The following is a 72,089-nucleotide window of genomic DNA, read 5'->3' as shown; positions in this document are numbered from 1 at the left end:
AAAAAGATTACTGTAGATATTATTGGTCATGGATTTACTTTTAGTGCAGGCTTTGGGAATTTGTGGATCTCTGTTCAAGGATTCTGCAGCCACATGCCTAAGGTGCAGGGAAGGAGTAACAGCTGGAAGAGTAGCATCAGTAGCAAATGCAGTCAGTTTGTTCTTACCTTGCTGTGTGTCACTAGTATTGATAATAAAATAGCAAAGGTCCAAGAAAGTACCTTGAGAAGCACCTGAAATGTCAATACTAAAGCCACTATAGTGGTTGTCAACACAGGCTGTTTGGGTTCTTATTAAAATTTGTTTTCAAATATTGAAAAAAGATCCACCTCATGTTACAAACCTGTGGCTGAAGAGCAGTCTTTCTGGCAGTTTTGAATATTAATGCCTATGATCTAGGGGAGTTGTAATGCTAATTTTGAAATATTGTGCATTTATGCAATTTTTGCATTTTGTTTCCTTAACTATTTATATGCATAAACATTCATATTTATTTTTCATTGATATTACTTGGTGCTGGTTTTTTCCCACAGGGACATTAATTTTTTGGGGGCAGTACAATGTCTGTATGTGTGTGCAAGTTGAGTGTTGTAAGAAAATGTTAGTTGGGAAAAGATATTTACAATAATTGGCTTCATTAGTATCTCAAATTAAAGAAAACATGTTGAAGTACTGTACATATTGATGATGTTCACATTATGAGAGCCAGAATTTTTTGATGCCTGCTCTCATATCTGTTGCATTTGAAGTTGCTCATTTCTTATGCCTTTTGTTTAGTGCATTATATGGGAGTGCTTTTAACTTCTGGCTGCTCCTAGTTGTTAGTGCTAAAAAGCAGTTGATATACATGAATAAACTTTTATAGATATATACAGTAAATATATTTTTTTTACAATTATTTCAGGAGAGGTAGCTCAAGTTTTTGTGGATGAATCTGGTCAATACTTCTACTCAACAAGTGTTGATGGAAGCCAGCAACAGATGGTGGTTGTCTCCTCCGATGGGACTGATGGATCAGAGGGGGATGCAGCCACTACAGATGGCTCTATTATGTTACACACTGAGGAGGATACTTTACATGATGTAAGTAACATATTTCCTTTGTAGAGGGATAACATTGCACAAAAAGTATGTTGGTTTGAGGCTAGTTTAATGACTTTCAGATCCAGTATTTTTATGAGTGATTATGAAGACTTGTTGTACTATTTTGTATTGTTTTGTGCTTGTCTTTTACATCTGTGCAATGAGTAAAATTTTTTTTGTTTTTTTTTTTTTTGTTTAAATAATAAATTCCATATTTGATAAAGGACCCAACTGCCAGTAAGTTTGGATGAAGGAGGGGCTGAATTGCTGGTAACAGTAGAGAAATTTCAGCTTCACCTGCTGTTGTAGCCATTTTGTGTATTGAGTGTTCCCTTCTAGTTCTTTTCCATATCCCTGGCAATAGGAGACTATAACTCTAAAATGCAATAGATAATGTAAAATATGGACATGGATCTAAATGTTGCTACAGTGGATAAAATAAAGCCAGTCACGTGGCCTGATTATTGAACAGATTTTCAGGAGCGTTGTCATTCCTAAATTGTTTTGATTATTTGGAAAAAAATTCCATTCAGCCTTTGAGAATGGATCACCTAGTCATCGTAGATAAATGACGTAGGGTCGAGTCTTAGCTCTCCCATGATGTCTGTTAGCTAGTCTCATTTTATTAGCCAGGCTTCTGGATTTGGGAAAGGTGAAGTGGAAGATGAAATGGATCCGTCAATTATGAATCTTGGTGCCACCCATCATGTTCTATAATTAGAATATGTAGTATTGCAAGTCATGGAAATAAGTTGATGGCGTGATAGACCTTTGTGATATTCTTAGTCGAGTTGGTTGGCGTATCTGAATAATCAGCAAACTTATCCATTGTTTTTTGTTAGCATCATAGTGTTTGGTCTACTTTTCGAATTGATCTTAGGTGGTTGAGTTGTATGCTTACAGTGTATGTTTTGACATAAGTTTAAAAAGAATAAACTGCTGACATAATATTAGTATTGATGGTAGTGATTTTTACCGGTAAAAAATTGCTTTTAGTTAACCAAAAAAAAACATGCAAATGGGAAAGGTTAGAGGGACCTGATTACAGTATTCAGAATTTTTAGTGAACTGGAATGGGGTTAGTCCCAAGGAAGCTGAATAAGCAGACCTTTTAATGTAATTACCACCTGATAACTCACCATTAGATGGCCAAAGCTTAATATTCAGGAATCAGCTCTACTACCTTTAAAGCAGTTACGTGTCTAGAGTCAAAATAAGGAATTAAAAATTTTGTAAGCAATTTTTTTTAATTTAGAAATTTCTGTACTGCAGAATGGAGGCAAGAAAATGTCCAAATTAATTAAGGTTTATATGCTACAGAGGACAGTTTTGCTGCAAAATGATTAGTTCAAGGAGTTTTTCAAGACATTTATCTTGTTACTATGTTATGCTCAAGTAATCTGATTCAGCATTCTTTTTGTTTGACATAACTGTTAGGAAAGGCCCTTGTAAACTCCAAATAGTTTTGATATACAAAATGTCAATTCTTCAAAACCCCCTGCTTTTTCAGATAATTTTCAAAATGTTTGTAATTATGCTATCTACTGGTATAGTTCAGCTTCATCCATTCATGATACATTTTATGAATTTGGTCTTTGAATAATAAAATAAATTTATTTATGTAGCAAAAAGAATTTACTTTTTTAATGTTTTTCCACTTAGAATATAAATGTGATTACATTTTTATACAATATAAATGTGAATACATTTTTATACATGGTTTGTTTATAGGATGGAGATAGTTTACCTCAGGGCCAAATGACAATGGGAGAAGATGGCACCTTGCAAGTCATTTCTGGAATGGATCATGGTGAAGGAAACAATCAAGTTGTTCTTAATCAAGGTTTGTTGTTACTGTAATGCAGTATTTTGAACAAGACATTAAATAACTATTACAGTTTGGGATATATAATTTTTGTAATGCATTATTAGCACTTTATTGGTAAACAGTAGAGAATGGGATTACAGTATGTATTAGGGAGAGTTTCTGGAGAAAAACAAATTTATACTTTATACCTATTAGTTTTATTGATAATGGCAAACCAGTTTGAATAGTATTTGTTTGTATGGAACACTATTGCATTTAACATACCAGTAATTTTTTATTACTTTAACAGTAGAGCCTTTACAATTTGCAGAAAGGAGAAGCATGTGTGTGTTCTCATGCAGATAAAACCCTCTGATTAGTTGAAGAATAACTTTCTCCTTTTTCTCCCTCTGTCATGATAGGTAGATGATAACTTTCCATTTTCTCATTTCAACAGGAATTCATAGGCAGATCATTTGTTTTTCGGTGCTGCTAAAGTTGATTATTGTTTTTGTGGTTGTCAGCCTCTGTTGTATGTTTTTGATGCATTGGTTATGCAACAACTCTGACAACCCAGTGTTTGAAAGTACAGTATCCTTGACTGTGACTACTGATCCTTATTTTGTGTTTGTTTCAGGTATGATGTACTTTTTATATATATATATTTTACTGTTTCAAGTATGATGTACTTTTTGTATAAGTGAACCCCCTGTATTCGCGGGGGATGCGTACCACACCCCCCCGTGAATAGCTAAAATCCGCAAATACTTGAAACCCCTCTAAAAACACTTACAACTGCCCATTTTGATAGCTTAAACCAAGAAAAACCCTGTGAAAATGCTTATACCTGAGTATTTCAATAGTTTTATCACAAAAAAAGCATGTATTCATGAAAATTATATGAAAATACAATAATTAGTGAATATCTCTCAGTGAAAAACACCGCGAATGAGTGAATTTTCCGCGAAAAATGGCTAGATATGTTCCACGGAGAAACCCGCAAATGCATGAGTCCGCGAACCATGAGAATGCGAATACGGGGGGTTTACTGTATATTTTACCCATGCGTTTATGCCAGGTATGTTCACATTTTTGTTTTACATAATTTTTTTCAGTTTATGGACATAATCATAGTTCAGGAAAAGGAATCATTCTGATATTGGAAATTGTGTAAAAGTATTTGTTTCACTTTGTCTTCTGTGGCTCATTTCATCAAATGCAACACAAAATGTAACTGTATAGGACCAGCACACCCCCAGTGTTTGCCAAGGTTCTTTTAGAAACTGAGGAGATAGGATTTGTTTGCACTGGAGGCCACAAGGCTAGAACTGAGAGAGACACAACTGCCGTGTTTTGAGTTTGACAGTTGTGGCTGGGGCTGCTTGCTTTAGAATTTGCCATGCTGGCATAAGAGCTTGGTAGAATAATGAGTTATCCAAGCTTTTTGAAGAGAAGATCACTGTGTTTTGTTGACAAACAGCACCTTACCTTTTACCTACCTTTGAGTTAGCCTTCTTCAAACTCAGTTACTCAAAACTGGGGAAGTACTATTTTCAAGATCTTGAAGTGGATTCTGAGCTGAAGATACAAGCATCAGTGAAACTTGCGACTTTTTTTTTTATAGCATTTTACAGAATGAGTTAGCCTAATTGTTTCATTCATCTTTCTCATTAAGGATGAAGATGGTAGCTCTCTTTCTTTAGCCTATTAAGGGAATAGACTCATTGTCTCTCATTAACTTGTAGGTTGGCTACTTTCAAGTACCAGACCACATGTCATCTTATAAGTGCCTCCATTTAGAATAACAGAATTTTGGTCCCCATACTTTCACCTCTGAAGTGCTTTCAGCATTCACCTGAGTCTTTGTAATATAACCTGTTTAGGTTTTACAAAGATGCACCTTTGTGCTATAGTGGTACAGTAGTTTCTCATGGCTTCATTAAGAGTAACCCTGCCTCTGTGTCTACAGTGGATCTTGACCGTGTTTCAGGAAGAATCAGAACTGTTACTTCTCAGCAGCAAACCCCAAGAAGGATACTAAGGTTCTTTGTAGTATTGCTTTGGTCCCCAAGCTACTGTACTATTTTCATTTTGTTTGTCCGGACGGAAATATGAACCTACACTTTTATAGATGGAGAGTACTTGTCACAAAATGGCCTGTGGCTGTTTGGTGACTTAAAAACAAAAACAACTGCTTAACAAATAGGCTTACTTGTGACCTGAGCTGGGGCAGCTTGCCCAGTTTATTTTCAGCCATCTTGGTATGCATTTGTTGCTGACCCCCACCTCAGGCTAGTTGAGATTTGTTTTTGTGTGTGTCATGTTTTCGTGCCCTTTGTTCATTTTCACCGCAGCATCTTGCCCTTTCAGTGCCTCAACCTCCTCCGGTAGTCCTGTGCTTTAGATATGTGCAATGTATAGTTGCTTTGTGCTGAAGGGAGGCATTTCAGTGCTTTGTCTTTGTGTGACGCAGCCACACGGGCAGCTTTCTTTATGTGACCCAGTGCGTTGTGTAGCATCCAGCTGTGTTTCATCAGTCCCTTTTCTTTTTTTCTGATAGCTACAATGGAGGTTTCAAAACTCAGTTTTTTCCCCGATTGTAGTAGACCCACATTCTTGTGTGTTTGTCACGTCAGAGATGAGCGTGCGATGTGTGGGTTGGCTCACCCCGATGGTCTCTCTACAAAAGAGATGCCATAAGAAGGGCATTTTCTCTAGGGAACTTACCCTTAGCCCCCCTCCATGCCCTTCAGTGTTCCCGTGTTTGCCACCTGTAACAGACAGGTGGAGGAGGTACAATGACGGAGGGAGGCTATATACTTTGGGAATGTTCGAGATTTCAATATGGTGACCCCCCCATCCCCACCAACTTTGACAAGGCGGGCGGCAGGCCTATGAGATGGTTGAGACAAGCTAATGGATTGGAATTATAGATGAAGATGATGATGGACATACTTTTTAAGCAAGTGATGATACATAATTGACACCAATCCCTACATGATATAATAATTGAGAAAGCTAAAAAGGAATTTTTCAGGGATAAATCAATACTAGATGGTTTCAGAGAGATGTGTTTGTTTGCAAATTCGTTAATCACAAACCATCCTATTTACTGCTATCTCTAAAGGAAATGGTTGGCCCACTTAATTTGATCCTAAAACAATGTTTTTCTTTTATGGTCTCCAAAAGGGAGGTGACTTTGTTTTGTATCTTCTTTATGTTAATGTTAGTCCCAGTTATTTTTAAAAGCCTTCAGAATATATTTGGGGTTTTTCTTTTCAGGTGATAATAATCAGATTGTGACAATTGTTCCGTCTTCTACCAATCCGGGCGAAGTTAGTTATGTTTTGATTGTTGAACAATCTGGTGAAAGTGACAAAGATGAGACTGTGTATGATTTCAATGAAGCAGACGATGGGTTAAGTTATGTGAGTATGAACTAAAATTAATTGCATTGAATTCTGTAGTTTTATGGCATTTTCATATGTATTTTGTATGCGTGTATGATGATTACATATTTGCATGTCAGTGATTTTTTTCTTGACTAAAGTATTTCTTACGGTATTAATTTGTGATTTGTTTGAACAGGAGTCGGGTGATGAAGATGAGAAGAAGGTTATGCGTATAATTCATAAAAAATCCCAAACTGTCACTCAAGCCCATATGTGTAATTATTGTAATTATACTAGTCCAAAGAGGTAAGGTAAATTAGGCAATTTGTTTTATGTTTAAATGAAGTATGTATAGAACTAACAGAATTTTAGTAGTAACTCAATTATTGTATTACAGTAAACCCCCGTATTCGCGGGGGATGCATACCACACCCCCCGTTAGTACCTAAACTCTGCAAATACTTAAAACCCCTCTAAAAACACTTAGAACTACCTAAAAATGCTTATATCAGAGTATTTTAATAGTTTTATCACAAAAAGTGCATTTAGTCATGAAAATATGAAAATACAGTAATTAGTGAATATTTTTCAGTGAAACCCGCAAATAGGCGAATTTTCTGCGAGTATGTATATATTGTTATAATTTTAAAGCTGGGGTCTTGCTAGATCAATGGGCTTACTATGGTGACACACAACTTACCTTAATTACTGCAAAAATCTGGACTCTGGCCTTGAGGTTAGCCAAAATTATAAACAACAAAATACTGTACTTACAAGAGGGGAGTGATTGATAAACTCTGGGGTTTAACTTAATTAATTATATATTTATAACTAACTACAAAAGAAAACACATCAGAAGAATGGAAGCATAATTCTGGTGTAATAAGATGAAGAGCAAATGACTGGGAATTTGCTGGAGGAAACACAAATGGGATGGCCGCTTCAAAGGGCATTGAAACGAGGTAGTGGGGACCACTACTCACACAAGATGATATGCAGATCCACAGCTGAATAATTCCTAATCTGCAATTGAAACACTTATGGTTACTCAGCTGAAACTAGCACTGTAATGAAGGAATCTATGAATTGCATAGAAAATGCCTAGACTGAACACGATTCCAATGTCTCGAATATCATATGATTACGTTGCACTTCTCGTCACTGCTTTGCAAATTGAACAGCACAAAGTATAAAAAGTGATTCAGGTCTCACTGTAGGTATATTGCACTATGAAAAGGAACAGAAAATAGTTAAAGACGAATAGGGGATGTTACTGACGAAAATCTTGGTACTTTACCGTATTTAGGAGCTGAAGTTCTCTTTAGAGGGCCAGCAAGAGGGAGGGCAAGCGAATAAGTTCACAACAAAAGTTACTTTGGTTACTGCCAGCCACTTGTTGGAAATAGGCAAGTTAATGGAGCAAGGGAGAGGACATTCGTCCTCTGGTGCCGTCTGAGCAATTCTAAGAATGAGCATCTCTCTCCAAGGCCCTTTTATATCTTCGGGAATTATGTTTTTCCTCTTCTTAGGTGGCATTGTGATCGTGGCAGCATGGCTGCAGTTTCAAGATTCCAGAACACGTGTTCGGCCCACCAACTGACCTGCTTCGGGCAGTGATTAGCTCTGATCGGGTCCACACCTGGAATTTAAGGAATTCCGGCAGCATGTGGACAAGAAAGAGATTAAAGTGGTTTCCCCCAAAAGGCAGTGGTGAGAGAGGTTATAGAGGCGAATTTGCCTACGGTGAATCATACTAAAATAAATTAGTTAATTGCTTATTCATTTTTACTTTGACTTATTGCATGGAATATGGCATATGAGAGGATACTCTTGATAATATGTTCCATAGGGAAATACGTGCATCGTGAGAACGTGAATACGGGGGTTTATTGTATTATTATTATTATTATTATTATTATTATTATTATTATTATTATTATTATTATTATTATTATTATTATATATAATTGAAAGAAAATATAAACAAATATAGAGAGAAACTAAGAGGACTCTGTTCAAATGAAAAAAGTAGGTAATCAGTAGTTGAGGAATTAATCTGAATATACCATAACATCTGTGTATGGTGATTCCAAAATAATATTGTTGCCTTGGACTTCAAGCACCAACATACTAAAGCAGGTAAACAAGACACAAGTCAGGGATTGCCTGAAGTATTGGTTCTTGAGAAGTGAAATGATAAAGGTAAAGTTGAAGGAGCTCCAGAACAGAACACACCAAAGGGAAGAAAGCGGAATGCAGAATTCTGTGCAAGGTGGGGACAAAGGGATGCTTGAAAGAACCTTTAGTGCAATCTGTCATGTGCTGGGCATGAGACTCTATAATTTAGAGGTGATGTAGTTAAAAAAAATATTGATAGAAAACAATGTTTGAATGCTTGTCAAGGAAACTTAATGAATTAAGAGTAGACAAAAATAAGTGAGAACTGTGCATTGTAGGTGTCAAGTAAGTTATACACTTAACATTAAAATAAGCTATCATGGTAAGAGTTGCTGATAGACAAGTACTATAATTCAAGATTGAGCATTGATAAATAGAGAATAAGTGGAGGTTTAAGATTGAATCACTGATAAAACACAGTTAGAATAGGTATACTGAAATAAAGTTCATCAGGAGGAAAAGTAGATGAAAGAACAGAATCTAAAGAGTGCAACTCAAAAATGAACATATTTGCAGAATACATATGTTGGATTAAAATCTAGGCTGTAAATAATTTTATAGTGGAGGATGAGTTATGGTGCTTTGGAAATGAACAGAGATGCCAAGAGCATTGCATTGAAGATGTTTATATAGCAACAATGAGATTGGATGGGCATTATTAAAGATTTTCTCATATAAATCATATTTATGTTCCAAGATTAGAAATGTTTTGCTAGGATGCTGTCAGCTTGATGCCGTTTTGGTCTTGGGACCATGTAGTAGAAAACAGTGTCCACATCACAAGTAGAATGCAAGGGGGAATGTATAAATATTGAGGGACAAAGTAGTAGTATGCTGGTAGAAGAATTAACCAGGAAATTTGAATGAAGAGGTGTTAAAGATTTATAAGAATAGCAGAAAGTTGGATTTAAGTAGTGGTTGCACTAATAGTGGAAGGCTTAACCATTCTGCCAATGAATCAGACGTACTGTGAGACAAGTGATATATATTTGGTTTTGTCATTGTATGGAAAACTTTTTCTCATTTTGATTGTTTCATTGATTCCAAGTGATTTAAAAGCTTCATGGTAATAGAAAATTTAGAGGGTAGAAGTGGTCATTTCATTATCTCTCATTACCAAATGACTAGCCTGACATGGCCATTATATAAAAAAAGTTCCAAGAGAGGGGGTATATTTTTCAACCTTGTCAACTTGAGGTATGATATAATTAGTGATACAGGTACCAAAGCAACACAGTGAAAAATCTGGCACTTGTAGAGGGATGAAATTGGGTGAGAATGCAAGGAAAGCCTGCTTGACTTAGAAGTCATTAGCATCCCCAAGGGCGAAGATATTCTGTAGGATTAATTTCTAAAGTTGACAAATCTGTCATAGGTAGTTAATAATTGATAAATTAGCTTGTGCATTGTGTGGTGAGGTATTCAAAATAAAAAAAAACATTATATGGGTGAGAACTTAAGAGAGACTTATAGCAAAAATGAATGTTAAGAAAATGCACACCAAAGTTGGATAAAAAGAGAATTTTGGAGGAGAAATTTGAATTTCCTGAATTTTGAAAGTGTCATGAATCTTCCAACTGAAGGTCCTTTATCTCTATTAATTGTGATTTTATCTTGTGCTGCTTAGCATTTGTTATTGTAACGATTGTTTCAGATACTTGCTTTCAAGACATATGAAATCCCATAGTGAAGAAAGACCACATAAGTGTTCAGTTTGTGAGCGTGGATTCAAAACCTTGGCATCACTTCAGAATCATGTTAACACACATACTGGTATTAAGCCTCATCGTTGCAAGTTTTGTGAGAGTACTTTCACAACGTCAGGTATGAAATGTTTTCATGTTATTGTGCATTTATTTAGTCCCAGAGCAATTATAGCAACTCTTTACTGTAAAGCTTGGTAAGCTCTAGTACTATTTAAGCTCAGATCTTGTTTTGATACATTCCTTTGGCATAATTCAAGAATATTTACATTGTGTAGTTGTACTTGTCTTAAAAGTTTTAATTGTTCAGCTTTCTCTGACATGGTAATTAAGTAAAAAACTATCATTTAAGTTTAGTCTCCATAGCAGGTAGTGCTGCTATCAGTGTACCTCACACGGTGTGTCGTAGGCATTAGTTAAGGTTCTTTGTATTGTTCCTTCGGCTCTTAGCTGCATTTCCTCGTGACACTTTGAAAACGTTTTTACCCCCAATTTACCTTTCAGTGCTGAATGACCTCATAGGTCCCAGCATTTGGCCTTTTGTCTAACTTTTGTATTCCATTTCATTCAAGTTTAGTATATAGTTACAATCCCCTTTTATGTGAGACCATTAAACCTTAAAGATTAATTTGTTTATAATTTCAGGAGAGTTAGTCCGTCATGTCCGTTATATCCACACTCATGAAAAGCCACACAAATGTTCTGACTGTGATTACGCCAGTGTAGAGTTATCTAAATTGAAGAGACACATGAGATGTCACTCTGGTGAGAGGCCTTATCAGTGTCCTCACTGTACATATGCTAGTCCCGATACTTTCAAGCTCAAGAGGCACTTGAGAATACACACTGGCGAAAAACCATACGAGTGTGAGACATGCCATGCCCGATTCACCCAGTCAAATTCGTTAAAAGCTCATAAGTTAATACATACTGGTAAGTTATGCCTTGTTTTTATCTATTTGTAGTTTTTAAGTAATATAAGAAAAATTAGTTTTGCCATTGTTGGGGTATGTTGTTTAAACCAACTTGACTCAAATTTATACCCAGAGCAGAATTGAGATGCATCAAGTAAATCACTTAAGAATGTGGAAAAGCACATGCAAGGATAACCGGTTGATCATTAAAGTACTATTCATTCCCTGACTCCTATTGTTAACCAGTTTGTTCACATATTTGATTGTCGGGCTGATCATGATACTTTTAATATTTTTTTGGTAAAAAATTACTTGAATTTCAATTTTTCATTGAGCAATTGATTGTATTTTTGTTTATACCTATTTGAAAACCTCTGATGTTATATACATGTTGGTTCATATATTTCTTTTTAAGGTGTACTTTTTTATAAAGTGAGCTGGATTTGACAGTATATTTTGTCTTGATGTTCAACAATTTTGGATATATTGATAAAATGTACTGGCTTGGGTCACATCATACTGCAGCAGGGTATATAAGGACAAGATGATAAGGTAGTTTACCAGACCACAAAGTCTATTTTTGTAGACTTGCAGGGGTGACCCAAAGGATTCATTAAAACTTAGTTGAAGATTAGAGCAAGGAAATTTTCAAGTACATCAGCCAGGTTGTAATAGGGGAAATGTAAATAAAATCGAATCAACTCACCAAGGACTAAAGTGATGGTTCAAAGTCCTCTCAGTTCTGACTGTAGTTTGTTGCAAATTACTAGAAGTTAGTAATTTTGGTTATTAAACAAGAAAGACCTCTGTCATTTTAGTGCACAGATTCTTCCACATGACTAACATCAATAAACAAAACCTCTTTCAGTAAAGGCTAGGTAATAAAAAAATTTGGTACCTCTTCCTGGGATGTTTTGCAATATATATTTATATAGAAGGCAGTTCCACATATTGTCGGACCATCCGTGGGAAGTACAGTAGAATTTTGAAAATGGGGCTTAAGGTTCCCATTAATGAAAAATGTTAAACTTTCAGAAGAAATTTTCCCATACCAGGTTATATACAAAGACTGAGACAAGACAAAATGAGGCAATAATAAGGTGAAATTTTAAGGTTAAGAGGGCTTGTTTAGCATTAAAACATCAAATGCTCTATGTGTGTTTGAATTCTGACCCTTAGTTTATCATCTTTCCTTTGGGTACCTTTGCCTCATCATCCTACTGTGCTACATCTGCTTCCTAGATTCCCCTTTTTGTCGGCAGCTTTGACCCTTTTCATTGGAGTTAGAAGATCCCAGAGAAGTTAACTCTTATCTATCCCTTCCTAAATCTTCTCTGCTGGTCAGGGCCTGTCTTTGGAGAACCTAAAAGTCTGAGAGCCTTTTGAGTATCAAGTTTATTTCTGATGGTTCTTTTCTCATTCCATGATGTAGGTTCTTCTCACTATCAGAGCTGATTGCCTTTTTTCCTTTGTTATATCTGGTGAAGATGGTGGCACAAAGTTCTGAATCCTTTGGTGGATAGCTTCCAACTTTTCTTTGTAGACTAGGATTGGCGTACTGTGTATGGTGTACTTGCTATTCCGGACCTAGAGTACATGTTTGCTTGGCATGATACTTTTGGACTGTGGAAGATTTCCTCACTCCCTTGCCATGTTTCTAGCAGTGGCTGTCAAGGGATACTATGTTTATTGGAGACATCAGAAAATCAGTGTGTGCAAGTTACTGTAATTTTGGACTTAAGAAACTTTTCTTGCATGACTGTTCCTTAGCTCATGATAGTTTGTTGTGACTGGTCACAAACCTATGCTTTTGTAGATGGAGTACTCAGTGTAAAGTACGCTGCAGCTTTCTACTGACTTAAAAATGAAAAACATATGCACATTGAGTAGGCTTACCTGTGACCAGAGCTTGGGGTAGCTCACCCGTTTTGTTTTCACCTGTCTCAGCTTGCAGTTGTCTGTTGACGTTCATCTCGCATAGTTGAGATTTGCTTTTGTGTGTGTCATGTGTTCGTGCTCTTTCTTTGCTTTCGCTGCAGCATCTTGCCCTTCTCGTGCTGTTTATGCTTCGAGTGACCCTGTGCCCTAATGTTGCGCAGTGTAAATTTCTATTTAGTGTGGAAAGGAAGTTTTTGGTGTGATTTCCTTTGTTGGAGATAACCACATGTCCAGAGTGGTGTCTTCCCATGGAGCTTTATGAAATCCCACGACTTGAGGGGAAATTCCCTGGCTGGACCAGTTGGGAGTGGCTCTGACTTCCAGGATCCTTTGGTTCTGTTCTCTGCAGCTGGGCTTAGCTACATGGACTGTTCAAAGTTGGTGCAGTGAGGTTTGTTTCATACAGAGTAAGGCTAAACAAGGATAATTATCATTAATAGATCTCTGTGAGGGTAATTATCATTACTAGCTGTGTAGGATTTGTATGCTTAATGTCCAGTATGTAATAATAGTCTTAAACATTCTTTATTTTCATCAGGTAACAAACCTGTTTATGCTTGCGAGTTGTGTCCAACAACTTGTGGTCGTAAAACAGATCTCCGAATACATGTACAAAAACTTCATACGTCAGATACTCCATTGAAATGTAAAAAATGTGGAAAAGCCTTCCCAGATAGGTAAGTTTAGTGAATATTTGTGTATTGGGTCTTTTAATTTGTACGGTATATAAAATGTTTAGTTTGTGTAAAGAAGCTGTTAAACTGGGTGTTTTTATGTAGAACTATCCCATTCCTCCCACTCAGTGTAGTGTTGAGTGTTAAGACATTCATTAGTGTATTGTATTAACTGTGCCACCAAACAATATGATGTTTCTTTGTGGTGAAGAATTACTAAATAGGTAAAATCATTTCAAATTTTCATTCAGTAGGTATAGGGCTGAAGCACGAAAGATCTTGCAGGCTTAGGTCAGTTTTGATATATCATATAGTTGTTTATTACTTTTGATAAATATTACTTTGATTGGTATTTTTAAGGAAAAGATTTACACTATTCTAGATGTTACCAATAAGCTGAGATTATGTAAAACTGTTTGGTAGCCACAACATCATAATCCAACATAAACTGAAACACCTGAAAAGGAAAAGGCCTCACCTTGCAATTTACAGTGGGTCAGATTACACTGGTGCGGGAGCTTTTTAAGGAATCACCAGATGGGAAACGGGAAACTGTTCTCATTCCATGATGTAGCTTCTGTTGTCACAGCAGAATTCTGCGAAGTGTTTGTTTATAATTATTACCCAAAATATTCATTAGTAAAAATTTTGTTATATTCCTGGTTTCCTGCTCATGTAGGTATTAAAGGAAATGTAGTTAAAGGCTGCAACAAGTATAACTTGATCAAACAAAAATTCTCCAAAATGATTCTTACATCACTGAAATGCATTATAATGAATAAGTCACATGGTTAATGCGTTGAAACAGGTAACAAAGTAGTTTGAACCCAAACAGGTAACAAAGTAGTTTGAACCCTCAGTAAAATTATGGCAAACATCATTAAAAAAGAGAAAGAAATTTAGAACTGACATGTTGGTAACCACCCCTTGTGACTCAGTTTGTATTTGTAGAAAATGTAAAGCAGGAAAACATTGAGGACTTTTTTTGGGTGTGAATGCCCAAATCTTGGTTGACAGTGAATGAGAAGTACTGGACAAGTTTGTCATAACGAAAATATTGTCTTAGTCCTCAGCATTTAATGTCTATCCAGTTTTAAAGTTGTTACAAGGCTGTGATTAATTAAGAAATGATGGTTAAAGCAGTGTTTGTATGATAAATAAAGACCAGCCCTGTAAGAGCTAAATGAATTGTCTCTTTGGCATGGTTGAAGTATTTTAATCATCATCATCATCATCCAGTCAGTCAATCAATCTGTCAATCAATCACATGGCCTAGCCTCTTCCAGCGTGAGAATCTAATATACTCGTCAACCGGCTGCACCCCTGTTACTTCTCTAATTCTGTTATTTGATATCCTATCCCTCCAATTAATTCATAATATTCCTCTGAGTACCTTATTTTCAAATGCTAAGAATTTATTATCCGAAGTCACTGTACTGTACAATATAATAATAATAATCATAATCATAAGAAGCCATATTTCATGGAGAATCATCGTAGGTGCACCAATATACGTTAGTGTGATAAGAAATGCTGTCACTGCATAGCTCCACACACATCCTTGTTTTTTTCTGTAACCAACATTACAGTTCTTGGCTGCATCACTGAAGTCATTGAGTAATTAATGATTTTGCTTTCGTATTTAGCTTATATCCTGAAGCAGTTTTACAGTAAGGTTTGTAACATTTGTACTTTTACAATGAAGTTTGTAACATTTTGTTGTTTTGCATTCTAGGTATACTTTTAAGCAACACAATAAGTCTCATGAGGGTGAAAAATGTTTCAAATGTGATCTCTGCCCATATGCTTCAACGTCAGCAAGACATCTCGAGTCGCATATGTTAGTACACACTGAACAAAAACCATACCGATGCAACCAGTGTGACCAGGTGTGTTAGTATGCCATTTTGTGTTGATAGTCATGAGTTTTAAAATGTGGTAAATACAGTATAATTAGACTGAAATGTAAGGCTTTTTAAATTTTTGACAAATTTTGTTGTTAAGCCATGTTTTATTATAATTTGGTGTGGGCAGTTACTAGAAATGTATAAAAAGTTTTAACTTGTGAGATAACATGAAGGTGAAAAAGCAACAAAATGTAGTTCATGTCTCCCTTTTACTTTTCTAGGCCTTCCGTCAGAAACAGTTACTTAAGAGACATCAGAATCTTTATCATAATCCAACGTACATCCCTCCTATGCCAAGAGAAAAAACACAGGAGTGCCCCGAGTGTGGAAAAGCATTTAGGCATAAAGGTATATATTAGAATTATAAGAGCATTGAAACTAGTATTAATATGTTGAACTTATCTATTCTACAAGTTAATTGTATCATTTACTTAGTCTTATATAAATTACAAAGTATTTCTTTTCAAATATGTCTTAAAATTTGTCAGAGGTGGTAGACTAAGTGATAAAATGAAGTTAACATAAGTGAAGAAACATTTAAAAAGTGGACCAGACATCCTTCTCCTTTAAAGTGTTTCTCTGTCTTTTTGTTTGGGGGGCAGGGATAGTGGAGAAAGACTAGAAGTGTGTGCTAATTGTCTGATCTTGAATTATGACAAACACTTTCATAGTGAATAAAGTTAGGTTTTTCTGGAAATCCAGATCCCAAGGTGAAGAGTGTGAACTGATCAAACAAGTTGTCCATTAAGATCATGTGACAGACTGAGAGCAGCAGGTTTTTTACTGTAAAAGTAATGGTATTATTAGAGAGAGCAAAGAACAGCGGTTCTTGGGTGAAGTTGATGTTATAAGAGGTTGGTTGTTGATTAGTTGAAAGCTTTTGATTCAAGTATCTATCGAGAAAATTTGAAAGTGAAAAGTCTGTCATAAGAACTAGTTGTTACAAAGAGTAATTTATCTCATCACTGAAGTGCAGAGTGAAGTTCGTGGAGCACATGACAGAGCACACCTGACTTCCTTAAGGCAGATTTATTAGATGCATGACATGTTTCAAAACATGCTGCTCTTTGCATAAGACCAAATTTATTTCAGATGTGAGGTGGTTGATTTCTCGTTTTCAGACATTATTGCAAATCTAGTTGTATAAGATAAAAATGTAAGACGGACTTGGGTCTTGGGGTCTTTTCATGAAACCCTTCAGAAAGATCAGATCAGTATTCCTAGCATAAAACAAGTGAAGTGAGATTGTGATAAAGCATCCAAAGGAAGCTGAGAAGGAGAGACTGGTTTTTTTCATAGAGTCAAATATAAATTAACCCTTAATGGATGGGAATCCTCATATGAGTATGTTTTTGTTTGAATGAATTTAGCAGGAAAACTGTTCATAGCACTTCAGTGGACTATAAATGACAGCACGGGTGAGACATCGATCGGTATGCCCTTGAGATTTCATAAGGGGATGTACTGCCCCTCTGGAGCTCCAGGACGTCTTTTTATATATTTGCTCATAAATATATCCAGGGATTGCTGTTGGTTTTAGTTCTTATCTTTTATGATAGTATGTCAGCTATAATTGTAATTTTGCTAAGAAATATTAGAAAAAACATGTATACCTCACAAAAAGTTACTGCATCTCCCCATCTCAGTAAATCTCGTAAATATTTTACAACAAATATACTGTACTCAGAATTTGTTACCGATTTTAATTCTTATTTGTTATGATATTGTGTGAGCTGTAATTATAATTTTACAAAAGATAGAATAAATCATAAGAAAAAACATGCATAACTTGGTAAAATTAACATATTTTTACGAGTGTCTTGTAAAAAAGGCTCCAAACAGGATTGTAAATAGTCACTTTCAACTTCCCATGGAAGGTAGGGAAAAATTTTTAGAATTTTTTTTCTTACACCATTGATGTGTTTTTTTCTTAAATTGGCCAACCTTAAAGTTTACCCAGTCGGGGTGGGGTTTGCTTGATATATATTTGGCCTATCCTTTAAGGGTTAAAGGATGGAGCAAGAGGAAGTTGTTATGGATATAAAGTTAAGAAGTTGTGAAGTTACTAGTATTATAGTAAAATCACTCAAAACTGGCACCCTTGGGACCAAAGGGTTTCGGGTCTTTTAATTTGCTGGTTGCTCAAGAAAAATCCTAAAATGCCATACATGTACCCTGATCTGTCATTTGATCACTTGGCACAGCGGTTAACCAAACACACTCTTGGATGATGGATGCATGACAGACAAGTTTGGTTTCGCATCCATGATTCATGCCTTATGCTTGTAACTTCCTGTCATTTTGCCTGAATTGCCGGGAGATCAACAATACCTCCAGACAACTCAGTCAAGAAGCGGTGTCTAAAGGTCCATTTCTTTTGACTTAATAGCCCCTTCTGAAGTTTTGGGTGGGGGCCACCTAACATGCCGAGAGGTCTTGCGTTCCATCAGGTACAGATATCTTTGTTTCAGGGGATTGCCATGAAGGTGACATTAAGTTTACAAGTCCCTACTTATAATTTAATATTTTGATATTTTTTTCTTATTTTGTTTTTTTTTTTTTTTGTAGGTAATCTCATTAGGCATATGGCTATTCATGACCCTGATGCATCTGCTCAAGAAAAAGCACACGCCCTCAAGATTGGCAGGCAAAAACGATTACAATTAATAAATGGTCAACAGGTAGGTCACTTTAAACTATGGTTTGTGTTTCCTAATTGTAATTATCTGAGTATCAGGTTGTCTGGGTTTACATGACAATGATGAGACTGAGTAATTAAGTACTATTAATATAAACAAGTATGCCCAGTCCTCAAAAAATTTGGGTGTAAAGGTGTATGCCCAGTCCTCTGAAAAATTTGTATTTTTGTATCCATATTCAATGCCTAAGTTTGGGAAAATTTCATGGATGAGATATTATGTTGGTGTCTTACATCTTTGTTAGTTTTCTGTATTTCAATACAGGTATGAGGCATTCAGCATTAGAAGGGCCTCTTGCCACAAAAAAAATTTTTTGAGTTATAAGCCATCAAAGTTTTGGAAGTTCAACCTGCACCAATTTCTTTATTTTTCAAGATACAAAGTTGAAATTTGTATGATACGAAGTATTTGTGATCAGGAATAGAATAGTATGCATATAAAAATTAGAGTATTGGCCAGCTGATTAGGCAAAAAATGCCATTTTCAAAAGTTGTGGCGAGAGGCCCTTCTAATACTGAAATATTAAAAGTAGATTAAAGAGGTCTTTGAGTTGCATTTCTAGGTTCTTTTAGTTTGCCAATAAGGGGTTTGTTTGTAAGTTGATAGTGAAATAGATAACAAGGTAAAGTTAAGAGTTTAGATAGCAGTGTGAAAATTAAAGGGGATGGATGAAAAGTTAAAGGGAAAAAATCAGGCATCTTAGGCCAAGAAGAATGTCGCAAAGTGAAAGTGAACACTTGGTGTTGTCTAGTGTAGCATGCAAGGTATGCACTTGTATTTTCTGTTGGCAGTAATTTGAATGTAGAATGTCTCATGTCTTTCATATCAGGTATTTATGATACTTTTGAAGTGACTTCATAGTGTTTTGTAATTGATACAATGAAGGAATACTTGAAAATGGTATCGTAAGATTCTTGAAAATGCTTTATTTATGATCTGCAGGTTGAGATGTACACTGGAGATGTAGATGATGATGAAATTATGGCAGTAGAAGGACAAGATGGTAACCAGTATGTTGTGTTAGAAGTTATCCAGTTACAGGTAAGATTATTGTTTGGATTTATATGAGAGATTTTGAGTTTAGCTCTGTACAGGTAGTCGAGACCGCATTAGGTTCCGACAAGAGCAGTCGTAAGTCGATTTCACGAAGTCGACCAACCACATATGAACATGTATTCTGTACCTACTGCATATTATCCATCATATATTATAGCCTAAGTATGTACTGTATACTGTACTGTCTTTTTTTAGCATATTGAATACTGTAAATTTAATCATGTTTGAGCTGTCTTTTTATCCTTTTTACCATGTTCAAACACACATACATATATTACATATACATGTATGTATTTTTTTGTTTACATTTTCATAGACAACTGACTAGCCTACATATACATTTTATATTATCCCAAAAATGTGCATGTATAGTACCTATTATTACGTTTAGAATATGAAATCTTATCATGCTTGAATTCCTTGATTAATACTTACTTTTATTACTGTATTTAACGTTTTTATTGTAGGCATTCAAACCATCTGTCTGGTTTGTTTACATTTTCTTATCCGCCATTTGCATTGCCAATCGGCTACACATATGACGTATTATATACTTTTATTTATTTATAGGTTTGAATTAAATACATAATTTATTACATTTGATTTATTTGCAAAAATAGAAATACAAAATACATTACAAAATATGAATCTTTTACCATTTTCGAACAAAATTTTACTTCTGAAAACATTTGTACTGTTGCCAACACGTCTATGAACACAGTTTTATTTTCGGTAAATTATTTTTTCTTTATAAATTTCAGGCAAACTACAGTAATGCAGAGATAGATTTGATTTACAGTACAGCAAAAACATGAACATACAAAATAGAAATAAAAATTACGTAACATTTTAAATTTGAAAAAAAAAAAAAAAAAAATTATTGTCCACTGGTGGATGGCTGGGGATCGTCATCGGGTACATGGTCGCACCCGGTAGATGGGGCCGGGTAGACGGAGGTGTTATTTTCATAAACATGCTTAGTTTTGTCTGAATGGTTCGTTTTTTTTCTCTTCATAAATTTTATGGACGACATCAAGGACCATGCGTTCAATTCTTGAAAATCTTTCAATATTTGGATCCATTCCTTCAAAATGAGCTAGAAGTTTATTTAACTGTGATAAACCTTCTGCTAAGCCTTTGGTCGTGAACATTCTTTGTGGTTCCTCCTCCTCATCCGCCATTTCTGCTGCTGCTTCTCTCCTTTCTTCTTCTGCCACCTTTTCCTCTTCCAGCGCAATCAGATCTTCAGTTGTTAGTTCTTCCGACTCTTTGTCAAGCAATTCTCGATTTCTTCCATTTCACATTCTAACGATAGATCTTTGGCTAATTTCACAATTTTTTACTGAATCATTTCTAGTTCATTCTCACTATCAAACCCATCAAAAGTATTCACATAGCGTTTAGCGCAATTCTTCCAAACACCGTTCATACATTTCTTCGTCACAGCTTCCCATGCCGCAGCGATGTTCTTGATGCATTTAAGAACATCGTATTTTTTCCAAAAATCGCGTAAAGATACATCAGGATCAGCATCTGTAGCAGATATTGCTTGGGTAAAGGTGGTTTTTAGATAATTTGCCTTAAAGGCAGCAATAGCTCCTTGGTCCATAGGTTGGATGAGAGGAGTTGTATTGGGTGGTAAAAATACCACTTTCACGTTGGGATGGAGATCGGCTAGATGAGGTGGATGCCCGGGTGCGTTATCCAAAAGAAGTAACACCTTGAATGGAACAGTGTTTTCCAAACAATATTCACGAACCTGGGGAATAAAGCAGTTTAAGAACCAGTCTTGAAAAAGTGCTTGAGTCATCCATGCCTTTTGTTAGACCGATAGTAGACTGGTAGCGTATGCCTATTCACATTTTTGAAGGCTCGCGGGTTTTCGGAATGGTAAATCAAAAATGGCTTAAGCTTAAACCAGCGATGTTACCACCAAGCAACAAAGTCAGCCTATCTTTAGAGGCCTTAAATCCTGGCATAGATTTCTCCTCTTGGTAAATGTAGGAGCGTTCTGGCATTCGCTTCCCAAAATAAGCCACTCTCATCAACATTAAAAATTTGTTCTGGTAAATAGCCTTCTTCTACAATGATTTCATCCAAACTTTCAACGAACTTTTTCGCACCTTCCTCATCTGCACTCGCTGCTTCCCAGTGATTCTGACATTATGCAATTGAAATCTGTTCTTAAACCGTTTGAACCAACCTGTACTTACTGAAAATTCTTGATTATATTCTTCTCCAGCACGCTCCTTCAACGTCTTAAAAATACTTAAAGCTTTCATTTGCAGTATGTGAAGGCTTAATGGGACACGTTTCTGAGTTGGCTTTCAATCCACACATTTAATAGTTTTTCCATTTCGTGTATGGGTCCACTTCGTTGTTTCGTTATCACTGTTGATCTCATAGGTGCTGAACCCTTCACTGCTTCACGAATCCGTTCTTTATCCTTCAAAATTGTCGACACAGTAGAATGCGATAATTGAAGATCACGCGCTATTACATTCACTTTCTTCCCCCCTTCAAACTGCTTTATCACTTTCAGTTTTGTGTCCAGATCAATAGCTTTTCTTGCTTTCTTAGCAGGATTGGAAATTGAGGAAGATTTTCTTTTTGAAGACATCTTTGATTGGGGTTTGGAGCACACAAACAATGTCTTTCGGTAATAATGTGCAGTATGTAACGACACAAACACACTGAATGCTGCCGAGAGCTGAGCATCTCTCGGAGATGAGTGCGCTGCCGGTAGTGGGAAAAAGTATCGTACGCGCGCTCGACGTATTTTAGCAAAATATAAAATTAAATATTAATATATATTATTATATTGTCGTAGCCGTCGTAAAGTCGATCAGTCGTAAGTCGCATAGGTCGTAAGTCGACATTTACTACCTGTATTCTATTTCCATAACCAGCTTACACTAATAATACACTTGTTTGCAGTAAGGTTATGTAGGTATTATAACTGATTTTTACAAGCTTAAAGTGAAATTCATCTTAAAAACTGTATTGTTTAACCCTTAAACGCCTATTGGACGTATCATACGTCGACTAAAATTGTCTGTTGGGTGCCGAGTGGATGTACCGTACGTCGACTACAAAAAATTTCAACCTTCGGTCAACTTTGACTCGACCGAAATGGTCGAAAAACGCAATTGTAAGCTAAAACTCTTACATTCTAGTAATATTCAATCATGTACCTTCATTTTGCAACAAATTGGAAGTCTCTAGCACAATATTTCGATTTATGGTGAATTTTTGAAAAATTTTTTCTTACGCACGGCAGTAACTCAGCGAAAAATTTCATAAATTCTTTCGTCATTTTGTCGTAATTTTTGCACTGTTCTATATTAGCCGTTACATAAAGTTTTATATATGAAAGTGTGCGCAATTTCATGTACAATACAACAAAATACAACCCATGGTTGTAGCTTTTATCAGTTTGGAAATATTTTCATATAAACCACGATAACTGCCAAAATTTCAAGCTTCGTCAACTTTGACTCGACCGAAATGGTCAAAAAACGCAATTTTAAGCTAAAACTCTTACGATCTGGTAATATTCAATCATTTACCTTCATTTTGCAACCAATTGGAAGTCTCTAGCACAATATTTCGATTTATGGTGAATTTTGAAAAAACTTTTCCTTACATCTGCGCCAGAAATTCTTTCAATCACGTTGTCGTAATGTTTGCACTGTTTTATATTAGTCGTTACATAAAGTTTTATATATGGAAATGTGCGTAATTTCATGTAGAATATAACAGAAAATAACTCATGGTTGTAGCTTTTATCAGTTTTGAAATATTTTCGTATAAATCACGATAACTGCCAAAATTTCAAGCTTCGGTCAACTTTAACTCGACCGAAATGGTAAAGAAACGCAATTAGAAGCTAAAACTCTTACATTCTAATAATATTCAATCATGTACCTTCATTTTGCAACAAATTGGAAGTCTCTAGCACAATATTTCGATTTATGGTGAATTTCTGAAAAAAAATTTTTTTTCCTTACATCTCGCCATGAAACTCGGGCGAACATCTCAGAAATTCTTTCATCATGTTGTCGTAATGTTTGCATCCTTTTACATTAGTCGTTACATAAACTTTTATATATGAAAATGTGCGCAATTTCATGTAGAATACAACAGATAATAGCTCATGGTTGTAGCTTTTATCAGTTTTGAAATATTTTCACATAAATCACGATAACTGCCAAAATTTCAACCTTCAGTCAACTTTAACTCGACCGAAATGGTCAAAAAACGCAATTGTAAGCTAAAACTCTTACATTCTAGTAATATTCAATCGTTTAACTTTATTTTGCAATAAATTGGAAGTCTCTAGCACAATATTTCGATTTATGGTGAATTTTTTAAAAAAACATTTTCCTTACGTCTGCGCGGTAACTCGGCCAAACATCTCAGAAATTCTTTCGTCTCGTTGTCGTAATATTTGCACCACTTTATATTAGTCGTTACATAAAGTTTTATATATGAAAATGTGTGCAATTTCATGTACAATACAACAAAAAATACTCATGGTTGTAGCTTTTATCAGTTTTGAAATATTTCCATATAAATCACGATAAATAGAAAAAATTCGACTTTCGGTCAACTTTAACTCGACCGAAATGGTCGAAAACTGCAATTGTAAGCTAAAACACTTACATTCTAGTAATATTCAATCAATTAGCTTCATTTTTCAACAAACGGGAAGTCTCTAGCACAATATTTCGATTTATGGTGAATTTTTGAAAAAAACATTTTTTTACATCCGAGCGTTACGAATTCATGCAACATTTTGTGATAATATTTTCTCTGTGTTGCTTTGATCGTTTTAAAATTTGTTATATACCAAAATCATCGCAATTTAGTGTACAATACAACTAAAAAAAATTAACTCATTAGCTTTAACCGTTTTGCTTACAGCGCGATTTGTATACAATTATATACAATTTTTTTTTTTTTGCTGTCATATATTCCAATATTTATATATGATAATGATATTTTTTTTCATTTCTGATGGTTGCATACTAAACTTCAGGCAATGACAAAAAAATTGAGCCAAAAATGAACTCTTAATCTTAAAAACTAAGCGTGCTGTGATTTTTTGAAAAAAACTTTTTTCCGCTTCGGCGCTAACTCACCGAACGCCGCCGGGATACGGGAGACGTTTTTGTAAATAGGGCTTCGGCGTTAAAGGGTTAATTGACATTTACATAGAGGTGAGTTTTGCTGTGTGGTCAATAATTGTAATTCATTCTTCAGAATACTGCTGTAACGAATATTGTTATTCAGAAGATGAACCCTATTCATATGGAACAAGCCCATACAGGCCTTTTGACTTGAAATTCAAGCTTCCAAAGAATATAGTGTTCACTAGAAAGAAGTAACAGAAGGTAATGGGAAATACAGAAAGAGATCACTTTTTAGAAAAGCAAGAAATTAATAATTGAAAAAATAAAAATGTAAGTAAATTATTAAAATACAGTACAAGGAGAATTGTATTAGGGTAGTAATGTATTGCATCTTCGCTTGAAATTCTGCAGTTTCAATTGCACGACATCCTTAGGCAGGCTGTTCCACAGTCCAACAGAGAGGAATAAAGGACCTGTGGAACTGAGAAGTTCGACAGTGGGGCACATTTACTTTATATTGTTGCTGCTATTCAGTGAATCTGGCTGCTTTCAGCAGGAAGAGGGGATCAGGGATCAATTGTGAATGTTGAAGATCTCTGTTAAAAATTGACAAACAAGAGACCATCCGTCGATGGTCAAGTCATAACTACTAATATTAGGAAACAGAAACCTACCACCACAAACCACTATCTAAAAAAATCTCTGGCAGAAGCAGACATTCACGCTGGAGAACAATATTCTAGTGACGGATGGACAAATGACATAAAACAGGTTCCCTGACTTTTTGTGGCATTTGCTGAAACTTTCATTAGGTGTTTCTCAAACGTAAGATGCTAGTCAAAAGTTACACCTATAATAGTTAAAGCTTCAGACTTATACACTCCAGTCCCATCCACCTGAAGGGGAGGATGGGGTGGAAAATCTGCTCGAGATCTAATCAACAGTGTTTTCATTTTACTAGAGTTCAGCCTCATACCCCACTGACTGCACCATTCACTGATCTGGTCTGTCCCAGTTGAGACTGAGGGAAGCTTCATTTCTCATAAGTGGAGACTGTATTACACTCACAAGTGTTGCATCATCTGCATACTGAACAATCTTGTTTTCTAGGCCAATGACCATATCATTTGTATACACTAAAAATAACAGTGGACCAAGAACACGAACCTGTGGAACTCCAGACACAGTAGGTCTTGGTCCACTAAAGATCCCATAAACAGCAACTTGCTGAAGCCTACCTGTAGGAAATCTGAAGTAATCATGTATCCACCCACTCGAAGATTTTGAAATACATGAATAAGTGGCTTGTGATTTACTAAATCAAAAGCAGAACTAAAATCTTTTTGAATTACACTCCACTCAAAACACTTATCAAGGTTCTCTTGAAAATTGCATGTAAAGCCTCAAAGAGCATCCCGGGTATTTAACTGCTTCTCGTACAGTATGCTTATTGACTATCAGCTAACAATCCTTTAGATTCCACATACTTATATATTGGCTAAAAATAAGTTCTTCTGCAACTTTGGAGAGCCGAGAGAGAAGAGAAATTGGCCTATAGTTACTGCAGTCTTCAGATATGCCATTCTTTGGAACAGGCACCACATTACTAAGCTTGCACTCATCTGGAAAGATACTGCATTGACATAAAAATCTATAGAATCTACTAATCTTGGGAGACAATACGCTAGAAACTTTTTTTAAAAAGAAAGGGAGGAAACCATCAGTACCTTCTCCACCCCAGCTATCAATATCATCAAGAATTTTCTTAACATCCCTAGAACAGGGATGACAAGTATCATGGAGAGGGACATCCTGAGCTGACTGCTTAGCTTCAAAAGATCGATGAAGCAGTTCAGCCTTTTCCTTAGGATCGGCAACCAATCTACCATTATCTGTTAGTAGTGGTGGAATGTAATATGAATATGACCCAAAAATAGATGATGCCAATCTGGTCTGCCACAGATGAGGCTGAGTAATTCCATCAAGTTTCCTCTTCAAGGAATTATTGTAATTCTCTCAGCTGTATGATAAGGTCTGTTCACAAAACAGCAATACTCAAAAAAACTGGTGTACAGTAAATCCCCCGTATTCGTGGGGGATGCGTACCACCCCCCAACCCCCCCGAATAGCTAAAACCCGCGAATACTTAGAACCCTTCTAAAAACACTTAGAACTGCCTATTTTGATAGTTCAAACACACAAAAAAACTAAAAATACTTATACAGGTATTATCCTACTTATGATGGGGTTAGGTTCCAAAGAAACCCATCGTTTGTTGAAAAAAACATACCTTGAATATAGCCTAGCCTACACTAGGATATTTGGTACCATGTAACCATATATGGTAGACTAGCCTACACTATAAAATAACTATACATACACGGTATATTAGCTATTATATTAATATCAGCTAATTATGGAGGTTCATGCAGAGTGACATGATAATTTAATACAAAGAGAAATTGAATAACAAAGAAGAATTAGCTTAGCCTACATTATGGTATATCATATACATACTGTATATGGTAGCCTATCCTACATTTTACTGTACAGTACTCTATATTAACATATCGTATTATACAAACATCAACATAGCGAATATGCATCTTTTCCATGGATCTTTTAAAATGTTATGCTTTAATTCACTGTATCCAATAATTTGTATATATTCTTATATTGCTTTTGTATTATAAATTGCGATCATAGCAGTCAATGTTTTGGTTTGGAAATCATTTACGTGGTGTTTATTTCGCCGTATTTAACTCAGTTCAGAGCGCTTTTCTTGCTTCTAGTTAGCGTAAATGAATCTCTAAATACTTTATTTATAGGGCAAGGTTATTTTTTATTATACAAAGTGTTTTGAAGTCGAAATATAACTGAAATACATCTCGTGAAATTAATTTAGCTATTTTTTCGTTAATAGATGATGTTGGCCGTATGGGGGCGTTTGTTTTGTGTAAAAAAAAAAATCAAGCTTTGCTTTTTCACTTGATTTCATAATAGAGCTTTATGTATTTATCGCTTATTGGCGTAAAAATAGCAGTAATGTGTTCTTTCATGCCCAGTGTTTTGAAAAAAAAATTTAATTATGGTCCGCTAGTCATTAGCAGCTTGAACATTGTTTTCTCAGCTTCAGCTACAACTTGCATAAAGTTAGTAGTATATTTCCTTGCTGAACTTTTTTATCCATACTGAATAAGGGTACTGTATAATATAAAAATATATATCAGTCCTATTCTATATAACGTCATTTGTACTATAACCCACGGTAATTGTGTATTACTGTACAATGGTTGTAATACAAGCAAAACAGCTGTTGTTATCCGATTCGGTGATAAGCAAAAACACAGTTTCTCGGTTGTTTGTTTATGGCTGCATGTTTACGTTATAACTTACTAACAATACTTCTATCATTCTCTTTTACTTTTTTGACTAGAAGATGGGATAAAGAGATGGAGGAAAAGAAGTTTGTCTAGTGTAATTTGGTGTCTCTCTCACTGCCTGATTGTACGCTGCTGCCTGCGCCCACAAGAAAATTAAAAATATTTTCAAAATATGTTGTATCGGCATTAATTGCTTACCCCATTGCAAAATTGAATTATCGTAACTTGAGCACTACCTGAGTATTTTAATAGTTTTATCACAAAAAGTGCATATATCATGAAAATGAGATGAAAATACAGTAATTAGTGAATATTTCTCAGTGAAAAATACCGTGAATGGGTGAATTTTCAGCGAATAATGATATGTTCCATAGAGAAATCTCATAAAAGGCGAGATCATGGGGGTTTACTGTAATTGTCATTTGAACAGTATAGTCTCCATGTGTTGAATTTGGTCTGTGTGTCAAGGCAACTTGTCTACATGTATCATCAAACCATGGCTGGTCATTTGCCCAGAATTTGATGACCTTACTAGAGACACCTTATTAAAATAGCCATAGGCATCTGCATTTCATTAACTTCTTGGGACCAGGATGTGATATAGTATATGAAATGTTAAGTGCCTGACAAGCTTCAGCAGTGCAATCCCAATTCGCTGTAGATTTCAGCCAGACTGTTTTTCCAATGGTGGCATTAGGAATATACTGATTGACAGATATGTCCATTTCAGTGGTGCAATGATCAGAAGTGCCTATATATTTGCAGACCTTGGACTTGACAATAGCTGGAACATCTGTGAATATGAGGTCTAATCTGTTACCAGAAATGTGCTAGGGTTCCTCAATTAGCCAGACAAAATTGGAGGATACACAGAACTCAAGCAGGTTGCCCATTTTGATCTGCGGAATTTGATTTTAGCCACTCGCTGTGCTTTGCATTAGTCTCCACAAATAACAAATGAAGCTTCTGAATCCTGTGACAGAACCATACCAATCTTCTCCAAGAGACAGTCACATGTAGAATTGTCGATAATTGGATTGCAGTAAACAGCTGAAAATTTTAAAACAAAGAACTTCAAGGCAACTACACTCAAAATTTTTTATGATAAATAGGTAGACCTGGCTTATTTTATACAGCCATACTTTGTGGGATGTTACAACAATAAATAAAGTCAGGGCAACCAAACCTTGGGATTAAGAACTCAACCTTTGACTTGTTACACATCAAATCGTAGTCATGTGCCCAACTCTGGAGATTAAGAAAATTTGGCCCTAAGCCCCGAATTTTGGAGTAAAGTACTTTGTAATTTTTCTTACTGTAATGAGTGACAGGTCTAGGGTTCAGCTCAATTTCTCCCTAAAGAATTAAAATTAACAGCATATGATCAGTAGCAGAACTAATAAATAGACTCTGCTAACAATAGTAACATGTAAAAATCAACAGAACAGTAAACAGTAATACCATCAGCAACAACAGTATTTACATTTACAAAAATTCTGTTGAAAGTATAAGTAGACCTGACCATATGTCACTGAAAAATGTGCCAGAAACAACTGGTGGACAGGGTAGGGCTGGCGCACCTTGTAAGGCAAATAAAACCGCCAAGTTTATCACAACTACTGTAACCAAAAAAGTAATTTTTAATGAGAACCATTTCAGAAATTACAAGATTTCATACTGTGCTGTTCAGCTTCTGTTTTGTTTTTTATTTATTTTTTTTTTTTTTTATAGAAGTATTACCATTTCAAGTCTTGATTTATGGATGCCATTAGAGTATCATGGTAAAATCTTGCTGGAGGTGCTGGTCTACTATGTGGTGTAATCTGGGACATCTTGTATACAACCAAGTCATAAATTTTTTTTCCACTGTGATCCCAGCTTTCTGTGAAGATTTTAAGTATTTTCATAAAAACAATAAATGACTAAAATTATTTGTGATTAAACATATAAGCTCATGTATCAGTAGTGACTCCCTCAACTCATTAGACTTTTTTACTTGACAGTGTGATGCATTATGCAAATGAATCTCATTTAATTGAAATGCAAGTGCAAAGTTTTGGCTGTAAACTTAGATGTAGGATATCTTGAATGTTCAGATGTAGGTCTTTATTAATTGTCAGATTCGTTTTTTAATTAGAGGGGCTCCTGTTTTTTTTTTTGAATTTGGTTATTTGTATTGCAAGAGGTGACTGACTGTGGTGAAAACGACCAGATTTTGTCTTGAAGTGTTTTGACATCACAGTAATACACCCTGTATCTTTTCAGGATGGCGAAGGCCATGTGATGATGTCCGATGGAATGCATGTTACAGATGCCTCTCTTGATGGCAGTGAAGTGGATGGAGTTTTAGGCACATCCTCGCTTATGGTGCCAGAGACAATAACAGGTGACACCATAGTTACAGATCCTTCTCTTTTAGAGCTTCAGCACCACAAAAAGGTTTTGAAAACTGAAGTAAGTGCAGAAGCCAAAAAGGAAGCTCAAAAGGAGATGGAGACTTGCTTTGGTTTTGATGACGAAGACGAAGGACAAATTCATCTAGAATTTGGAGAATAGATATTTTGGAGAAATGCTTAGGACTCGGAAATCATAAATGTTCTAGCTAGATTTTTATTAACCTAATTTTTAATTTTATGACTGTGCTGTGATTTTGTTCTGTAACCTCTTTCTACTCTGTGGATGTGGTTGACGAAAAAGAATACAAGGGAGAAGAGTTGACACGTCAAGTATACCTGAATATGATGAATGGTATATATTCTTGTAAAAACATTTTTAACATGATACAATTGTTAATTTTGCTGTGGAAGTATATCAGCACTTAGTACATTAATTGTTATACATTTGTCTTGCACTTCGTGGTTTGATGCTCAAAAACATTTTGTAGTGTGATGTCAGGAGTGAGATTAGAATAACTTTTTATTACCCAAGTTAAATAAAAAATTAATTAATAATGTCAGAAATATTTAAACGGTACTACCTAAAATCTTTTATGTAACTTTATTCTTTTAGTAGTTCTTATTGCATGGCTCTTAATTGTAGTGATGACAATTGGCTCAAGATATTGAGGTTTTGAAGATGTTAGCCTCCTATAAATTACTGTGAAATCCCCATATTTAGGTAGAAGTATCAAAGTAGTGGTCTGCACTTGTTTGAAGACCTTCGTAATGTGCAAAGAGGATTACAGTGGTAATGTTTGCTTTGTTAACTTTTATTATTTGTCATCAGGGTTTTAAATAATAAAGTGAGCTGTAGATATTAAAGTACATGAAATCTAACTGTCATGTATTACAAGTTGAGATTAATTGCAAAGTATCAGCATTAATTCCATATAAGGTCTTCCTCTCGTGTCAGTTGCTCATTTGTTTAAAAAAAATTTTGGTGTTATGTTTATTGTCCAAAAATGGGAATATATTTCATTTTGTTTAAAAAGTTGGATGAAATTGTACAGTATTTTATATTAATCAGGTAATCGTGCTACACTAGAAGCTAAGTGTATCAAAAATGTCTGTGGCTAAGTGTAATACTTAGTAACTTTTCATTGAGGGTCACGTGCATATTGTGTTGTACCATATAGTGGCAGCCAGTTAAGGAATAAAATCTCTTGTTTACTGGGATATGGCTGCAATACATAGGAATTAGTGGCACCTTATATATCAGTTTCAGGACAAAAACTTTTCCGGCCACTCTAACATGTTTTACACCTTCAAATTTTATAAGAAAATGTTGAAAATTTCAATTCCTTCTCTTCCTATACTAATTGTTTTACACATGAAATGTGTAAAAAAAAAAAACTGTCCTTAAAAATAGGGCAAAATTCAACCTTGCAGATATAAAAAAATATTTTATAATCAGCCAAGTCTAGGCATATTGCATGTGGATTTTTTTTAAATTTTAAACATGAGGGAATAGTAAGAGCTTCAAGTAATATGACTTATTTTGAGAGGTTATCAAATATGGTCCTTTTGTAGGGAAAGGGCTGGGAACCTCCATAACTAGAGGAGGATAAATTGTGATGAAATGTGTTTTGTGGACGGGTGCATGCGGCTACTATTTCTTTTCCCGGATTCCTTTCTTTGACTGGCTGCCCCCTTTAGGGTACTAGTGGTAATTATTTTACTTATGTAAATTTTTTTTCAAGTTTTTTATGTACTGTGGGATGTACAGGAACTAACATTGTATGCTCATGGCATTTTTTTTATATATGATATATGAAGGTCAAGATTATGCATGTATGAAGGTAAAGAACTTGAAATTTTTTAACAGTATCAAACTGCAACAGAAGTATCAGCCAAGTTATAAATTGTCAGCAGAGAAGAGGGGAGATATGCTAAATGCTGAGAACAGAACTAGTGGATCCCTATCCTGAAACTGGGAGCTGGTTAGTAGCGCTTTGCTGTAGTGTAAGGTTTTGGTTATAAATGCATGTACTGTTCCCATTGAAATACTAGTTAATTGACCAGGGATTTTAGTCTCATTGTATGGCATCAAACTACAAATAGGAAAATTCCTTAGCTTACGTAATTGAATAATTTGTTCCCTATATCTGTCAATTTTTTTGTCACAGTTATAACTAATTTTAATGGTTTTCAAATTTTTCATGCTGCTATTTTGTGGAATACATTTTTTTATATTCTCTTTTTGTAATGAACAGAAATATTGGTATCTGCTGTCAGCTTATGTAGCATTACTGCCTGATAGTCTAAACTAGGTAGCTGCAGCCAAGTCTTTTCAACAAACAAATGTGCTGCTGTGAGCTTTCCCTCTTTTCCTCCCACAACTTGTCTTCAGGTTACTCTTTAGTCAAAGTTTACAGACCGTTTTAGGTTCTGTTACTTAGAAAGCCAAAACCAATTTGTAACTCGTGATATTTGCCTCTGTGAGGCCTTCTGTGATACATTCAGAGACTAAGTCCTGTGTTGAAGTTCTCCGTTGACTTAGGCATGATATAGTCTCAGGGTATCCACTGTTATTGTTATTTGTAAATATAATATTTAAATACATATGTTATCTGTCACCTTGCTAGGATTAGAGAATTGGAGGGAAGCAATTTGACTATTCTTTGGCTTATTTTACATATTTTATGACTTACATTTAACATATCTTGAAATGTCAACAATTAATTGTTCCTACTTGCATACAAACTAATGCCTTTTACAGTATATATGGGTATCCGTCAGCTTGTGCTAAGGGATGGTTATTGAATTTGGTAATGAGGTGGTTATGGGGGAGGGGGGGCAAGTCGGGGAATACTCCTCACTCGCCTACCATTTCATAGTACTCTTTCTTTGGCCATCTTCCACAATAGAAGTTTGCTGCTTTATTTTTGCCTGTTGAATATTTTGATGTGTATATTTGGCTTTGTTTTTCTTGTTAATATTGCAGGGGGAAAGCATGCCCTCATGTTTTCTCTTTAATATTATATTAAGTGCTCTGGTTGGCCTTCCTCTCAGTGGGAGGTATAGTAAGAAATGGATGGACTGGAAAGTTCAGGGTAGACTTCGTGAAAGGTGTTTCATCTGAGGAAGAGAGGGCCAAGTTAACCCTTAATGGATGGCAGGGCTCTTATGATCCCCAATAAGTGTGTATCAAACTCCCCGGTTCAGCTTGTAGAGCACCGTCCTTTTGCACCATAATATTTGAATGAGTTTTACACAAAAATGATCGTATCACGGGAATGGCCATTAATGACTTCTGACAACTCTTATGCCAACACACACCCAGTCTAGGATATGAGGGAGATGAGTGTGGCTTGAGTTTTTGTGGGGTGTACGACGTCTTCCTGTCCCAGTACATCTTGTATATGTTTGCCCGTAAATATACTGAGGGATTGCTGTTGGCCTTGGTTCTTATATTTTACAATAGTATATCAGCTATAATTGTAATTAATGGTAATATTAGGAAGAGTATGTATACTGTAATTCACTACAAGGTACTGCATCTCCCCATCCCAGTACATCTTGTAAATATTGTACTATAAATATACCCTGAAATCATTAGTGATTTTAGTTTTCATTTTTTATATTATGCAAGCTGTAATTGTAATTTTACAAAAAAAAATTATCTTAATTGTAATAGTTAGTTAGTTATAAATGATTTGTTTAACCAGACCTCTGAACTCTTTTAGGGTTCTTCTCGGGCTGGGATTGTAATAAAAAAAAATAGAACATGTATAGCATCCTAAAATTAGCATATTTTTACAAGTGTCTTGTAAAAGTGACTCCACACGGTGTTGGAAATATTTACTTTCAAGTCCCATGGAGGGCACAGAAAGTAAAAAAAATTTTTCTTATATCATGTACATTGCATACCCCTCTGTTGATGCCCCCCCCTTTTTTTTTCTCTCTCTCTAATTAGCCAACCTTAAAGTTTGCCCAGTCTAGGGGTGTTATGTATATTTTAACCCGGCCTGAATGGGTTAAGGAGGCTGCTGTTGTTAGGAGGACAGGCATTCACACTACTTTCCTTTCACACCTTAATGTTGGGCTTGCTGTTACTCTTTTCCAGAGTAATGGGGAGGCAATGGTGGACAGAAGATGGGAGTCTCGGTACTTAGATCCACCTTGTGGTTTCCTTCAAGCCCTCAGTGAAGCCGAAGGCATCTGTAGCCAAACCTTTAGGGGTGGCTGTGCCTTCAGGTTCTGGGCAAGGAGGGAGCTTGCTCCTCCTAACTCAAACCAGCAGCCTCTTCCTCTAGAAAGCCTTCCAAGCCCTTTCACTGTCCTCTCGCAGCCCAAGCAAGGAAGGAGGGGGTTGCTGTGGACAGCACTCCCCTTCCTCTGTTGCCAAGAGTAGGAAAATGTTTGTCTTGGCCATCGGTCAATGTGAGAGAGATGGGACAAAGCCCTGAATAGTCAAGTTTGGTTGCCCCCCCCTCCTCTTACTTTATTGCTGATGCAATCTTCCTGCCAGATTCTCAAAAATCTCTAACCCTGCTGATGGAGGTGGAGGTAATGACAGAGAAAGGTGCAATAGATATCGTACAGGACTGGTCTTCAGGGTTTTTCAGTCACTTCCTGGCAGTGAAGGCAACTGGCAAGCTGAAGACCAGTCATTGACATCTCTGTGAACAAGTTTATGATGCAAACTCACTTCAGGATGGGAACAGTATGGTCTGTGCTTGGTCCCATCAGAGGAGGACTTCATGCTTTTGACAGATTTGAAGGATACATACTTTAAAGTGCCTGTCCATCAGAACTTTTGTTAGAAACTGTACTTTGCAACAGGACAGTCTACTAGTTCAAAACTGCTTCAGTCTGGCAACAGCCTCATAGGTGTTCACCTTGTTTTTACCTTAGTTTTGGCTAGGCCCACTTGCAGGATGTACACTTGCTGTGCTACCTGGTAAGGCTGGGCATTCTGTGGGACACAATTACTCCTAGACGGAGATCATGATGAACTTGGATAAGTTGGATCTTAGACTTAGGCTGTAGACAAAGTAGCTAAGTATGCTCATGGATTCAGCAATGGAGAGAGTTCTCCCCAACAGACTCTTGAGCAAACTCGGAGGTGATAGTGCTATTCCTTTCCTAGCAAGAACTACCAGTTCAGCTGCAGTATTACTCAGCCACTAGGGATCCTCCCTCTTGACTTGTGCCCTCAAGTTGGTAGATCAGACAGGACTTAGCATGCAGCTGAAGAAGGAGCAGGGCATCTTCAATTAGAAGCGCTATCACCATAGAAGGATCAACCTCTTTAGCAGTGAAGAACCAGCCTGAATAGCAGCAGCTGAATCCTCCTCCTTCGCTGAAGCTGAGTGGTCTGTTGTCAATCCAAAGCAAAGAACCTTGAATTGGAACACTTGTTCCCGAAGACTGAAACGGAGGAACTTCCTGGATGAAGGGCGGATAGGAATCTGAAAGTAGGCGTCCTTCAAGTCTATAGTTATCATGAAGTTGTTGTCTCTTACGACTGCTAAGACTGTCCAGGGCATCTCCATTCTGAACCTCGTTTTCCTGATGAAAAGGTTCAGAGTTGAGAGATCTATCACTGGTCTCCAATTGCCAGTGGCCTTTGGTACCAAGAAAATCCGACTGAAGAACCCCAGAGAAGGACGGACTACCTTTTCCACTGCTCCTCTGTCCATCATCTTCTTCACTTTCTCTTGAAGAGCTAAGTGCTTTGGACAGTCCTGGGTGTAAGTCAGGTGTAAGAGAGGATGATCAGAGAGAGGAGGAGGGGAGTCAAATGGAAGTAGCTATCCTACCTGAAGGACATCCACTACCCACCATTCCACTCCTTGCAACTGCCACATAGCCCAGTGGCTCGCCAGGCAACCCCACCGGTAGCAATGGGTGGGGAGTGGTGCCCAATCTTCTGACGTCCTCCCCTGTCCCTGCCCTTACTCCCCCTCCCTGGTTTTGAAGGGTGAGATTGAAAGGGACGCTGCTGAGGCTGCTTCCTTGGTGACTGAGTCGGTCGGGTAACCTTAGCTGAAGTCGAAGGTCTTGAAGGTTTCCTTGGAGGGGACTGCTTCAGTTTACAGAGAATAATCTTTTAACATATTTTACAGCAATTATTTTTTACATATTGACTGTTTTTGTTTTTCGTTCATAAGTGATTTCTTGGCATTCCATATTGTCTTTATATTTTTTTCTACTGTTTTCATGTTATATAAAAATTGAATTGAAGATTATTCCTATTGAATGCAAGCCACTGCTTTTATGTAGGAGCAGCCTTCACTACTTGCTGGAGACTGTCATTGAACTTTTTAAACGAGTTCTTAACTGGAAGTTATGGCAGGTGAGTGGGAGAATATCCTTACTTGTTCTTCTATCACCTGGTAGAGACATCTCACTTCACCCTTTTCTAGCAGCTGCTGAACTTTTAATAATCCTTGCATTGCTGGTTTGTGTTCTTGTTTTGGGAAAGAAATGATAAGCACACAGGTGTTGTGATGGGTGTGATTTTTGGGCTCTTTATACAGTATCACCTGTTGGTCCCGACCTTCAGGGATAGTGTTTCATGCAGGAGCCAGGCTTGTTCTCACCTCTTCCTCTGTAAGGAGTGGGCTGGTTTTTATCCCTCTGTGGTAGAGGTTTGGTATGAAAGATAAGGAGAGGAGACACTGCCAAACCCTTTCCATTCTTTCCATCCTGCCCTTCCTTTGTGTATCATTTTCCCCCCCTCAGTCCAGGGGGGGGTTTAAGCACTAAAGGGAGCGTGCCTTTCGTACTCCCCCTTCAGATGACAAGTTGAGTACCTGGGCTGAGCTCTCACCTAACAGAACCTTGATCCCCACACCCTGCTTGTCCCAGACTACAACTTACTAAGACAAACCTCCAAAGGGGTAAGAGACTGTTCAAAACTCCTTATGAACATGGACAACTCCACCCAAGGGGAGAGATCCAGGCCCTTTAGTCTTAAAACTTGACTCCAATACTGTAGAGCATTAGCCTTTCACTGCAGGCACTGAGGAGTTCATCTCTACAAAGGTGAACAGGCTGTCTGCAATCTGCTTAACAGACAGAGATCAAAGAAAGACTTCTTCTGCAACACCAGCCATAGATGGTCCACTTTCCTTGATATCTATACACGTTTAATGATGAACAATGAACAAGCCTAAACATCTCCCCTGCAGTCATGTAAGAAAACCCTCTCTTGCAAGATGTGCTGGATAACCTCTATACACGAAGCTGAAGGGAGCGAACTGCCTGGTGGCACCTCTTAAGTGCGTGACTGATGAAGAAGAGTGGGCCCTGGGGAATCTCTCATTGCCTTGACCAGGAGTCAGCAGCTCTGCATACCACTTAACATGAGGCAATTGAGCAGCCAAGGTTACCCTGAGACCTGGAGTGATCAGGACTATGTTGATCCTTACTGTGGTCACTTGATACCCAATGCTGAATTAAGCATGGTACTGTACATATCGAGTCAATGAGCTTTTGAGTGATGATTTAGTATCTCCCCCTGTCGCACAAAACTGCTGCCTCTTGACATCTGCATCTCCAAACCACAAATTTTTTTTTCCGTGGTGGGACTGTCGGAGATAGCAAAAATTTCACTGTATAAAAGTATAACCATAATCAGTAGCAGCAGATACTGCACAAGAAAATTTTTTACACCAGTGATTGTTTATCTACAGCTGAGATTACTGAAAACAGTAGTTTCTACTGAAACAAATGTTTACGTAAGATAGTTACAAATTAGGAGTACATTTGAATAATTTGTATTATGCAAAGTAGGAGTACATACAAATAAGCAGCATGTATTAGGCAAATTGGTAAAGTCAAGAAATCTCGGGTAAGGATAATCAAGAAAAGGTATACCTCATTATTAATAATAAATAGTTTAACCAGACCACCAAGTTAACAATCTAAATTCTCATTGGGCTCTCTGAAAAGGTTTACTTCTTAACATATATCAATATATAGCAACTCATGAAAATTTTATTTACTTGATAAACTGAAGTGCTGAAGATTCTAATGGACAAAACTCAAGATTATGGTGTTGGAACTGTCTCCTCTAAATTTTGAAATTAAAAATGCTTAGTGGGGAAAAAAAGCTCTTGGGAGTTCAGATATCATATTTTTAACATACAAATAATATACACAACACTTCCATAACAACAATAAAACATTCCACACAAATTTAAATTTAATGGTTTACATTTGTCGTTTTAATACTGTATATATTTGCTTTATTTGATCATGCATTGCACGTTCAAATACTTGATTCATCATAATAAAAATAGCAATTAAAAGTGAGATAAAGTCCACTTATTATTTGATGATAAAATAGACAACAGTATCCAAGTACTGTGTGAAAACATCAAGAAACTAGATGATTAAATCAGATCTTTGTATATATTACTATTCTCTAACAATGTCCCCATTTGTGAGATCCACCCTTATACTCAGTATCAGCAATATTTCATGTAACTACATGATGTACGGAAGAATATTTATTTTTTACAAATATTTAATATTACCTAAATTAGCTATTGTCATCAGACTTGTAATATCCCCATTACCTACATTCTCTATTACAAGAAACAGGACTGATGAAATAAATAATGTTTTAACTTTCAAACATTTTGAGATATATGTGAAGTAATTTATTGGTATTTTATATGAGTACACCCAAGGAAGTAAATCTCTTTTACAAGACCTACTATCCAACAAGGAATCTTGACCAAAATGCCATAAATAGTTGAAAGCATCTACAATGTCTGATTCCTAAGAATTAAGGTCCAGACCTCAACCCTGAGCCAACAGTTGAGAGACCCTAGGCCATATACATAATCACTCTGTTCTTAATTATGTGGCTAGGAACTTCACACTGTTATATTTTCATTCACTCCTACACCACTCCCAAGCATTTTATAAAGAAATTGAAGAAAAGTAGTTGAAAACAATTCATTCTGGTATTAAATTACACCATTTTCATCATATAAACTGGTATATCAACTAACATTACCTATACGAGCATTGCTTCTAAAACTACTTAAAGCAAAGGTTCACTCAGCACTAGGAGCTGAATATCATTGTAGGATACACTGAATTTATAGCAAATCCTTGCTAAAATTCAGTGCAGTAGCACAACATTCTGGAATGCATTACAGTATACTATAAATCTGTTACAAATCTAAAGAAAGATATTTTACATGTGCTTGGTGAACTTGAAAATTCCTTTGGCAGTGAAAAATATCTTTCATCTCAAGTGTGAATTTATCAGAATGTGGTTCAATGAAATGGCTAGGGTTATTCCTTTCAATTTCCAATAAGTATTTTTCCTTCATTATATCAAATAAAATTAAGAAAACGACTATAGTGTGACAAATTTAGGAAGACTTGCCGCTTTCTTGTCAGTATTGTACAGTACTTTGGTGCTGCTTTCTTATCCTTTAAATCCTATTCTTATCCCAAGAAGCTTGTTTTCTTTGAGAATACTCAAATTCGTTCTTATAATCAGCGTGCAAATCCAGGTTTAACCTTCTGGCTTCACTTTCCATATTGTTTATATGTGTTACTGCGTTTGTTTATTAGAGTTTGCTTATAATGGATGTTTTTTCTTTTATGTAGCAACCCAATTTTACACACAATTCAAAATATGTGAATGAAAAAGGCAAAAAGACCTATAGCATTTCAATTAGATGAGCTTTTTATTTTTAAATCTCTCTTTATTTTCATTTTCTATCAAGTCATTTTTACGTCATACATTTGCTTTTTCTTATTTACTTTTCCTCTGCTGTGTTTAAATAATTTATTTTTAAAATTTAATTTTAAAAAATTTGCTTTATATAAATCCTATACTGTACATTATTTTCATCACTATAATGAAATCTTTTCAAATGTAGGGATTTTCTTCTAACGCAGAAATGTTGCAGCATTTCATAAAAGAACATTTGTCGAAGTCCTTTAAGTGTGTCATGGTGGATCAAGCGGTGGCCCTTCAAAAATGGTATCATAAGAGAACAATCCTCAATTCCCTCGTGAGTTAAGCAGTTTAACAGTCCCATAAATGACTTGTCTTAAGTTGATACAAAAACTGGTTCTGTTCATCAAAACATATGCTGCATTTTTAGGTGTATTATTTAGATTCTAAGTATAAAATAATAATAATGATTAAAAAATGAAATCAATTTCAGCATGAGAATATACATGCCTGACACCACCCATTTCTTGATTTATCTTGAAATAAACACAAATATCTGATACTGGGCAATATGTATGGCATCAGAGCACTGGCTCAAATGAACGGTCAAAGTCTCTTCCTAAATTTGTTGTACTATACTAACATTTTCATTTGTGCCAGAACCCCTCACGGATTAATTTCTGACAACGGGAAATGATGACACTTGTTATTTTTCTCAAGAAGTGATCTCAGAATACTGAAATATGAGGAGTTAATATGAAAACCTTCACAAATAATTTCTTAAAAATAATTTTATATGTTACAACCCATGTTGATAAAAAACACATGGTCTGTCAGAAATGCAGTATAAAAATACATTATCTGAGGCTTATAATCTGGTGTATTAAACACCAGTTATTTACATCACAAATTTCTCACACACAACTGCTAAAATGTGCACAAACAACTTTTAAAAAGGTGTAGGCACATATCTAGTGTTCCAAAACTGTATGCACAATCACGAACAGTGACAGCAGATAATTGCAGTGCACATTACATACATCTAGATGATGAATTGTTCAAATACAGTCATTTATAATCACAAAGGTGAAGTCTGTCTTCCTTGCCTACATATCAGTAGGAAACCTTTAACTTCATGAATGACCAAACGTGTCAAGAGCTGGAATAAAAAGATAAAAAATCAAAATGAAATTGGCTTTAAAACAATAAAACTTTAAATTCACAAAAATTGTTATCCAATAAGGTATGGAAAGATTACGGATCAAAAAACCTTTAAGAAAAGAAAACTTCATGGATAACTTAGACAGATGGTCTTGTAACTTTGTTAAACAAACAGTGAGATTTCCTAACCTAAATATACTGTTAAGTGCTGGGGTTAATGACATTTTCCTTAAGTATAGTACTTGACTTCAAGATTCACCAAACAAATTTATAACAAATGAACATCCTTCATTATTATTATCTGAATTTATAATTACACTGATTCAGAGGTAATAAAAATAAAATACATACAGTAGTCCCTGTTATATGGATGCCCTAAGACTTGAGAGAAGGTAGATATATAACTGGCGAAACGTATAAGTGAGATAAGCCTAACAATCTACTGAGAGGAATAAAACCTACAAAGCAGTGTGTTTTTCTTATGTCAACAATAAATTTTAATATTTATTCCATTTCGCTCTCCACAATTTTCATTGGATGACTATGGGAAAATGGTGAGATGTCATATGTGCAAACCAAGGCGGGAAGAGGATTAAGTAACTGGATTAAGTAACTTATAAAAGCAGTTTACTACAAGGAAAAGAAACCATACAGTATACTGTACAAGGAAACGAAACCATACAAGTGAAGTTAATCTCATGAATTAAGTGTTGCCATTTCTGAAGACAACACAAAGAGGGTAGATTGTACAAAGTATAACCACTGTATAGACAGGTTTTTAGTAAAAGCAACTGCTAAAAAAGCAGAGGTTCACTGAACTAATATTTAAATTCTGGTAATTATACAAATCCCCTGCAAGGTTAGCATGGCAAAAACTCATAATGTGCAGATGATCTGACAACTGCATTCATAGCTCGTATGAATGCAATGGCTATATTTGCATATGACTTAGTTACTTCCTTATCACGCTGATTACTTTATCATTTATGTTAACAAGACAACTAAGTAACCATTCAAGTCTTGCCATAAGGATTTGCTCTTAAATGTGAAAATTCGAGCATGGAAAAGTAAAATAAAAGACGGTGGATAGTTACATCAGTCAAATAAGATGAGATCCAAGGGAATGAATGGTAAGTATATGGCATAAAGCAATGGAACTGGGCCCACATAGATCCTGCTGAGAATTTTCATTACCATTTACAGAATTCCACAAAAAGGAATACTACACACAGTAACCCTGGGGGGGGGGGAATGGACCAACTTCACAAATAGGCAGTCGCTGATTAACGGCGGGGGTTCCGTCCCTGGCCGAGTGCTGCTGACTGAAAATTGGCGCCATAAGCCCCATTAACCGGATATAGGCGCCGGCAACCAGAGATCAGCACCGAAATCCCCATTTAAAGGCACCATTAACCGGAGATCGGTGCCGAAATCCCTGCTTAAAAGTGCCATTAACCGGAGATTGGCGCCAAAAATCCGGTTAACGATGTCGCTAGCCAAGCGCCATAACACCAAACCGGTAAGCAGGGACTGCCTGTGCTTAGCTCATTTTCTTTGAGTCATGAATATTTTTAAAACCAAGGTAAAACAAAGCATACTACCACACTATGAAAGGCAATTTTTTTTATTATTATTATAATTATTGTTAAGTAGTTTAACCAGACTCCTCACAGAACTGGCGTGAAGGGTTTTTTGTTAATAACAGAATTTAGAATCTATCAAAAACTTTCTGTACTGACTTACTTTCAAAACTTAGCATTCATTGCTATTTGAAGCATAGACATTAGCATAAGATATGAGTAATAGGCAGTGCTGATCTGCATCCTCTGCTCACAGGAATTGAGTCCTGTGGGCTATCCATTAAGAACCACGCGTCAACTAAGTATGACCAATTCAAAAGTCAAGAAATTTCTGTGGAATTCTTTTTTGTTTGAAATATGCCATAATTCAACTGTTCATTATTCCATAAACTGCCATTTATTAAAGATGATGGTTTTAAAGATGTTAAATAACCACTAACTGGGATTATTAAGTTTCACATCTGATCGTAATTACTGCAGCTTTGGCTGCTACTGGAATGATTATGGCAGTATGCTGCTCTTTTGGAAAGTTTCTTAGCCAAAGGCAGGTGATTATAAAATTGTAAATAGTATGATTTTACTAATGGTATCAAGGTTATATTTCATAGGGGAGTATCTTTTCCTGGAGTTGAGCTACTACATGTGAAGAGACCATACTTGAATTCCTCTACACTGATTTTTTATTATACTATACTACATTTCTTCAACAGTTTTAAAATTTAATATAATCAGTTCTGAATTGTTTTAAATTTTAAGGAAGTGTTTGCCTAAGCTACCAGTGTTACAACCCATTTCAAAATGTCTTGTTGGGCTATTAGTGATTTTGCATGCATTGTGAATTCTATTTCCATTCCAGGAAAGAATATGCCTTGGTAGACCAGCAAAACTTGAGTTGATTTTGCAGAATCTCTGCCACACTTCTTGTAAGGGCACTGCTATTTATACCCGAGACATATTGCCTCCAAGAAATTACTCTTTCTCTTATTACGTCCTTCCTCAATTTAGCAGAGACCTTATTTAATACTGGTTTCAGTAGATTTCAATAGCAATGGTAACCATTTTTAGTCAATTTTTTCTTGTACGGTTTCTTGTGTCATCTCTTCAGTGTACCTAGTCACCTTCATACTGAATGCTCAGATTTTTTTTAACTGATTAAACATCCTGAGACACTGCTTAGGAGGGTGATTGGAAGAGCACATAACTTTGAATGCAGTATTTGGTAATGAATATTGTGATGAATAATACAGATCCTATTCAGCCCTAAGGATATTATAATGAAGGTAAGAGCAAATATGCTGCTTTGCAGATATCAATATTGCAGAGTGATCAATGCTATACAGATCATCACACTTATTCCCACCAAACTTGTCAACAGTACCTGTACAGGACAAACAAATAATAGGATCAACTGATCTAAAAAAAAAAAAAAAAAAATTCTTTCTAACATATGTAGTCCACCATTGCCTGCTATATAGCATCTGTGGTATCCAATTGGAATTTAAGAATCAAAATCTGTTGTTAGTAACACCTGTTGAAAATTACTGCGTAAGGTTTGATTTATATTGTAATTCTTACTTGGATGACTGCATAAATTAATAACTGTGAAAGCATTAAGGCCTTCAAGGTAGAGCTTAATAACTGATATTTCAAAAGCTGTAATTTGTAGTTATTTTATTGTAAATTACTTTTCTATGCATGTAAATTGTAATGAAAAGGTTAATTTCTTCATAGTTTCAGAAAGATGCCTGAATATAATCTCCAGTTGAGGGGTTTGTGTGATTTGTGTGTAGTTTACAAATAAAGTGCAGTTGGAAGTATGTTAAGTTTTTAAGTCTGTTAACATTCCAGTGGCTGATGCAGTTACTGAAAGCACAGTACAGTACTTTATTATGTAAGGGTGGTCAGGTTTTGGCAATTTAAAAAGAGAAAGGTTCACTTCCAAACACTATACTGTACAGACATATAAGTAGCTACACAAAGATTATTAAGATGACCCAGAAAATCATGGAGAAGGGGAAAGGACGAAAATACCTGGACAAAATGAGAGTTCAGGCAAAAAGTGCACAATATAAGACATTGGGAAGAGTAACACTCTGATGATGATGATGATGATGATGATTTTTTTCCCATAATATTCCAGCTATACTGAGTTCATGAAAAACTCTTTTCACACACTAAATGAACATAGCAACATTGTACTGTAGTACTTACCATGAGTGCAAGTACGTTAGCTCCCATAAGCATATAAAACACATTGCCCCATCCAGTTTGAGATACTGGGCCTGCAATAAGTGGCCCAACAGCTGCACCTGTAAATACAATAGCATCATAAAAACTTTTGAAGAGTACAATATAGTACTATGAAAAAATATAAAAAAACTTTCATAAAAACTACAGTAAAATACATAAAAAAAACCACAGCACAGTATACCTTTTAGCACTACAATTACCTAAGTTGGTTGGTTAGAATTAAATATTAAAGTGTGCATTACATTTTTCAATTAAACTAAAGTAAAGAAAGAGGAAAATGAAGACTGATTTTCCATATGACAAAGGGTATTGGCCAGAGCTAAAAATTCTAGCAAAAAAAGGATGACTTTTTTGCATAAGAGTTACAAAAACACAGTTCTCATCTCTAAACATTTCACCACAAATCCAAGTCCCAAATGGTACCTCACTTTAAAAATATACCAACCTACCTTCTCACCACCACTTCACTGCTGGGTGGTGAACAGACTCATCCAGCACCAGTGAACAATACACAGGGCAGCAATACAACATGCAGTAATTGTGTTTTGCATATTCAAAGCCCACTCATTAGAGAAAGGAGTGTGCTACACACAGGACTACAAACGCCCCCTTCCCACACCACCTTTACTACCACTTCCCAGTGGCCTAGAGACCAGTCTGGGAATGTTCCAGAACATGGCATAACCCTGAAGGGCTGACATTGACCCCAGTCCCAGGAAGTACAGACTGTACACTTTTAGCTTCCAAAGAAGAGTGAGCATGGGTAGAGTCAGAGTTGGTTCTTTTCTCTCTGGAAAAGAGAGGGAGCAAGTGTTAACAACCAGTCATATGCTGAAGACAGCACATGCACCAGCGAGTGTTAACAACCAGTCATACATTGAAGACAGCACATGCACCAACTCATATCTTGGTGATAAGTTTCGAGAGGGGAGGAGAAATGGTTAGATTAACAGCAGCGGAGGGATAGAGGTTGGATTGGGCACGGAAAATGGAAAAGGAGATACTGGCAGCAAATCACCCTCAGAAGACACCAATGATAATCTCTTCACTTTCCTCCTCAAACACTGGGAACAGGTCAGAAACAAAACACTCTTGGCCTCTGCAGCACATTAAAACAGGTCAGACGACAGAAACTGTTTCACACAGTCTATCCTGTCCAGGACATCTGCATTGCTCATCCTTGCAAGAAGCAGAATTTTCAGGGACCACCAGTCCCAAAGGCCAAGCACTGGGACCTATGAGGTCATTCAGCGTTGAAATGGAAATTGACAGTAAAAAGGTTTCAAAGGTGTAACAGAGGAAGAGGGTGGAAGGTAAAATGGAAGAAAAGAGAATATGAACTGAAGTACAGTAAAAAGAATGAAAGGGTTGCAGATAGGGGCCAAAGGGACACTGCAAAGAACCTTATATTTTGCCTACAATGCCCCACATGAGGTGTACTGAAGACACTATCCCCCTTACAGGGACTAGATAGCACTGCCTCAAACACAGCCATGATGAGAACATGAGGTAGACATCTTCAGACAGCACTGGTAGAAGAAAATTGCCCACCCCCATACAAAGGAGATTGCCAATTCTGAAATTTTGGTTCCAGGCTTCAAATGATCCCAGCTGTGCCAAAGTATCCCATATAAAGATGAGGGTTTGTATCCTCATAGGAACAAAAATTTAAGCTGCTATCACTTGAAGTGAGATTTTTTTATTTGCCGGTCTAGTTCAACTACTTAACATTACTCTCCACCACTATTTCAGACTTACACTTACAATATGCTTGTGAGACAGCCAATTAGTTCAGTACTTACCTATAGAGCCAGTGCCATCAATAATTGAAGATACTGTAGCTAGAGCTTTTGCATTGCCTCTAATGGATTCATGAGTTCCAAGATCAGCTGAAACTGCTGTTGTTATCAATGCATATGGGCCATTTACTAGAATCCCTACTACTATGAGAAGGAAAACATTAAACCCAAAGGTTAAATCCCCATACAGGTGGTACACAAACATCTGAAAAGATACCAAAAATCAGATGCCAAACATTATCCCTATCTGAACTCATAAGCAAAATAAAATACAGTGTTTGTAACACTCAAATTCTTTCATTTTCACAAAAAAGGAAAAAAACCTTCGGTCATATAACTAACCATTGGGACAGCCATGATGAGCATAACAGCACACGTACATGCTGGCATTCCAGTACGGTCTCGAAGTATTCCAGCTGTAATAGCTCCAATAATTCCACCCACATCAAACAAGGTAGACAGGTTGCCACTTTCAGCTGGACTATATGATGCTGGATACAAGAACAAAATAATGACAACAATGAAATCTCAGAGCATACAAATGGACACAAAGGTAGGTAAAAATCAAGTTGTTCCAACTATCATGAATACTGTATATGCAAGACCTGGACTTACGCTTAAGCGGTTTACAAGTGCTCACTTTCATCATCTCATGCAGTTATAACACTTTCCTTGACTGTTTATTATCAACAATTGCCACTACAATATACATTCAACATTTAATTTCCGAACAGGTCTGAATTTGTTGGATATTAGGTTACCTATTATCACTTAAATATTCAGCTGTGACTTACATAATGATATTCTTAGATATCTGCAATACACAAATCCTTGGCAAATTCAGCACAAATACTAGGGTATCTTTAAGGAATATACTCAGATATAATTTTAAATTAAAATACAGAAATTAAATTGTGATTATGTAACTCATGGGATATTCAAGAAATCAATACTTTCATGTTCAAAATTAATAACAAGTTGTACCTTAACCCTTACAGGCCAGCCTATATATACTGTACATTAACAAAAGCCTATGACTGAGCAAACTTTAAGGTCAGCCAATTTAAAGAAAAAAACATTGGAAAGAGAAAGATGTGCAAGTGCTCACAGTAAAAAAAATTCTCAAAAATTTTCTGTACCTGACAAGGAAGTCGAAAATTAATATTTTTAACTCAGTGCACGGCCTCTTAAAAATAAGTTAATTTTAGCGAAAAAATTACTATTACAGCTTATATAATATCGTAAGATAAACAATAAAACCAGCAACCATCCCTGAGTACATTTAGGGTGAGATATATACGAGATGCACCTTCACCCATGAAATCTCTTGGAAGGATATTCTCCCCCCGTATCGAATAGCTGAGGTGTGCGTGTTACCGCAAGAGTTGCCGAAGTCATTTATGGCCCAAGTAATCTAAATTTTTTCCCACAAAATTTGATCATATATCGTGGTGAGAAATAAGGATTATCATCTATGCGCTGGAAGTTTTCATATGCAATCATGGATATCATAGGATATGTCTTGTCCCTAGAGGGTTACTGTATTAATATTACTTACATATAATAACCAATCCAAATTTGAAGATTTCTACATGATTAATAAAATTTATTGCCTTGTTACATTTTTTCCATAAAACTTCTTGTTCAAATGGGTCTCTTTTGTGTTCCATTTATATTTACATGAGTTTAAAAATTAGTTTTACGTTTATTTCTAACAGGTTGCTTGAATTTGTGCAATCCCACCACATTAAAATTAGCACTACAGTAATAGATGACCACCTCCCATTCCCACTAACTCAACTAAAGAGAACTCGTCCACAAAAACTTACTGCTGTTCTTTATATAATTTGGCAGCCAGTAAAGAAAAGTGTATGATACAAGTTTTGCGAAGAATAAGCAGAGGGAAAACTCCACAACCCCCTGAAAAGAGAGGGAAAACACCTGAAATATAAGAGCTGCTAACGGAAAAACTATCACACTTCTTAGCTTTGCATTATTTGGTTGACCGCATAAGCCCTTTATTATTCTTTACAATTATTCTTTACAATGAATAAAGAATAGTTTTCCAATTAGAAAGAATAACTCATGAGAGAATACGGTGAAGTCAAATTATAATTTTTTTAGACTACTGGCATATTAACTGTCTTGAAAGTTTACAGCCCCATCCTTACAATTTGCAAGATGAAATTCATATTTATTCTACTGTGTTACTGTATTCAGAAACTTATTAAACAAACTCAATAACGAATGCAATGAATTACAGAATACTGGTGTGAAAAATACAATTTCTGAAAATTTTTGGTTTTAATGCAGTTTACTCTTATTTCCCAATAAGGAATAAATACATCAAATACAATGATGAACTCTTCAGTATCTTGAATATAATTTCTCATTCAAATATTAAATCCTATGATGAATAAAAATGAGTTTCTTCACATAAAACTTACAGGAATTTTAAGGGCACTGAAGTAGTTTATTGCCTTTTCTTCCTCAGTCCTGGATAGTGACTTCTCACTGCCATTATATGTATATGAAGTTACTGGAGATTCCTGAAAAAAATGACAACATACAAATCACTTCAATCCGTACAAGATAACAGGTACAGTGCAACAGAAGTAAGAGAAATGTTGAACCCTCTCAGTGGTTAAAATATGAAAATTTCCAGTTATTCTAAATATGCTCCACTACTGGTGCCAGAGTGAACACAATAAAAAATTCTAAATATTCTGTGCAAGATAAGTCTGTAAGTAAAACTATTGAACAAACATTGTAATGAAACTAATGTAATGATAGTACCTAGTAAAAAGGAAAATCTGAATGGAATAGTAATTACATGAAACTCTTCAATAATAACTACCACAGGAGTATTACATACTGTACAGGGTTAAAGTATGTCATTTGAGCATAGGTTAAAGTATGTCTCATTTGGGCATATCTGTTAAAAGGAGAAAACATATAAAGACTGGATTAATATCACCTAAATGCTTACTCCCCAGAAGCATGCAAATAATATAGAATAGAACAGAATATAGAATTTAGGCCAAGTGCTGGGACCTACAAGGTCATTCAGCACTGAAAGGGAAATTGATGGCAAGAAGGTCTGAAAGGCGTAACAAGAGGAAAACCTCACAGTTGCACTATGAAACAATTGTTAGAGAAGGAGGTGGAAAGTCAGATGAAAGAAAAAGAATATGAATGGAGGTAGAGTACAAGGAATGAAAGAGGTTGCAGCTAGGAGCTGAAGGGGTGCTGCAAAGACCCTTCAAATTAATGCCTACAGTGCACCACGTGAGGTGCACTGACGACACTCACCCATTACAGGGGCCACTTGATATAAATTTTGATGACTAAGTTTTAGATAAATATGAATACATACATGAAACATGGCATTCTCAAAATGTTTGCAGGATTAAGATCAAATGAGAAAAAAAGCAGCTTCCCTCACATCTGTTACAGGAACCTGGACTTAAAATTTTTTACTTTAAGAAACAAAACTATGTTCATTACACTGAAATGAGAGGATACATGAACACATATTTCAAAACAAGAGTGCAAATATACAGTCATAATCTCCATGTCTTGTTACTCAGGCAACATGGACAGTTGTGCACAGAAAAATCCTAAAAATTTCAATTGCGCGAGAAGTCATGCAGAAAGGGTGAGAATTAAAGTACAAAAAACCTTTCACAAAATGCATTGCTTGTTTACAAACAGCCTATGCATGAACTACCTTTGGGCCTTGAATTTTTCTGGTTTTCTTTATTCTTCACCTATTCTTGAGCTGTAATTTCATTACAAAACAGCAATTCAAGAAATTTTTAAAAAATCATTCTGTACACTAGGTGATTGGGATCACTGAATTTAACGAAAGTTTAGCAAGTACATTTAATGTCTCAAGTGAATGAACAGAAAAGTATTAGGTACAGTGCACAGGGCTTACACAAGCATCTGGAAGCTTGAAAAATTAATTGCAGTGCACATTATCAAAAATACTCTACATTCTGCTATTTAAACTAAGTCATACTTTATAGAAAATGTGATGCTATTAAAATTATAGATTTCAAAAAAAAAGTAACAATGTTAGTATTGTACATGCTTGTTTTATCCATCATCCAACTAAAGAGATGATAAACCGTTTTGTTGTAATGAAAGTCATAGCTGTGTACTATAATTATTGATATTGAAGCATATAATGCTTCTAAAATGTTTAAACATTTTAACCTGGAATCAGTATGAATACTTACAAACATGTTATTTGAAAAACAAGTTATCACCATTAATTTCATCTGCAAATAGGATTAGAGAAAAAATAGAAAAGTGTGTTGAGTAAAACTGGCCAACCAAAGTGCTTGAGTAAAATGGTTGTATATGAGGTTAAGCCTTATTACGGCCACCGTTAAGGAGAAAGAGTGGAAGCAAAAGGTTGAGAGGCAAGAAACACTCGGCAACTGTCAACACGCAACAACACTGTCACCAACAAAAGAACTTAGAATTTAAACAAACTTGAGCGCTACATGAATTTCCCGGCTTCCTGAATTTATCAACTGTTCTTGCATCTGTTAAATTTAAAATAAATTGCCATTAATAAGTTGTAAGCACAGATTACAGTACTTGTATCTGGATATCTGATAATTCTCAAAATATCAAAATATGTCAAATAAATCTTCAATGTCAGATCTGCATGATAACCAAAGATACTATTGGTGCCAAAGATTTTTAACTCAATGTGCAATTTATGAAAAGTATTTGCTGACTAAATTGCCAGTGAAACAAAGGAAAAGTACAGCACAAGATAACAAAATGATACAGAATAAAAACTGTACTAATTTACTATCCAAATAAAGCCTAAAATTCTGGACACATGTTAAACTCAGTATCACTTTCTACAAATCCCACAGGGTACAAAGGTATAAACACTGACATACAAGTCACATCAGCAAGACTCAGGGTACTAAAAAGGGTGAAAATTTGTGAACTAAATACAATCACTACAGTGCACAAAACAATGCAATTTCAACACATTCTAGCAGCCACACTTATCAATTTAATAAAATATAAAACAAAAAAGCTATGTTAAAATACCACACTTATTAGTTTAATAAAATATAAAACAAAAAAGCTATGTTAAAATGCATTAACATTAAGGAGAAGCCATTAGAAGTACACGATGTTTGCAAAAGTATGCATGCTAACATCGATTGTAAGGCCTCTGAAGTCAAAAGACAGCTAGAAAAAATGATGCTAAACTTACATAAAACTACCACACACACACACACCTCATTATCTAAAAGTGATGCTCTTTCTTCTTCTGGTCCTTCAGCATAAACGGGCAAGTTTCGGCGGCGTGGTGGAGGAGACACTCCAGCTGGGGAATCCTATTTAAAAGGGGCAAGTGAAAACTAACACCTATAAAAACAAGTAAGAATTATGCAACAGCTAATGCTTATTGTGTACCAATCTCTAAAACCACTGTGTTCCAACTCCTAGATCCACTGTGTTACAACTTCTAGTACTACTGTGCTCCAAATTCTAAACTCTTAGGCAGTAATGGACAGTCAAAGACCATAAACAGAATCTTGACTAGAAGTTTTTTGTATACTGTATTATCTTTTATAACATCTATGAAAAACAGCAATAACTTACCTCACAACTGTTTGGATTAGGCAACCCAAGCAAGGATGGCTCAGGAACCAAAAGAAAGAACACAATTATTCCCATTCCACCAATAATAAGACCAGGGACAATAAAGGAAAGTGACCAAGCTGTTGAAACAAAGGCTGCTGCAATTACAGACCCTAAGATGTTACCTAATGAAGTGTGCGAGTTCCAGATGCCAAATATCAAACCTGTAGGAAGCAAAATTTGGGGCAATTTAGTTAGCTATAAAATGGAAAATTTGTTAAATAATTTGCCTTTATCCTACCCCAGTCTTTTATCTGGATATCTCTCTCAGCAATACACAATGTCAATTTCCCTTCAGCAGTAGAGCAACTGAGGGAAGGTCGAGGTGGAATTACAACATGGAAGACTTGGATTTCTATATCTGGAAAAATTGCAAATCATCTTTAAAAATTTGTCATTTGAAGTGATCATCTTTAAGGAAATATTTGTCAAAATAGTAAACATTGAATATTCAATCAATATGAAAACCTAAATTTACCTAATTTGGATATTACACCCTTGTCATTCTTTTCTGTTCCTTTCATTCAATAAATCGTAATTTGCATGAAGATATTAATTTACCATATCCTGTGATCGAAAAATCATTGTTTGATCAGGAATAGATTATTTATATTTATTACTAACCTAAAATATTTATTGTAAAGTTTCATCTGGCTAATCCTATTCATTTTACAATTGATGCTTATTAACAAAACACTTATAAAAATCCTCCTCTCGAAGCTGTGTTAATTCCTTCTCCCCAACATTACGAGATACGGTAGGGTAACAATGACCCTCACTGTTAAACAACTGAGCCGGTACTGTCGATTCCTCAAATCAGTCAGGGATGACTGATGGTCCACGCATCCTTTCTATCCCAACCCTTAACAACTGGCCAACGAGGAAAACAACCATTGGACCAAAAACACTCGCACAAAGAAATATTATATTATTACAAACAATTCAATAAAACTTATATAATTTTCTACGCATCTCGCACTGTAATGTTCATAATATTTCCCTTACAAAATAAAAAAAGATAAATGTGTGTGTGTGTTCCATCTTGAGTGTGTGTGTAATCATCCGTGTGTGTGTGTGTGTGTGTGTGTGTGTGTGTGTGTGTGTGTGTGTGTGTGTGTGGGGGGCTGGCTGGCTAATGCCTAACTCTACAAAAAACATAAAGAGATCTCAGGTCACCAAGTGGACCTAACAAGCTGGACTGGTTAAAAGGAATCAAACAAGATGAGAAATATCAAGGAACATCATTATAACCCAGATCATATACTACCGCCAACTGACACCCCCACCAACTATTTGAGAGGAATAGGAGTCACAGCTACTGACTTATTACAATACAGTAACAGATAGAAAGATGCTGAGTAATTCATGTGCATCTAGCCCAGCAAGCTTGAATAAAGTGTGATTGTTGGTAGGAATATCCAAGAGAGAGTCCCTCTATTTCTGTCTGAATGGGTTTCACAAGCAATGAACCCTCTTAAGTTTACACTGAAGATAAGGGAGATACAGTATACTGACTCCACTTATGCTCATATAAACTTGATGTAAACCTTAACCTAGACCTGATAGCAGTCATGATTTGAAGGTGAAAGAGATGACTTCACATTATTACTTCCTCCAACCTCTGCCCTGCCAAAGCAGTAGTACCAGCCAGGCTGGCCCCACCCATGCACAAATGCACTGTCTGTCTCATGCCTACCCATGCCAGGCTGTGCACCAGTCAGTGCAGCACCGAGTGGTGAATAGGTCAGTGTAGTACTGGGTTGTGCACATTCCTACATAGCTGCAATCCGAAGGCAAGAGGCAATGCTGCTCCACCCTCACGCCATGATCAATGAGCAGAACCAGCTAGGCTGGCCCCACCCAAGCATGGTGAGCAGGAAACTGCACTGTCTGTCCCACACAGTTCCATGCAAGGCTGCAAATGAATCTCTGCAGTAAGAGTAGCAAGAAGTCCATTGTAGCACTAAGCCATGCACATTAACCCAGCCATGATTCGAAGGCAAAGGAGGTGACCACACGCTAGTCTCTGCCCTCATACTGTGCTGAACAAGAAGAATCAACCAGGTTGGCCTGACCAAAGTGTAGCATGAAGGAATGCACGGTACCCCATCTGGACCCATGCCAGGTTAGGCACAGATTAGTGTAGCACTGAGTGGTGTCCAGGACAGTACAGTCCCAAGCCTGCTCAGTGCTTCTCACACAATAGGACTATCACTTCAACAGCAGAGAAACCGTTGACCTGCTGTACCAACCCCAGAGGGCTGACATTGTCTTGGATCCAGGAAGTCTCACTCTGTCACTCCTCTTGCCCCCTATTACCAGCCCCTAAAATGGAAAGACATACACAAGATGACTCCTAGACTTGCAGATGGTCATTGTCTGTCTTCTTTCCTTTTCTTCCTGGTTCGGGGAGGAAAAGGATGTAGAAGAGGAGGAGAATTAGAACACTCAACTTGATTTTCTGGAGCACTGTTCCCCATCCACTGTGGAGGGGGTTAAGGATAGACTTTACAACATATGGAGGGACAAACTGGAGCAAGCATAGAAACAAGAAAAGGAGATACTGTTATTGCTGTGTAATTCCCACACACATCAACAAAGATACCCTCTTCACCTTCCTCCTTCTTGAACCATATCTCTCCCACTTGAAAGGAGACCAAGATTAACACTCAGCACAATTAAGAGGCTCCTAACACTCCCAGTCTCTCCATGCCAAACCCAAAAATGTGGATTAATGCCTGTCAAAGAAATAAAATCATCCCATCCACAGAACATCTATGCTGATGATTCTTACAAGAAGAATTCTTATCATTGAGCATTCCCAACACAAAAACCATAAACACTACAGGCAGAAAAGCATCAACTCCAAGCCATTCAAACATAAATTACTATAAGGAAAAGCTTCAACAACCACCATAAGAACTTGACAAAGACATCTTTAAACAACACTGGTCAAAAACTGAAGCTATGCAAGATTTGGTTCCACTCTTCAACCAATCACGGCTACACCTACAGATATCCATATAAAAGATGGGGTTCATTTCCTCAAAGAAACAAATCTGACTTACTTTACACACTGATACAAGATCACACAGAATCCAAATATGTACCTGCCCCTTTAATCAAGATAAAATTCTAATGTGTAAAGGGACTGATGCTTTGCTTGGAATTTTCTAGTTTGTCTTCATACATAAAGCAAGTCAACATCTAATTTCTAGTTCTTCATTGCATCTCTAATGTCCCTTGGATAATTTATGTTTAAGACTAGATAAGAAACTTACACAGTTTGTAATTTCAAATGAAAATACCAACAACTTTACATCACTTTGTCATAATGAATTAAGGAGAGAAACAAAGAGACCACATAAAAGAGATTACACCAAATACTTACCTCGACTTCCTTTTCCAAACCAGTTTCCCACAACTGCCACAACACCTGGCCATCCTGAAGCCTGGAACAATACCACTTAATGCCTGAAAGAAAGTTTTCAATAACTTTAGATGAAAATCCAAACATGAATGACAAATATACTTTGCATGCTCTTACAAGATACATCTTATATCACAAAAAATATCTGGTAACCTAACAGGAAAAGATAAAAAATACTGCCTTAGTAATAGTTTACCATTACAGCAACATTAAGTTCCCTGACTCTATACAGAACTCATTAAGATGATACCATAAAATTACAGAAGTGTGACCAATTCTCTATAGCGATATACAAAACAAATTCTTAAACTAAAAGTGATTCATTATTATGCACACCATAATTCTTTTACACACTGAATAACCATGAAGAGAAATAAAATAATAAAAACATCTTTACCTGAGCAGCCAGATAGTATGAGAGTACATGGATATTGAAGGTATAGCCCAGACCAAACATCACATTAAAGATTGCAGACAAAATCATGCCAACGCTAAGAAACAATCTGAGGTCCATGCGCTCAGCAATGACGCCACTGGAATGCAAAAGCTGCAATTTATGTTCTGAATCTATTAGTTTGCTTTTACCACATGACAATACTGACATTAAAATGCATTATTATTGCAATTTTCCAAAACGCAGCTCAATTTTCCAAGTTTTAATAATTGCATACATTTTTTTACCTCTGCTTGTTGATATCACAAATGAAACAAAAAAGGTGCTTGCAAATTAATTTATAAAATATCCAGAATTAAAAAGTTCTGCCATCACATACAGAAATTATGATGTTACTGTCCAAAGGAGGAAAACAGTCCTAGCAAACTAAATCTAGTTTTTTATTATTATATCAGGTGACAAAATTTAATACCCTAACATTCCATTTATGAGCAGAGAAATAGATCTACTAATTAAAAAAAAAAAAAAAAAAAAAAAAAAAAAGAAAAAACTCCATTAAACATGCCCTGCAATGCAGTAACATTTACAGGGTGCCTTGCATGGCACAATGTGGGCAGCATTAACAAATCTTTGTAGTCCCTTTCAGGCCTATCTTGCTTTACTTTCTTCTGCTTTTCATCCATTCCTTTGGTCAACTCCTACTGAGCTGTCAAACTTCAACTCTAACTTATGACTTAGTTATTCTCATCATTCAACAATACATCCTTTGGGTGAGCTCTTTGCGAGTCTAGCAATGCAAATGGTTGCATTAAACTCCTTTATAATAATAACAACAGTGAAATAACCGTAATACCCAAGGAGTAAACTTCAATGCATAAACCTTTAAAATTAAAGGCCTATCAATAAATTCAATACTTCTTTTTATTTTAAAACCAATAATTCCAACTCTTCTTTTGAATTATCAAAATTTCATAAGTATGTAGTTTGGTTTCAATGATACATACCACCCACCAGTACATTACAAATAACCTGTGCTGCTAGTACAGAGATATGAAGGTTTGGAACACATTAACAGGATAAAGGCAGCCTCAATCATGAGTACTCAATACAGCAGTTTAAGCTAAGGTATGGATTGGACTAGTAGTCTTGTATTAAAAAGTTCAATAAATACACAAACATGTGGGATCAAACTATACAGTACTGTACTTAACTTGTGCTGTAGGATTTTTCAGTAATTTATTTGCATTTTTTTTTTTTTGTGAAAAGGGTTGCCACAGATTATTAACTTTCATGGAGCAAATGTGGGACAAGAAGGCCTGACAGCTGTTGCATGATCATTTGACAGGAGGATTTCCTCACAAAGCTAAACAGAACAGTGACCAAAATAGTTCTAACAGACAAATGAAAAGCCACCTTCCAGCAGACAGGAAGAGGACTGGACAAATTGCCTTAGATTCAACCCCATCAAGAATGGCTAAAAAAGATCAAGCTTCCAAAATACGAGACCAATAAGGATACAGGAGCCCAACATAATGCTCCAACAACTGATATGAATAAAAGAACTGGCAATATCTAAACAATCTAAAATTAATAATTTTAGAAGCAGACTCAGCAAACCGAACAAAGTGACCTCTCCAAGACAAGCTGGAAGCAAGCTCAACATCCAGAAGATAGATACAAGTGCAAGTTCAATGAATTTCTCAAATAAAAGATTTGAGTAAGTTGCATTCCCATTCAGATTAGCTCGTAAGATCTGATTTAATTGATGAGGACAGAGCAAAGGGCAATTCAGGATAAACATCCACAACTACTTCCACTGCCTGATGATGAAATGCAGTTGAAAAAATTTCAATTTATGATTTGAATGTAAACAGTTTTTTTTTTTTTGACCAAAAATTTGGTCACTGTAAATTTCAATAACCTCACCCATCTGATTCCTTCCATATGGCATAATAATCTTTTTCTAAATAAAATACATTTATTTTCTTTGTATTACCCACATACTTTATAAAGTTATCAAAACTCAAAACCTGCATGTCTTGATCACTGTAAATTTCAGTACAGTAATCCAGTACTGATTGACCTCATTCCATTCCTTCCATATATGGCATAATAATCTGTTTTCTAAATAAAAATGTGAGAGTTGGCTTGTTGGCTTTTTTTTAAAACCACTTAAAGCTGGAAAGCTGCTGTTTGAAAAAGAAGTGCAATGTTTACTCTTCACATACCATTTATAAAGAATGCTTAACTAATGAAAAATAGTCTCAAATTTTTTTACACCTGTGCATGTTTCCAATGTTTACGCTGAAACCTACATTACTAGCATTTTCCTTTTTATTGAAAATACTCATCTGATGAGCACTGTTTTAATTACAGTAGACTCTAAATGCTAAATTAATACATAATCCTTTTATGTAGATGTCAATGACAGAAAATAATTTAGTACCATTCATAACTTTTTTTAATATTGTATTATCAATTTATCAGAAGATTGTATTTATCATTAACAACAGTTTTTGTGGTATCCGTTAACATTCTGGAGTGCATATGGGCTAACCTTTCCACAACAATTACTTCTGACTTTATTTTAATTTACTGTAATATGATCACGTACAGGTATCCAGTTTGAAACGACACCATACCATGGTGTAAAATGTAAAATAAATTTATAGTAAGCAAGAAAAGAAAAATAATGAGATGTCAATGACAGAAAATAATAACCATTCAAACAATCATATCAGAAGAAAATTTGATTTTACTACTTCTGACATTTTTTAATTTACTGAATCCCTTAAAATCTTAAGAGAGTTGCTACCACAAGCAATCTACTTTTGGGAATCCTACAGAAAGAACTAAGAGCAAAACAGGGTTACAAAAATAAAACAAACAAACAAACAAATGAGGAAGCTGACCCCTGAAGCAATTGGCAAGGTTGTTATTTTAAGAGAGAATATCAGGTTACAGGAATTGGGAAAAATGTGGGAGTGGGAATTCCACATCTTTACATCTTTTTACAGTAACCAAAGAAAATCATTACAGCATCTTATGCAATAACAAGCAATGGAAACAAGTCCCTCAGATGTTTATTACAATTATAATAGAGATCCTTCACATTTAACAGGACCTGCATCTGTGGTGTGATGAGGGGACAGAGTCCAATCTTATATTGGAAATGAACTTGACAAAATGCATTATGATAAAAGGTCCAAGAAGCACCAATTAAAGCCATGTCAAAACATGGTGAAACTGTATAAATAATCCACAGTATAGCCTACAACAAAGCCATACATTAGCAGAATCTATTTCAGTGAGTTATGGCAGATGGCAGAGCGGTACTCACCAAGCAAATTTTAATCTGATCAATATCTGATTTCTATGCATTCCAACACAGTAATGATATGGTTTAGTATGTCAACATATATCTTTTATTAGAAAGAGGATAAAAGGTAAACTGAAATATTAGATAAAATCTTACAAAAATCCATTTCACACTTAAAACAACAAAACCATGTTGATATTCATTCTCACCTGAAAAACATCCCAAAGGCATAAGCAAAGAGGAAAGCCGAGTCCACAAATCCCAATAGAGTTTGTGAGTTGTCATCATCTGAAAGAAATATGGTTGAATTGCAAAGGCACACTACTACAATTCTCTATATTATATACACTAACCAAATAAATAATTTAATCTTACAAGTTTCTACTTCAATTCTTGATCCACAAAAAATATTTGGTAATCAAAAGTAGCTAATGAGTTTCCTAACTAGGACAATTGGAAAAGTTATCATTACAAACACACTTTGAATCTTGAAAGAATGATCATCATCTTAAGAATCTTATGAAGGTGCTGGTTTTGGTCAGGTTACCTAAAGAGTGGACAATGCTAAAAAAAAAAAAAAAACAATTACCAGTGGTTAAAATACTAGTTAAAAGCTCACAGTGAGATCACTTTGCTCAAAATTAATGTGGAAGTGTGTGTAAAGGAAGTTGGTTTTAACAAATAATTGCTTTATACTAAGAAACCATTATGCTGCCAATCTGCATGTAACTATTGCAGGGGGAGTAGAATGACTGGATGTTAATCAGTGCTATATCATTTACTGACTGTTCCACTGCAACAATTTCTTGATCCTCAGACACTTCATTCTGCATGTCAATAAATCTGCAACTGTCATTTTAAGGGATATCATCATCATCACAAAATTTTTTTATATCAGTTATTCCCTTTAAGTGAGGAGATGTGAACCAAGTTCTTTCCACTGTCTTGTGCACTTTCTGCCTGAATTCTAAAAGCTCCAGGTTTTCATTTATTCTATTTTTCCTTGATCTCCTGGGTCTTCCTCAGTCTTTATCTTGCTACTTCATCTATTGCTTTTTTATAACAAGTTTCTCATCTGTTTTCATCTTGTGTCCAAACCATCTCAATCTTCAAAATCTGTCTTTCTCCCACTTTTATCTAAATAACCAGTGAGCCAGTCTGGGAGGTCCATCATCCATTGCTGGGGACCTGTCTTGATAACAACTGTCATCCATCAACCTGCTGTCAAAATGTTAGTCACAAGTGTGACACTACGCAGAAACTTGGTACAGTGAGTATATTTTGTACACTGGGTACATGATGTATACTGTACTAGTACTTTTTTAGTCAGTGGATACACTTTGTCCACTCTGTTTCTCTGCAGGGGCACTTGCCTAATAAAACTGGAAACTGGAAACTGAGAACTTAACATATGCTAGTACAAGTCTGAAAATACTGCATCTCCCAATACACATCATGTAATGGGAGATTCAACTCTGTTCCTGATAAACCAGCTGATATACTGTCACTTTCTCTGCTGTCAGCCTTGTTACTAGTTTTGTTCATTTTCTACATTCAAGGTCTGGCATCTGACTTAAAGATGGTTCAATCATGTATTTTTAGTATGACTATGCAGGATATATGAAGACCAATGGTTTTCGTGGGATGCCTAACCCCATTCACATGAAAACACCTCCTTTGGTGGCAACGTAAAGTAGAAAACCTTAGAGTGGGATATCTTTTGCCAGGACCAATTTGGAATCCTCTTCTGTCAGTCTACTGCACTGATAATTGAGTCTTATTTTTTTCTTCTTGAGGGAACGTTCCTAAAACTTTGACTATGAAGTCTTCCACAAAGCAGTGGAGCTTGGACCTAGCAAGGGATGCTTGCACTATACCTTATCCAAGACTGATCTGGAGGTAGCTGCAATATAGGCATCCTCCTTGTGTCAAAGCCTTGCAACCAGATACAAGTATGCCTTCAACAATTTATAAAAATGAAATTTCTGAGCAACAATTGTGAGATTTGTGTCACAGATGACTACAACATACGTACACACATCCTTCCTGAATTAAGACTGAGATGCTGAAGGATCTTCCCAGAGCATAAGTTTATTTCATCATTTTACATACTACCTGATAACTGATTCAACTTTTAAATAATATTAGTACAATATACTACAGATAACTTTCAACTGATAGTATTCAATACAAATCCCAATCCTACAAAGCATTAAGCCAGAGACAAAAAATATTTACTTGTGTTACTTACCAAAGGGTTTCCAGTCACACCAGTGGGTATTATTGGTATGATTTGGGTCCGTTTTATTGGTGCAATTCTGATTTAATACAGTTTTCACGATTGAAATGGGCTTCCTTGAAAGGTGATATGTACAGTATATGAAAAATGTTACTATCAAGATAAATGCCTTGTACCTGAAATAAAAAAAAGTCACATTAACTATGCAGTACTGTAATTTACTTACATAAAATCTAGATTTTATAATGAAACTTGCAAGATATAAAGCTATAGTAAAAATTAAATACAAGTGTTTAGGTCAGGTGATCATGTTCTGGGAATCAACCATTCCCGATTTCATGTCAGATTTTCTCTGTAATGGTTCCTCAACATCTGTTGTTGGTTCCTTCTGCTTTGATTTTCATTTTTTCGCTTGCAGGATTATTTTGGAACAAGAGGTTGGAGAACTAAAAGCATAATCTCGGACCCCAGAGCAACTAGCTAACTATCCTAAATGGAACATTTTCCCCCAAGATAATTAATCAGGATCAGTTCTCAAACAACCAAGCTCAATGATCAAACAATGGCCATCAGAGACTGGTTCAAGAGTACTGGAATGGATGATAGATTTTCCCAGGAAATTCCAGCTCTGGAGCGATCTGGTCTCAAACAGCCCCAGGTACTATTGTCCAGTCTTCCCGTAGCCTTCAGACTGTCAACTTTAGAGCGAACATTTTCGACAAAAGGCTGAGATTAGTCTTCCACTCTAAAGATCTTCATATAGGACAAAAAGTTTGGAAGTCTTAATGGTGCCGATCTAAGAAAGTTTCTCTTCCAAACCTCTGTAATGGAGATTGCATGAGTTTAGTTAACTACCTAAGGGTAATCAATGTAACAATGGACAAATCGTCCATCATAAAGGGGTATAGGAGCATGCTGTCTTCAGTCTTTAGACACAGAGGTCTGGATCATAATAAAGATTAGGGAACCTTATAAGGTCTTTTGAAACTTGTTAAGTCCCCTAGACCTCCCAGCTGGAATTTGGACGTGGTCCTAAAGTTTTAATGTTGGCTTGAATCCTCCCTGCCTCGTTAGGATTTGACCAGAAAATCGTGTTTTCGCGTCTTGCTTCTGCCAAAAGAGTGAGCGAATTACAACCTTTGGAAGGTTCTGTAGGCTTTAAGAAGGACTCTGCAATCTGCTTGTCAGCCTCTCTTGCAAAGAATGAGAACCCTTGAAAACCTTGGCCTAGGAGTTTTGAGGTCAAAGTTCCGATCTTTCAGGACAGGAGCTGGGCACACACTTGTTTGTAAGGCTTAAACATTATTTGGAGAGAAAGAAACGCTCAGAAGCAAACCGAAAGTTGTTTGTGTTCTGTCAAGGATCCTTCAAGAGCAATTTCAAGAATGCCCAGGCTTTCTTCATTAAGGATATTATAAAAGAGGCTCATCTTTCATGTAAAGACCATTTTCAGCTCCTAAGAGTTAATGCTCATGAGGTGAGAGCAATAGCTACTTCTCTAGCTTTCCACAAGTCTTGGTCCTCCAGTCTATTGTGGACTCTACATACTGGAGATGGTTTTTCAGTGCTTTGCTTCCTTTCTTTTGGATGTTCGTGTGACATTGAGAAGTTTATTTATTTTTGTGTTTCCATGGATTCGGACCTGGCTCATTTTGTTGCTAACCTATTTAATTTTTTATTTTTAATTGTTTGTTGTGTTTTTATGGTTTAAAAAGAGTTAAGGTCTCTATATTTTTCATCTCAAACTAACAAGGTTAGGCTTGGTCAGGTGGTTTGTTTTGGTTGTTAGCTCCTTCTTTTTTATTACCTAGCTCTGTCATTAGTAAGAGGATAGCCCCATTGATATGATTCATCTAGAGGGCTGTGTTTTGTAAGTGGGTTAATCCCCATTGAAAATCCATAACAGGCTCTGTCATGTAAGTGGGTTTTATCCCCATTGATATGATCCAGAAGGGCTGTCAGGTCACTTCCTTGGCTCTGAGGCATGCAGACTTGACAGTATCCATGAAGTCTTCTGCCCAATTGGAAGAACCATGGTTTTGTTTATTCCTAAAAAAAAAAAATTTTCCCGTTTTTTTTTTTAGCTGTCTCTGCCCTCCTCCAAGGGTAATCAGCTAAGGATCTTTGACGTTAAGTTTAATGGGCGTTAAAATGATTTGTTTTTTGATAAAATCCCCCTTTGTCTTATTTCCACAGATATTTACGTCTGTGTTGGCGCCTCCCCAACCTTTAGTCAGGTGGAAGAGAAAATCTGACATGAAAAACGTTGTTCTCTTCCCGGACCCAGAGGACTTTGGTAGATCACCTGACCTACCTGTCAGTTCGACTTTGAATTTCTGTCGGGAACGTTCTTGGGACTATAGCTAAGTTGTTCTGCCGGCCCAGTATGTACAAAACTTTATTTTATCATAAAAATATCATTATTATAATGTTGCAAAGAAAACATAAAACCTAATACAAGTGTTTACAGGCATGTTCTGGATTCATCATAAGGATACTATTTCTCCTAATCCTCTTAATCTGTGGAAAACTGAATTTTAGGCAAGAATAACCACTCGCTTCTAGACGAAAAGCATAACTACCAGACAACTAGTAACTATGCTAAATGGCATTACTCCACCAACTGTTCACGGGATCATTTACTGAAACAACTTGAGGCAATATCAAACAATGAAGGGTCAGAGTGGGAAGGTAGTTAATTAGTCGAAGAAATTCCAGCTCTGAAGATCTGGTCTCATTTTGGTGACTTTGTTTTTTTTTTAAAAAGAAGTTTCTAGTAACATTAAAATTAATAAATTATTTTTCCACTCTAAAATACTATAGGACAAAATATTCCTCTTAACAGAAAGTGAGTAGCCAAAAAGGAGGTATGCATGAGTTTAGTTAACCCAAAGGTAATCAAAGTAGCAATGGACAAATCGTCCATCTATGCTGAAACTCACATGAGAGTTAGAGAGACAGGATCATGTTAAGATTAGCGAACCCAACGTCTCCATGTCAAGAACAGCGAACCCAATGATCCCCATGTAAAGAATGGCCAACCCTTTCAGGTCCAACCTCCAATTCCACATGAGGGCTAGTACTAAACACGGCAAAACCGTGATTCATCTACACTCTTTTGCTGTGTTTAGTACTAGCCCTTGGGGGTCAAATGTACTTTGCCTTGTTTAGTACTAGCCCCTGGGGGATTAAATGCCCGGTACCGAAGAGTTCATGTCTAGAACAGTGAATCAGATTATTCCTATGTAAAGAATAACAAACCCAATAATCTTCTTGTAAAGAATAGCGAACCCTGCTGCGAGCGGGTTCGCAAATCTTGACATGATCCAAGAGACCCTCTATTAGGCTACTCGCTCCAAAGTCTAGAGACATATGAACTTCCGTAAGTAAGGTGAAACATACAGCTAGCCTATGCTATTTTGGTACAGTACATACCTAGAAATTTTACCTGCACTTGTTTGCAAAGTGATAAGTTTCTAAGACATTATTGTCCAAATGCATATCCTAATTTAACATACACAGCAGATTATTGTGAAATCAAAATATTACTGTGTCCAAAGGCGATGGGTTTATAATACTCTGAGATGGGGATGCAACCCTAAACCCACTTTTAATGGAAAAATTATGAAGGCTTGGACAGGTAAAGCTGCACCGTTGGCAAAAAACTTTCAATATAGAATTGAATCAAATTAGCAAAGTGTGTGAGGTAGCTGACCCATCACTGATATCAGCAGGCACTAAGACTGGATAGTTTAGGGCACATCAGGTTAAGCAATTTCCAGAACTGCAAGGTAAATTGGAGGGTGGTAGTCCCTACCATCATTGTCATTTCATCCTAACACTATTATACAGTAACTGGAACTACAATATATTAGGTACCACAAATTATTTGTGTATATAATGAATTTTATTTAAAAATTTTGAGAGAATGCAATTTCCCTCTCTATGTTTCTCCCAATCAGCTACTTCCAGTTTCATATTGGGATTCCAATAACCACTAGGAAAAGTGGAAAGCATAATCCTAGAGGTATTGTATAATTTCTGTCCAAAACAAGAATTACAACAGTGAACATTTACCTTTAATCTACCCTTTGCACCTAGAAATATTATAGTCATCAGAATTACAATATTTGTAGGCTAACTTAAGCTAATGTATTCTATCAAAGTTTGAGGCATGAGGCAGCCTGGAGGGAAGCCATGGCAACTGACTCCAAGGCACCAGACTCGACAGCTGAGAAGGAAGTACCTGCTTTGCGGAGTCTCTCTACACACACACACACACACACACACACACACACACACACACACACACAGAGAGAGAGAGAGAGAGAGAGAGAGAGAGAGAGAGAGAGAGAGAGAGAGAGAGAGAGAGAGCATCTGTAAACACTTGTAAGCCAAGAAGCAAGATCCTCTCTGATCTCTCCACACAGGGGTATGAGCTAGGAGGGAGGAACAACTGGTGCAACAAGTGGCTAAAGATGGCCTGCAAAGCTTAGCTGGTTGTTTCTGTCTAGACAAGAAATGCACTGCAACCTCCCTGTGTTGGCTGACATGAGAGTCCCAAGGAAAGACTTCTTACTGCCACTGTGGATATGAACATGCTCATGGTACTTTATATGCAGTGCCAGTTGAAGAGAAACACGATATGACTACTGTGTGCATGGGTGGCTACCCACAACCCCCTCCACACAAAAACCATCAAATTTTGAAACCTTATTTCCAAGCTTCAACAGACCCCATCCCGTGTCAGAAGTCTACCTTATACGAACAAATGGCCAAAAAGGCATAAAACACAAGATATGCCACAAGGAAAAGATAAAGCTGTTTAAAAAAAATCTAATACAGCTAAAAACTAAAAAAAGCAAAGATAATTTGGTAACCTTTCCTAAAGGGCAGTGTTCAGACTGAATTAAAAAGGAGCATGAATAAGGCAAAGGGGCACATGATTTGGAACAAGCCGGCCATGAGCCATAATATTTGGTACAAGCTTGTTGGCACGCACTTCGCGTGCTGGAACCCAGCGTTGCTGTCTTCCCTACCTACCCAGCCCCCATCCAGGGCAGAAAAACAGGTTTGCAGGAGGAGGGTGGATGTATCCCCTACCCTTCTGTTCCCCTACCTACCCAACCCCCACCCCGGGCAGACAAACCGGTTTGCAGGGGGAGGGTGGCTATGTCACGTCTTCCCTACTGTCACCTGGGGAGGACAAACAAGATCCACTCGGATTATATTGTAAAATATTTTTACAAATGGCATAAAGATTCTATTTCAGTAACAGTGGAGAAGAGCTCTATGGCCAGTTCATGATTCAAACATGAAAAATAGTAGTGGAATACAGTAGCTGAAGCACCCAGGCTCCCTATGACAGTTTAGATGTTCCAAGATGGGGGTGCCCTAGAATTGGCTTAAGTTGAGGTTGATAGGTATGTAAATATAGTTCTTGGGCTGGCATCAGGATGGAGTCCTTATCAAAACATGTGAAATTCAACCAAAATTTCATATACTTTCTGAACTTGTGATAGTAGAACTATGGGGTTGTTCTGCATCGGGTATTATCGTGGAAATTGACTTTTCCTGTAGTAAGTAAGTATAGCTTAGTTTTAACAGACCACTGAGCTGATTAACAGCTCTCCTAACAAGGATTACACTTATTTTACGTGGTTACTTACCATCAGCTTTTGTGGAATCTATTATAGCGAGAAATGAATTTCTATCACCAGAAATAAATTCCTCTAACTCTTCATCCCCTTGTTCCTGTAGTATTTTGGTTGCTTAACAACAAGTGACCATCATTTTTTGACGGACTATAATTAACCTGCAACTAACATCAGAACTGACTCTGCCCCACAACTATGTAACATGGCCTGCTAGGTTAGGTTAGGTTAGTATAGTTACTTTTTTTTGTCTCTAGAATGCCCTATACAGTAAAATTTGGTCGTCTTCTCCCCCCCCCCATGGTCTACCCCACCCACAACCCAGCTTTCCTAGGGTCCCCTAAATTGTAATTTAGTAACAAGCGGGGGAGCAAATCACCCTGTCCTGGTGGTATACCCCACCCATAACCCAGCTTTCCCATCGGGTCCCCTAGCTTGTTGGATGAAGTTCTGTGGTTAATTACAATCGTGCAACAAAAATTGAAGGTAAATCTATAATTAGCAACCAAAAAACTGTAGAAAAAGTTAAGTTAGAAGGAAATCGCTGCCGCAGAGCTACTACTTAGTTCTACCATAACTTAGGCTACGCATGCACGGAACCACTCTGTAACAACAACATGGCAGTCTGGGCAGAGTTACTCTTTACTGTTACCCTTATGGTTATGCAGAGATTACCCCAAGCTACCACTTTTCGTGGGTAGGCCTGGAGGTTTCAGGGGTAGAGATTAAGCTAGCCCTAGGTTAGGTTTATAAAATTATGAAAAACCTGACAATTAAGACTACCGATAAAGGATCTGGGCAGGAAATCATAACAAAAACTTCTTTGTGACGCGTCGTATGCGAATAAGGAAAAAAAATTGTTAAAATTATGTCCCTGTCGTAGGTTTACATCAGGGCAGCAGGATAATAAGGCCTAGCTTTGGTTAGACAAAGACAAAATGATAGGCCAGAATATACCAACGTCGCCATATTTCCTGTAATACCTTTCAATGACACAGCAAATGATCCTCGCAAATTTAATTTTGCCCTAGCGTATGACTCACAGTCATTCGTCCCCTCAACCTTAATTACGGCAGGTTCCCTTTTGTCCAAGGACTATTTACGTCAACATCACAGTTCGTCGTTTCCCCCTCCCATACAACTTACGCCAATATTCTCCTTTGTTCAGACACATTTCCGCAGCAGGAACCATCAATCCAACGGACGACAGGGCTTAACTTCGCCATATTCGATGCACTTTTATTATTTAATATAAAACGATGTAACGAGAAATTCCCAAGAGGAGATGACACATCACCAGCTTGGGTCGAGGGTGAGACACCAACTGAGCGAAGCAGCTGACTCCCAACGAACGACTGACAAGTGACAACTGGAACACGTCAAAGTGAACGAGCCGAGTCAAACGTCATCTGTTTATTTTTGATGAACTGCAAGCAGCAGTCGTTCGAGTTTTATAATAAACTTTGGATTCGACTTCGTTCAAGGGAAAAAATCTAATAACTTGAACAATCGTATCCTAATCATCTGGAAATTATTATTAAATCGTGATAACTGATTAGATATTATTCCTATCCTCTGGGATGTTTCGGCTTCTCCAATAGCAAGAAATTACAAACATTTTTGAGAAGAACGGAATAAGTCAGAACAATTTCATGTGGGTCCTTCGACATGCTAACTGGTAGGTTTACTGTTTGATACAGAAATCTTTTTCGTATCCAGCACGCAACGTTGCTGTTTGGTAAACTGGGAGAATTATAAAAATTGTACCTTGGTAGGCAGATGCGGCCAAATAGATAAAGAAATGTAGTGTTTTGCGTGATGTCACTTACAAGGTTTATGTGCCACATACGTTTAATGAGAAGATCTGTTCTCCGGACGTTCCCTTACACCTGTCATAGTTTCGCATTTTTTTACGTGGCATTCACGCTGTATTTCTGGTTGTTCGTTTACCTCTTCCATTAATAGTCTCTATCAAATAGCACCAGCTGCTAATATAAAGAAAAATGTGCATTGAGTGAGAATTTGCTTGCGTATAGCTATACACAGGAACATGTGCTGTATACACATGAGCATTCCTAAAAGTATACCTTAGTTTTACCAGACCACTGAGCTGATTAACAGCTCTCCTAGGGCTGGCCCGAAGGATTAGACTTATTTTACGTGGCTAAGAACCAACTGGTTACTTAGCAACGGGGCCTACAGCTTATTGTGGAATCCGAACCACATTATAGCGAGCATTCCTACAACCATGTTATATGATTACATCATAATAGATTATGTTTATGCTAATTACATTATAATACGTTAACAAAATTGGCTATATATTATTGCGCTTGAACTTAGAGCCATGTTTTCTTGAAATCGTTTACTTTTATCCTAAATGATGTTTAGTAATATATATATATATATATATATATATATATATATATATATATATATATATATATATATATATATATATACAAAAAACCTCAGGAAAATATTTTTCTGTGGTTTTCGTTTACCTAAATAACATGCATCTCCTGCGATTTGTTTTAGCTCGCTTAGCTCATATATCACACACACACACACACACACACACACACACACACACACACACACACACACATATATATATATATATATATATATATATATATATATATATATATTCTCTTTTACTTGTATTTATTTTCTTATCTATTAAACTTAAACATTTTTCATGTGGTTGTGCATAATTTCTATGTTCCACTCGAGTCACGACCCCCGTACACGACATGAATAATGATTAATTACCCTGTGTACGCACTACTCAGATGGTAGGTTACGTCCGCTTACGTGTTGAGCCATGACAGTTGTGCTACCATAAATTCTCTCTCTCTCTCTCTCTCTCTCTCTCTCTCTCTCTCTCTCTCTCTCTCTCTCTCTTCAAAAAACCAATCTTTAAGATCTTGTTAACGACTAATCTTAAGTCCTTTGTTCCACCACGAAGATGATTTGGTGACATTTGCCTCCGTAACCCTTCGTTTCACAGTCATACAAGGTCTGCATAATTTTTCCTCCTTTCATAAGTCTTCCTGAAACTTAGTAGCATTCATGACATTATCACCCTTTCCTATCTTTCTCCAGATAAAATGCTCACGTTTCTAGTCCAGATATGGTATAGCCTAGGCCTAGGCTTACGAGTCATCGCCCCCTGTATTGTAACTTATACCTGCATGAGTTACACACGTGATGTGGTATTGATTGTTTTACTTATTATTATTATTATTATTATTATTATTATTATTATTATTATTATTTTATTATTTTGGTTAGGCTTATTCATTTCTGATTAATACTCTTTTAGCCAAGTTAAGCTAAAACTTTATCTCATCGGTCTAATATTATCGATCGACATTGTTATTGGGTGCTGTTAAATAACGCTTTTGTTTATTGTATAAGCAATGAAAATTTTAGTTTCGGATATTTTCCTTCGCCCTCGGAAGACAGGAGGTAGGTTCTTCCTTTAAGGAAGATAACTTCTAAAGACAATTGTTTAGTTTTCTTTATATTCTTTGCAGCTTTGGAAACCCCACTATATAAGGATTGTTTTCTAAGAAAAATGGGTCAAGGTGTTAAAGGGATTCCAAGTTGAATGTTGAGTACCTGAGCTTAGATGAAGTGATGGCCAAAGTGTGCGTAAGAATGTCTACAGTATATAAAGGCCTATTAAAACTAGTACTGAACAGCCTTCATCTTTTGCGCACAAAACTCATCCTTTGATGTGAATAAAACATAGGTAGGTATCCATAGTTGAAATTAGCAAACAGTGTGTGGTTATGTGATGCAAACACTGCGGTATTTGTGGTGAGAGACAAAACGTGATTATAGAGTAAATTAGCCCGTCTGTAGAACAATGCTTTTGTAAGCTGATTTGATAACGAAAAGGTAAAATGAATCGCTATATATTCATCAACTACTGACTGAAAAAAGAGTTGGAATGCGCAGTGCAAAGATGAAAAACTCTTAAACAGCATCAGTTTTTTTAAACATAAAAGATAATTCCTGGGATAGTCGTTAAAAAAAGATAAATGAAAAACAAGAGAGCTTTTCTTCAATAAAGCATGAAAATTTGAGTCAGAAATCCATTCAATTTTGACCTGTACGTGACCCAGAAATAAGAAGTATCAAATTCTTGAACAACCTACAAAAGTATGGAACACATTTGAAAAAAAAAGTAAAATCATGAGCTTATGTTAACCTAGAGTAAGAACCAGGTGGTAGTTTAAAATTCATAATATCTTATCTGCTTTGCAAATCAAGAACATAACATCATCAGAGGATCAAGTCAGGTTTTGTGATTCTGGAGTCAAAATTACAGATTCTTCCTACTCTATCGCAACGCCTGGTGTTAATGCAAGGGGTAGTGGCAGGTATATACATTTGCATATATATATATATATATATAATATATATATATATATATATATATATATATATATATATATATAATATATATATGTATATATATGTGTGTGTGTATGTGTGTGTGTGTGTATGTGTGTATGCATGCATGCGTATGTGTGTGTGAGAGAGAGAGAGAGAGAGAGAGAGAGAGCATTCAGAAAATACAGTTAGGCATTTACAAAACAAACCAA

At 36.3% G+C, this 72,089-nt stretch overlaps 2 protein-coding genes across 3 annotated transcripts in view; one reads left to right on the top strand and one right to left on the bottom strand.

Moving 5' to 3' along the window:
- LOC136841825 (transcriptional repressor CTCF-like) overlaps nt 1-32,867 on the top strand; it is a 35,535-nt gene extending 2,668 nt beyond the window's left edge. For both annotated transcript variants that reach the window (XM_067109186.1, XM_067109185.1), the window contains exons 3-14: nt 905-1,083; nt 2,815-2,926; nt 6,173-6,318; nt 6,479-6,588; nt 10,115-10,284; nt 10,809-11,096; nt 13,554-13,692; nt 15,425-15,578; nt 15,818-15,944; nt 18,165-18,277; nt 19,238-19,336; nt 30,135-32,867. In XM_067109186.1, coding sequence (XP_066965287.1) covers nt 905-1,083; nt 2,815-2,926; nt 6,173-6,318; nt 6,479-6,588; nt 10,115-10,284; nt 10,809-11,096; nt 13,554-13,692; nt 15,425-15,578; nt 15,818-15,944; nt 18,165-18,277; nt 19,238-19,336; nt 30,135-30,425 — 1,928 coding nt within the window. In that variant the 3' untranslated portion in view covers nt 30,426-32,867. The remainder of the gene's footprint in view (nt 1-904; nt 1,084-2,814; nt 2,927-6,172; nt 6,319-6,478; nt 6,589-10,114; nt 10,285-10,808; nt 11,097-13,553; nt 13,693-15,424; nt 15,579-15,817; nt 15,945-18,164; nt 18,278-19,237; nt 19,337-30,134) is intronic.
- A 5,506-nt stretch (nt 32,868-38,373) lies between these two features.
- Nucleotides 38,374-68,835, bottom strand: LOC136841827 (glucose-6-phosphate exchanger SLC37A2-like). The gene is given in 14 exon segments (XM_067109187.1): nt 38,374-41,121; nt 44,915-45,012; nt 46,756-46,957; nt 47,095-47,243; nt 48,582-48,672; nt 49,200-49,301; nt 52,029-52,127; nt 52,396-52,598; nt 55,826-55,889; nt 55,891-55,908; nt 56,262-56,397; nt 59,787-59,865; nt 61,829-61,992; nt 68,617-68,835. Coding segments are annotated over 14 exon segments (1,566 nt in total). The 5' UTR covers nt 68,697-68,835; the 3' UTR covers nt 38,374-41,040.
- Nucleotides 68,836-72,089: the final 3,254 nt, after the last annotated feature.

The sequence above is a fragment of the Macrobrachium rosenbergii genome, chromosome 9, assembly GCF_040412425.1.
Source record: "Macrobrachium rosenbergii isolate ZJJX-2024 chromosome 9, ASM4041242v1, whole genome shotgun sequence".
In the NCBI taxonomy this organism is placed as follows: domain Eukaryota; kingdom Metazoa; phylum Arthropoda; class Malacostraca; order Decapoda; family Palaemonidae; genus Macrobrachium; species Macrobrachium rosenbergii.
The sequence above is the reverse complement of the archived record's forward strand: the minus strand, read 5'-3'. Positions and strand labels throughout refer to the sequence as shown.